The 72,089-nt window shown below is 42.3% G+C and overlaps 1 protein-coding gene and 4 pseudogenes across 1 annotated transcript; 1 reads left to right on the top strand and 4 right to left on the bottom strand.

Annotated features, from left to right (window-relative positions):
- Positions 1-17,566: 17,566 nt before the first annotated feature.
- Positions 17,567-18,523, top strand: LOC115637891 (olfactory receptor 14I1-like). Its single transcript, XM_030539485.1, has one exon. The coding sequence runs from the start codon at positions 17,567-17,569 to the stop codon at positions 18,521-18,523; it is 957 nt and encodes a 318-aa protein (XP_030395345.1).
- Positions 18,524-33,735: 15,212 nt separating this feature from the next.
- Positions 33,736-34,665, bottom strand: LOC115637965 (annotated as a pseudogene).
- Positions 34,666-47,114: 12,449 nt separating this feature from the next.
- Positions 47,115-48,105, bottom strand: LOC115637890 (annotated as a pseudogene).
- Positions 48,106-56,444: 8,339 nt separating this feature from the next.
- Positions 56,445-57,330, bottom strand: LOC115637968 (annotated as a pseudogene).
- A 10,756-nt stretch (positions 57,331-68,086) lies between these two features.
- Positions 68,087-70,828, bottom strand: LOC115637889 (annotated as a pseudogene).
- Positions 70,829-72,089: the final 1,261 nt, after the last annotated feature.

Raw genomic sequence — 72,089 nt, 5'->3', positions numbered from 1 at the left:
GATTCCATTAAGAGATTTGATGCTAAATGTTATTGTTAATATTAAACATTGAAATAAATGTAATGTTAGTAAGTACCCCTGTAACAACTTATAGTGTGTATGATTTTTGGAAAAATCCTTGAAGGTAATATGGTAATGATGCTTCTCAGCTATTACCTATGAATAAACTTAAAGCTTAACACAGCAGGAAAAACATTACAAACTTGGTCTGCTATATAAGAAGAAAAACTTGAGGTACACCACCTCATGAATTTAATAACTAAACAGTGGAATAATTTCCCCATAATCCTTAAAAAGTAGAACCCCATTAAAACCGGGCCTGCCTGTAGAACAAAAAACACAGGAAAATATGGGGGTAATTCTTCTGTTTTGCCTGCAGTTTGCAAGGGTATTTGTAAAAGAAAGTAATCTTTTAAGCGATAATCAATGCCACTCTGAAAGGGGTAGAAAAATGTTATTTTTGTCTTTCAGAAAATCAGAAAAAGCTAATACCAACTACAGAACAACCTATTACAAAAACAAATGAAAGTAAAAAAACATACTGCAATATCTATGGAATGTACTGAAATGCAGATATTTAGAACATAAGTTGTTTTGGATAATATCAGAAAATATTAAGGTTTTGATGCATTTGTTAAAGCAAAGGAAATATCATTGTTTGATACCTATCAATATAATAACTGCAGTATATCTCCAGTACTGAGACAAAATTTGTTAAGTGAAGAAATTGTTGTTAAAATCGCACACCAACAGGCTCTGGAAGCAAACATATGGAAAGTTAGTCCACTCCCCAGATTGCACCTGAGATCTTTCTGGCTGACCTGGACCTCAAGCCAGTGGGCTGTGGAGAAAGAGAAACTATTGGACACCAGAGGTTGTACCAAGTGAACTCCTCAAAAGTGGGTATGCTTATCAATGCCCGTTGCTCCAAAGCCCTGTAGTAAAGACACCTCACTAGAATCCTGTATGTGAAATAAAATTAATAATGAGACCAAAGTACTGTATAATGGGCTATGTGTATGTGTTAATTCTTGGGAAAAGTGTTCAAAAAGTGTTAGTAACCCACCAGAAGACAAATGTAAATGTAATATAAGTACTGTGTTTACCAATAATCACATTTACTATTTGACACAACAACAACAACAAAAGAAAGTCTCAGCTTACCGTAAGCACTGATTTAGCTGAGTTCTCTATCAATCTTGGCATTGAATGGCAAACAGTTACCAATCATCTGTTAATAGGTAAAAAGGTAACATAGTTCCCAGAAAAAAAAATGTGGAAAACTGGACCATTCATATTATACACGCAAATGGGGACATGTTAAGAATTGCCACTGCAGAAAAACATAACAGCTTACCATTGGTATAACATCTTTTCTGGATGGTCTCCCACAACTACTGGCATAATAATGTTACTACCTCTAATTGTTTTTGATTTTAAATTGTATGTGTTTAACTGAAATGTTTAAAATGTGCTGGTGGATAAAACAAATGTATGCAAAGCTAAAGCCACAGGCCCAAATCACCTCCCTGTATTTTCTATTACGCGGACTAAATAAGAAGTGACACTGGAGATTAATAATCTTAGTGTCAAAAGGGGGATATGGAGGAGCTGGATTTTATAATGTCCCATAAGAATTAAAGTATAATTTGATTTCATCCTGCTAGCCACCCTTTTTGTATAGCAGAAATAAATGACCCTCTGGGACTATAAGATTCTGTTTTCCCATATGCATTACAAATTGGGCCCTCTCTTAACTCTTTGTTTTAAGATTTGGATAGTAAGAGACAGGATTCTCTATTGTGTCTATGTAAAGTAAATTAGAGAAACATTGAAGTCCTGGGTCAAAGTTTAATTTGCAATGCCTTTTTGCTAGATATAAAATACTACTGTTTGTATTCTCAGTCTGTTTGTATGAATGAGGAATGTATGCATCAGGAAAAGATAAGGTGTGACGGCCATTGTTATAGCCAGAGTCAAGCAAGAAGTAGTAAAGAGATTTAAAGAACATCAAAGAATCATCAGGCACTGCTTACTACCCAGAAGGCTGTTAAATTGTCTGGCATTGCAGAGTGGATACATGCTTCGCAGTGTAAGAATGCACCACCTCCAGCGAACCAATCATCACCTCAGGACCACGCAGAGTCCATTGTGACTCTAGAAGAAACGTAGAGGAACAGCCTGCAATAACCTTACAATCTACATTCTCGTAAGGGTTGCCAGAAGCAGACGACAACCTAAAGCAAGGCCCAAGAAGAAGCAGTATTGAGCCTAGCGCCTGCTGCCTGGTGGACATAAAACTGTGACTGCAGTTCCCTCAGTTGAGGTTGTCAGAACCAGAAGGGCCCTGCCTCCAACATGTTCCTCTGGTGGCACCTGTTTCTCGGCTGCTGGTGTCTTAAGGTCTTGGGAATCCACAATGACAATTCTTTTTTCCAGCAGCAAGTGTGGATAGCTCAAACTCTTATTATTTCTAAATGCTGGGTCTGCAGCCACATCCCAGCCCACTCTCAAACTGGTGTTCCAGCCCTGGCTATCGCACTCAATTCCCCAGACCTCATTGGAGGATCTTGTCCATTTAACACAATATGGAACAGTAAGAGCCTCTGGGAAGAGGCTATTGGCAGTTCCTTTATCCCACTTGGGAGAGTAATACACCAGGCAAAAAGGCTCTTGAGGTTACAAGCAATAGTTAATATAATGGAAAATGAAACTGGAGAAAGTTTAAGAGCCCTGGCCAAAGAAACAGGGGCGATCTGACAGGTGGCCCTCCAAAACCGTCAGGCATTGGACAGTGCTGGCAGCAAAAAGAGGAACCTGTGCTCTCATTGGAAAACAAGTTTGTGTGTTTATACCTGATGATACCAATGAGGTAATAGATCACTCTAGCCACTTAGAACAAATCTCATATCTTCCCCATGAAGAGTCGAGTTCTTTATGGAAATGGCTAAGTAACCTGTTCAATGTCTCTGGCATAGGAAACTGGTTGTTTCAGGGAGCCCTAACTATCCTGTTTGGAATCTTAATAATTTTTGTAAGTTTTCAGTTAGTCTCCTGTTGTATCCAAAATAGTGTAAGGTATGCTGCCCAGGTGACTGCCCCAAAACAGAGTGCTAATATGATGATTTTGAATATTGCTGATGAACAAAGAGATAAAGCACGGTTAACATGTGGAACCCAGTAAAATGTTGGTCATGGCGTGAGCTTGACCAAAAGGAGGGATTGTGAAAGTAGAATGAATTATATTGTAAAAATAAGAATAGATTAAAGAAATGTTGTATGTACCTTTAAGCAGAAATAAGAAATGTTGAAATTCAGAGCCAGGAAAAGAAACATTAGGCATAAATGAGGGTGCTAACGGCGAAACATTAACAGAAGATCGGTAATAGTTAGTAAGGAAATAAGATATGCATGCCTAACCCAGGTAAACTTATCAGATTCTGCTTCCTTTGTTATCTTGTTAAGTGCTCACCCTTTTATCTCTATAAATAAGATAGTTTGTGTCTTGCATGGTGCTCACATTATCTGGGTGTTATTAGCAGAGCACTGTGCTAATAAAACAGAATGATCTGACAAACTGTGAGTCCTGAGTCTAACTTTGACACTAGCAAGGTACAACCCCTCTACCCAGTAAGGTGCCGCCTCTCACCTTGTGCAAGTTGGTTTGAACAAAACAACTCTATCCATCATATTACCCTTTTGGCCCTGTCATTGGGATGGGTCAGCTTGTTCCTTGTTATTTGTGTGGAGTGTACAAGTTTGCAAATGTTCTGATATCTGGTGTCCAGTATCTTTTAGGTATGTCTCTTTTTGCAGCATCAGCCCTTTCCTTGCCAGTTTCTGTGAGCAGGACCTGCCTCTGGCTCACAGCTTAACTTTGCTTTATGTTAGCAAAGTCTTGACCATTACCTTAGTTCAGGCATTAGGCCTCAAATCAGGCCTCTGATACCAAAGTTTATATCTCAGGGCCTCCTCTTACTACATGACCAGAAGAATGAAGATGACAATTAGGAGCATCGCATTGTTGGAGAACATTGACAGGTAGACCAGGTAGATGTTGGTGCAGACCAGTTTGATGACTTTTGGGATATGGTAGTAGAAATTATCCAGGATGCAAATGCAATAAAGTAATACTCACTATCATTCAGACCAAATAATATGTACTGAAATTCATAGGGGAAACTCACTGTCATTCATGATGACATCAGATTGTCAGTTGGCAAGAAAAAGAGAGTGAAGTGTCCTTATAACACTTTGCTCAGATCAAACACAGGACATTCTCCAGCCAGACGCCAGCACTTCCTCAGACTGCAGACATTAGCTCAGAACTGGCAACCTCATAGCTGGAGACCTGTGTGCTAGTTTTGCTCAAAATATATATTAGTCTTATAAGACTATATCTAGTGTGTAGACTCTCTGAAATTCTTGTATATTGCTGCCTGCATTAATCTCACTGATAATGTCTATATCCCATGTTATAAGATAATATTTAAATGTTTGCTCTCTAACTATAAAGGTGATTGCTCTGAAACTGTAAACCCGCACATTCAGGAGAGAAATATGAGCAAGAGTGAAAAACTAGTTTGTCAGCGGGGGTGTTATCTCCTGCCCAACAGAAGAAGGTCCATAGACACTAGAAGAACCATTGTTGTATGTCAGAGGACAAAAGACTTTGTTGAGTTCTCCCACCACCCCCGTGAAGAGGAGATGTGCACATGAAGTCTTTCCATTATCTTGAACTCTGCGGGAAGGGAATAAAAATCACTGACAAGAAGAAACTATGTCTTTTGGTCTATTTGAACTTTGAAGGTCCAGAGAATTTGAACTGAAGCTACAGATCCCCAAGGGCTACCTCTTGGGTGTGTTCTGAAAGACACTTTGAAGTGACCTATCACTATAGCTCTTTAACACTTAGGATGTAGATGGTAACTCATTGGTGTGTATGTGGTCACTTATTTTAACCTGTAAATAACTCTCTGATTCCCTTTTTCTCAGTTAATAAACCTTTAGGTAGTTTATTGAAGGACTGGCTACAGGTGTTGTCTTTGGTGAAAGATCTAGGGTACCAGTTGTTCTGCGGTAAGTCTCTTGGGACTGGAAGCAACCTGAATATGGTGTAATTTTTGGTGTAAGTGACCTTTCATCATGAATTCCAGTTTGGGTGGAAAGATAGACTGGAGAGTCTAAGGGGATTCTCTGTGACTCCATGATAAGACTTGTATAGTGATCCAGGAGTTCACATTTGTTACTGGCTTGATCAAATCTAATTATAGAACCCACCACCAGTTTGGGGGTGTCTATGCTGTTTTTGGCAGTCTGCATTGAGGTAGGCAAACATAGTCATGAGCCACTCCAGACAAGGTGACACTCTGTACAACCAGGCCTCTTTCCAAAATTGCCCTTGGCGACTCCTGTGCAGCCCCCTCCCCTTCATACTTTGCCCTTTGTGAAACCAATGGAGCTCCTTTCCCTTCTCTTCCTGTCCTCTTACTTCTGTTGAATACGATTCTTTATATATATTATATTAGACAATCCAGGAAGTTTTTGGAGATTGTTGGGGATGCAGGGGCAGCTGCAGGCACCAGCACGCCAAGCGTGTGCCTGGGGTGGCAAGCCACGGTGGGGGTTCTTCTGGTTGCCACAAGGGCAGCAGGCAGATTGCCTTCGACGGCATGCTTGCAGAGGATCCACTGGTCTTGCGGCTTTGGTGGACTTCCCGCAGGCAGGCCGCCAAATCCGCGGGATCAGGGACCTCCCGCAGGCAAGCCGCTGAAGACAGCCTGACTGCCGTGCTTGGGGTGGCAAAATACCTAGAGCCGTCCCTGCGGGGACAACTTCCTGGTACAAGTGCTGGAGGAACCGACTGGGGGCCGTGCTCCTCTTGACCTGCTGCTTACAAACAGGGAAGAATTGGTAGGGGAAGTAGAAGGGGGTGGCAACCTGGGCAGCAGCGATCATGAGATTTTTGAATTCAGGATCCTGAAAAAAGGAAGAAAGGAGAGTAGCAAAGTACGAACCCTGGAATTCAGAAAAAAAGACTTAGATTCCCTTAGGGAACTGAAGGGCAGGATCCCCAAGGGAGGCTAATATAAGGGGGCAAGGAATCCAGGAGAGCTGGCTGTATTTTATGAAGCCTTATTGAGGCTGCAGGAACAAACTATCCCAACGTGCAGAAAGAACAAATATGGCAGGCCTCCTGCTTGGCTTAACAGTGAAATCTTCTCTCAGCTTGAACTCAAAAAGGAAGCTTACAAGAAGTGGAAATTTGACTAGGGGGGAGTATAAAAATATTTCCAGCACATTCACGGGTGTAATCAGGAAGGCCAAGGCACACTTGAAGTTGCAGCTAGCAAGGGATGTGAAGGGTAACAAGAAGGATTTCTACGGGTAGCTAGCAACAAGAAGAAGATCAGGGAAAATGTGGGGCTCCTGACTGAACGGGGGAGGCAACCTAGCGAGAGAGGATGTGGAAAAAGCTAATGTACTCAATGCTTTTTTTGCCTCTGTCTTCACAAACAAGATCAGCTCCCAGACCACTCCACTGGGCAGCACAGTATGGAGAGGAGGTGACCACTATATGAAGTGCATTAATAAAATCCTTACAAATACAGAAGGATTTTCCTAAGTGTGATTTTTTCAGCTGTGCACGTAGGGGTTCCCAAATGAACACTCATTTTAATAATACTGCACCTGATCTTGGGACAAGAACCTAGAAAACCTCGGAATCTTATTGAGAATTCTTAAGTAATCAATATAATGAATATACAGTCCATTGATCAGGCAATATTTCCCATCCTGTGGACTATAAGGCAGCTAGAAAACTGGCTAGATAGTCCATCTCAACCGGTAGTGATCAACGGCTCGATGTCTAGTTGGCAGCTGGTAACAAGGGAAGTTCCCCAGGGGTTGGTCCTGAAGCCAGTTTTGTTCAACATTTTTATTAATGACCTGAATGATGGGATTAATTGCACCTTAAGCAAGTTCTCAGATGATGCTAAGCTGGGGGAAAGGTAGAAATGATGGAGGGTAGGAATAGGGTCCAGAGTGTGCAGGAGTCTGTAACCTTTCAGAAGTGGTGTGCCAAGTCTTCATTTATTCACTCTAATTTAAGATTTCACGTGCCAGTGATACATTTTAATGTTTTTAGGTCTCTTTCTAGAAGTTTATAATATATAACTAAACTATTGTTGTATGCAAAATAGATAAGGTTTTTAAAATGTTTAAGAAGCTTCATTTAAAATTAAATGAAAATGCAGAGCCCCCCAGACCAGTGGCCAGGACCCAGGCAGTGTGAGTGCCACTGAAAATCAGCTCACGTGCTGCCTTCGGCACATGTGCTATCGGTTGCCTAACCCTATCCTAGACAAATTGGAAGATTGGGCCAAAAGAAATCCGATGAGGTTCAACAAGGACAAATGCAGAGTTCTGCACTTAGGAAAGGAAGAATCCCATGCACCGCTACAGGCTGGTGACCAGCTGGCTAAGCAGCAGTTCTGCAGAAAAGGACCTGGGGCTTACGGTGGACAAGAAGCTGGGTATGTATCAGCAGTGAGTCCTTGTTGCCAAGAAGGCCAATGGCATATTGGACTGTATTAGTAGTAGCATTTCCAGCAGATCGAGGGAAGTGGTTATTCTCCTCTATTTGACATTGAGGAGGCCTCATCTGGAGTATTGTGTCCAGTTTTGATCCCTCCATCATAGACAGGATGTGGACAAATTGGAGAGAGTCCAGCAGAGGGCAACAAAAATGATAAGGAGGATGGGACACATGACTTACGAAGAGAGGCTGAGGGAACTGGCGTTGTTTAGTCTGCAGAAGAGAAGAGTGAGGGGGGATTTGATAGCAGTCTTCAACTGCCTGAAGGAGGGTTCCAAAGAGGATCGAGCTAGGCTGTTCTCAGTGGTGACAGACGACAGAACATGAAACAATGGTCTCAAGTTGCAGTATGGAAAGTTTAGTTTGGATATTAGGAAATACTATTTCACTAGAAAGGTGGTGAAGCATTGGAATGGGTTACCTAGGGAGGTGGTGGAATCTTCATCCTCAAAGATTTTTAAGGCCTAGCTTGATAAAGCCCTGGCTGGGATGATTTAGTTGGCATTGGCCCTGCTTTGAACAGGGGATTGGACTAGATCACTTCCTGAGGTCTCTTCAAACCCTAATATTCTATTATTCTGTTATAAAATTCTTGACTTAATTCATTATATATAGGATTAATTGATTTGAAATTTGTTGACAGGTTTTATGGGTTTTTTTAATAATAAAAAGTAATAGCATGCAACTATTTCCTCAATTCAGTATTTATCTAAGAGATCTTACAGGAGTCAGTCTACTTATAATTCATTTTTGGATATGAAGATCCACTTCTTTTGCATATGGAATGTAGATCTATTCAGGAAGAAGTGCCCATTTTCATGTAAATATTTTCCAGTGTGGAACAGCCTCTTTTGTACTTAAATATAAAAAATATAGAACTTTTAGGGAGACAAAATATGAATTGCAATAATCTGAAAATTCACAAAAATATTTTAAAATATTTGAAAAGAACTATGTTTCCTTTTTTTCAATTTCCACCCTTTCTTTCTTTCTTTCTTTCTTTCTTTCTTATAAAAACAGGAATAAATATAGAAAAAATTAAAACAAAATAAATTTAGGGACATGATGTGCTCTTTTTCCATGAAAATAAAAATTTGGAAAATATATGAAAATATTTTTACTGTTTATATATTAACAGTGAAAAAGACACTAAAATTTCACACAAAATTTCTCCTCCTTTCTTTATAATGTTACATTTATATCAGGATTAACAGAAAAGGTCACCAAGGACAAGATCACTTTAAATTAGGGATAGAAATACACCATGTAAAAAATAAAACCAATTCTTTGTGAAAGGAAGAACTAAAAATAATTAACCATTCTGATGAGAAGTCATATAGTCTAAAAGAATAAACCATAAAGGAAACTAATATTCCTAGTTAAGTACACCAGAAAGAAAAATACCAGGGATGGAAAGGAATTATTTAAATTACGTGCCACCATTGACACAAGAACAAATGTATATAAACAGGCCACCAAGAAGTTTAGGCTTGAAATTAGTTGACGATATCTGACCATCAGAAAGTGAAGTTCTGAAACAGTCTTCCAAGGGCAGCAATGGTGGCTAAAAATTCAGGCTTCAAGACTGAACTTGATATATTTACTTATGGGATGATATGACAACACTTTATTTGACTAGGAAAGGAGAGAAACTAAGACAGTTTCTGGGTCTGACAGCAGTTTGGTGTTAGTCTTAAGCTCATATAGTCTGGGAAAGAAGAGCTCTGTGTGTCTTGAAAGCTAATCTGTTTCACCAACTGAAGTTGGTCCAATAAAAGTTATTACCTCACCCAATTTACCTCTCTAATATTCTGGGTCTGACACAGCTACAACAGCACTGCATACAGCTTTTACACAGTCATTCAGTTTAAAATAATAAAAAGACACCTACCAGAGGCTCTCTGTCATCCAACACATCATCAATAATACAACAATATCCCAACAGTTTAATCATTTCAGGAGGAACTTAGGCATGCCCTTTTATCATTCTATGAGGTAAACCTTCAGTTTGCTCAGAAAACCATATCAAAGAGATGACATATGGGCACTCTCAAGAAAGGACAAAGATAGAAAATCCTGTCTAATCAAGCACCCGCTGTATCACCAGGCCTCCCCACCTCCAAACCCAACTGGAACAGAGATACAAATAAAAATAACAAAGTACTATGGAAATATAAATCAAAAATATGACAAACAAATAAAAACACAATGAAAAAAGGTTTTGATACCTCAGCGAGAGTTTTTATAATAAGAAGAATAACAAGAAGAGTCAGGGACCCCACTAGGGACTTTGCTATGGCTACTTATTTTATTTTCAGGGTTCCCAGATAGTGTGGAGATGGGTAGCGGTACATCACAGATAGATAGATAGATAGATTCCAGTCTTAATTACATTGATATATGTATAGTATCTGTGTAATAATTCCTTTTTTTTCTTGAGGTATGTTTGGATTTTTACTAGTGTAATTATACAATGAATACTGTCATCAGATGATTATATTTATAAAGGAACAGAGAATGAAATTGCTAACAAAGGAGAAATGTGGACATTTTATTCTTGCTGAATAACCTGCAACTTATCAGCTTACTCAGTGCTGCTTTCACTTCCTTGTTCCTCATGCTGCAGATGATGGGATTTATCCCTGGAAACAATAAGGAATAAATAACACCCACCATGAGATCCAGACTTGAGGTTGAGCTGGAGGTGGGCAGAAGTGGAAGTGAAAAGTAATAAGGAGATCACAGTGAGGTGAGGCAGGCAGGTGGAGAAGGCTTTATGCCGGCCCTGCTCAGAAGGGATTCTCAGCACTCTGGTGAAGATCTGAACGTATGTCACAGTTATGAAAATGAAGTGGCATGAGACTGTGGCTACACCAAAGATGAGAGCCCCAACTTCACTGAGGTACAAGTAGGAGCAGGCGAGCTTGAGGAGCTGGGGGATGTCACAGAAGAACTGATCTATCACATTGCCTCCAAAGAAGGATATTGCAAACGTGTTCCCGGTGTGCAGGGCAGAGTAGAGAATCCCATTGATCCAGGCACTGACTGCCATTTGGACACAAGCTCTCCTGTTCATCACCCTCTCATAGTGCAGCAGTTGGCAGATGGAGACGTATCAATCATATGCCATGATTATGAGAAGGCAAAATTTGCTGAAGCAAAGAATATGAAAAAAAAAGAAAAAGAAAATAAAAAAGAAGACGACTTGGGCAATGCATCCAGAATAAGAAATCATCCTGGTATTTATGAGGTAATTGGCCATGGATTTGGGGATGGTGACAGAGATGGAGCCAGGGTCTAGGATGGACGGATTCACCAGGAAGAAGTACATGGGGGTGTGAAGACGGTGATCCAGGGCTAAGGCTGTGATGATGAGAAGATTCCCCAGCAGAGCTGCCAGGTAAATCACTAGGAACACCACAAAGTGCAAAATCTGCGGCTCCCGAACATCAGAGAATCCCAGGAGAAGGAACTGGTCACGGTGGTTTGGCTGGACATTTTCTTCCTCAGCACATTGTGTGATGGCTGTGGAGGGAATGAAAAGGGTTATGGTCAGGATTACAGCAACAGAGGAAATGGCCCTGTTTTCCCTCTCCCTAATATCTCATTGTATGACTGTCAGAGGTGCCCAGCACTTCTCACTTATAATGACTAAGAGACACTTGCTAATAAAGAAAAAATGTTTCCCCAAAAACCCTTTTATGCCATACCTATTCAAATAGAATAAAAATTAATAAATAATGGGAAAAGAACATCTGAATGGGAAAGAACAGTCATTTCCATTTCAAAAGCCCATACACCAACCTTGTCTCTCACAGGTCAGTGTGTGTGCAAGCTGTGATTTCCTGTATTCTCCCCCAGGGTGGAGGCTGAGCTGGAGGAACATAAGAATGGCCCTGCTGAGTCAGACCAAAGGTCCATGTAGCCCAGTATCCTGTCTATCAACAGTGGCCAGTGATAGGTGCCCCAGAGGGAATGAACAGAACAGGGAATCAAGTGATCCATCCCCTGTCACCCAGCTTCTTGCAAACAGAGGCTATGGACACCATTCCTACCCACCTTGGCTAATAGCCATTGGTAGACCAATCCTCCATGAATTTATCTAGTTCTTTTTTAACCATGTACAACAGCCCCTGATGCCATGTGGAATGTATGTGGGGTTGTGTAGGGAGGTCCTAGAATTCAGTTCTCTATAGGCTGCAGAGGGAGGCAAGCACAGGACTATTAAACCTCAAGGTCAGCAAGAGTCTGCATCATGACTGTTTGCTGCTTGAGAAGCACTAGCATCTCCTGCTGCACGTCCCTCTCCTTTTTTCAGCACCTTTCTCCTCTCTACTCTTTCCCTGGTCATGCTGTCTGTGATCCTCCGAGCCCTGTGCTCAACATTCAAGGCTGCAGAGGCTTACAGGGTCTCCTGTGACACATTACCTTGCATCCTCTTCCTTCTCCTCCTTATCTGGCTGAGCCACTCCACTAATGTGGATGGAGAGGCCCTCAAGGCCATATTGCCAGCTGCAAAAGGTACAGTGCACAGAGGTACTATTGTGTAGTGTAATCATGAGATAAATGAAAACTTCGTATACTGAATTCTCTCCCCTTGATCTACACAAGGTTCAAGCACTACATTCTCAATTCTCCTTGGGATTCATAGACCATGGCAGTGAGAGAAGGAATTGGGGAAATAAGGGGGGATATCTCACAGGCCTCAGTATATGCACTTAAGGCAATTGAACTGAATGCTGGCACCATTTTCAACAGGCACTGGAGATTTTAGCAGATGTCTCACTTCTGAGGGCAATGGAGGCTAAAAGGGAACAGCTCCTGCAGACATCTGGCTGCAGACCAGGGCCATATTGTGCTAGCCTGTGTACTTCAATGGTACCTGCAGAAGTAATCGCTCAGTGTTAGAACACCTAAGGGCCAGATTTTTAATGGCATTTAGGTGTCTAGGAGGATTTTCAAAAGCCTTTAGGCACTTAATTCCTACTGACATCAAAGAGTTTTTTGAAGATCCCATTAGGTGCCTAAATACCTTAAAAATCAGACAGTAATTCCTTCTGTGAATCTAGCCTTGGATCTCTGAAATCCCCTAAGAGGCTTTGGCAATATCATCCCAGAAAATTAGACTGAGATTCATAACCACTATTTCTGAGCCCTTCCAGACATTGAAGGCTTTGTAAACAGCATATCCAGAACTGGATTCTACAAACGGCTCTGTCTCTTTAAAATGAGCCAAAAGCAGATCACAGGACTGTGGGTCATAGTGGCCTTCAGAAATGGACTGGGATCTTTGTGCAGTTCCTAGAAGACATGTCCCCACCACACAAACATCAGCATCACTGGAACTGTATTTGCACCCTTGGGTTCCATCACTACGGAGGTGTCCAGGAGTACAGAGAAAAGAATCCTCCATCATATATAGCAAAGTTCCCTTCAGCTAGAGTAGAAGCACATTTCCAGGAAGTGGTGAGCAGGAGAAGATTGCCTAGCTACCACCTTCACTTTTATATATACTACTGAAAAATATCCGACTTCAGAACCTTGGGCGAATCCTCTGGCCACTTAGGACTAGGGTAGTACAAAGAAAACTAGGATACAAGGGGACAAAACAGAAATCTCTGTGCATTAGTGCTAGTATATTCAAAGGGGTGTGTCATGGTATAATTCCCCACTCTGAACCTTAGGGTCCAAGAGATGGGGTACCAGCATGAATTCCTCTAAGCTCAATTACCAGCTTAGAACCTGTAGCTCTGCCATCAACCAGGAATTCCAGTGCCTGGTACACTCTGATCCCCCCAAATCCTTGCCTGGAGAACCCCAAGACCCAGACCCTCTGGATCTTAACACAAGGAAAGAAAACCCTTTCCCCCACTTTTGCCTCTCCCAGGCTTCCCCTCCCTGCGTTACCCTGGAAGATTACTGTAATTCAAACTCCTTGAATCTTTAAACAGAGAGGAAAATTCACCTTCCCCACTCCTTCTTTCTCCCCCTGCCAGACTCTCCCTGAGAGAGAAAGTAATCCTAACACAGAGAGAAATCAATCTTTCTCTCCCCCTTCCCTCCTTTCTCCCCACCAAGTCCCTGGTGAATCCAGACCCCATCCTCTGGGGTCTCACTAGAATAAAAAAACAATCAGACTCTTAAACAAGAAAAGCTTTTAATTAAAGAAATAAAAAACAGTAAAAATTATCTTTGTAAATTTAAGATGGAATATGTTACAGGGTCTTTCAGCTATAGACACTGAACATACCCTCCCAGCCTAAGTATACAAGTATAAATTAGAATCCTTCCAGCCAAATACACATTTGCAAATAAAGAAAATAAACATAAGCCTAATTTGCCTTATCTACCTAGTACTCACTATTCTGAACTTATAAGAGCCTGTATCGGAGAGATTGGAGAGGAACCTGGTTTCACGTGTGGTGCCTCTGAGCCCCCAGAGTGAACAATAACTAAAATCTAACAGCTCACACAAAAACTTCCCTACTTCAAGATTTGAAAGTATCCTGTCCCCTGATTGGTCCTCTGGTCAGGTGACAGTCAGGTTCACTGAACTTAACCCTTTACAGGCACAAGAGACATGAAGTACTTCTGTTCTATTAACCTTTCACTATGTGTTTATGACAGAGTGTAAGGGAGATAGGTGTCTAACTGTCCTTGTGCAGTCAATGGGAGATGGCACCTAATTCCATGAAGACATTCTGAATATCCCAGTCACAGCTCACAGCCTGGAGCAAGAGTTCACTGTATCATTTATGCCACACTCTGCAGCACTCCAGCCCCTTGTTTCTGCTCTAATTGCACAGGATGCGGCAGAGTAGGTTACAGGTCTCACCTCAGGCCCACCCCCATCCTTGGTACCTCAACATGGAGCTTAGTGGATTTGTGCCCAGGATTAATTTGGCCCATTCTCAGAGGCTTGTTTTCTACTCATTCTTCTGTTAATGCCCACCGGGGATAATTACAGCTCTGTGTCCCTCATAGGGGTTTCCTGAGGAATTCCCCCCTAAGTCTGATTACTTTGGTTGCTATCAGTATCTGAATCCCTGGGCTGATGATATGTTCCTTGCACATGATGCAGAATCTTAACACTGTGGGAGGGCCTGGGAATAGACTGTGACTCAACAAGGTGTCTTTAGAGAGCAGGAAAGTACCTGGCCTTAGCCCCCACTGGACATTTGAAAGGACAGGAGGATACAGTTCACACCTATTTCCACGTGAATTCTAGAGACATTTTACCACAGGAGGGAATAGGTTGGCTGGGGAGACAAGAGATGAAGCAGCTGCTTTCACCTCTAAGTCCCCTGTTTACACCAATCCCCACTGAACAGTGGCCAAGGGGTCGATCCGCAAAAGGATTTAGGTGTCTAAGTCCAAAATTAACATCTTGAAAACCTCTTCTGAGCTGTTGCTTAACCGGGTAGGCACCTACATTTCCTTGCATGAAGTCCCTAATGATCTCAGACTGTGGTGGTTTGCAGATGGTGACTTATCAGTTGTATAAATCCAAAGTTTGCTTCATTAAGCAACTTTGGAAATCATAGATTTAATGTTTCTGAAGTTCAAGGAAGGCTAGGCCTTAGAACGTAACAAGGTAGACCCAAGGCCAGGATTACAAAGGGGTTTAAGCACCTTACTATTCTAATAGGTTCCCAGTGGTATTTACAAAAGCACCTAAGCAGGTTGTGCACCTAACTCCCATTGAAAGTCTATGAGATTTAGACTTTTGGCTCACTTAGGAGTTTTGATAAATCCCACTAGGCATTTGGCTTTATCTGTAGGTTCCTAAAACCCTTTGCGGCTCTAGCCAATAGATTACACAGAAGCTAGGCTGCGATCAGGAAACTCTGGGGGAGATTCTAGGGACTGTGTTGTGCTGGAATTAAATTACAGGATAATAATGGTACATTTTGGATTTAAAATTGATAAATCCATGAACTTTTGCCTGTGGGCCTCTGCTTCTGAGCTGTTCAGGGCTCCAGGGAATGAGTCTCTCTAGCTCTTACAAATTAGACGTGGATAAGTCACCTTCCTGCAGTGTTGCTTGTCTAATGCCGGTGACGATCAAAGCCGGCTACACACAGCTCATTTGCAGAGCGCAACAGTCAGTTCTGTCTCAAAAGCCATGTCTACTCTACGAGGGCTATAACAGCATAGCTACAGCATGGTAGATGTGCCAGAGGAACCCTGTAGAGTAGCCACAGCCTGCAGTGATGGAAAGTGGTTATGTAGGAATATCACCTCCCTGAGTTATGGGACTTGGATCTTCACATATATTTTTTCCATTGATTTTGCTCCATCTACACCAGGAGTGAAAGCAGCATAGCTACACCACTCTGGGGTGTGAATGTATAGCCTTGAGAGGTATAGCTATGTTGATATAAGTTTTAAGTGTTGAGCAGGTAAGAGTGAGGATTCTTAGGCAGTTGTGCCTTTGCCATCAAGACATCACTGTGGTGTGGGAAATGAGATAGATAGATAGATAGATGATATTGACCAAAGAATCCAGGCAGTGGATGACAGAATGCATCGCAATTTGGGAAAAAGTCTACAAATTCCAACACAGTAAGTTTGCTACTTCAGTTAAATATTGTTGGGAATTAATATAGAGGGGAAATTTAAGAACATAAACATGAATTGTAATCTGAACTCTTTTAAGATTTTTACTATCAATTGATCAAATACCTGGTCAGAATTTTTCTCCCTTCTGGAAAATGCTGACGTTTTCTTTAAAAAAACAAACAAAAAATGATTTTTTTTAGCCAGTTGTGGACAATCAAACTTTTTCAGCTGAAAGCTGAAACTTCTAAGATGAAAAACATATTTTTAGTAGTAAAACACACATTCTTTAAGTGAAAAAAGCCAAATTTCCATAAAAAATATCAACAGACAATTTGCAATGAGCCTTAAACTTTAAAGAAGTGCTGTGGACATTGATACTGCCTAATTTCAAATGACTTCATTCTGTTGCAACCTTGTTTGCATTTCTGTTTCAAAGTGTAACAGCAATAGACCCTGGGTGTTGGTGGGCAGGACTGAATTTAGGATATCTGGAGCTAACTCCACGAGCTAAAGGCCACAAACCCCTTAGCTAAGGCTAAAGAGAAGACTTGTTAAGCTCTAAGATGGTCTCGGTACCACTTTTGTAACCCACACCCAGGAGGACTGTGGGTTACAAAAGCAGTAATTACACACAGATAAAAATTGAAAGGGGAAAAAAAGGCACAGAAAGGTCAAAGTGACTGGCCCAAGGTCAGAGAGCAGGCCAGTGACAGAGCCAAACATAGAACCTAAGTGTACTGATGGCCAACGAGCCACATAGCACAGACCTAAATTCACAGAAGTGAACACCACCACCCAGGAGCTACTGATTCTCCAAGATCATCATGCCATGCCGATGGAAGCACAGCTGGTATTCGCTGCTGTAAATCAGTTTTTAATCGAGCAGCAGGCCATTGACATGCTGCTGTGGTGGAATCATAACAGATAAGCTGACATTTTGGATGCAAGGTGAGTCTATGGAGTGTAGCCTCAGAGAGTGGGAATGAGGCTATGCTGGCATATTCTAGTACTTCAGTTTCATGCCCAAGTTGTCAGCTGGCTATTTCTCAGAATAGAGGGACCATTGTTACTAGTGTTGGGTTTAGTTTGTAATTTGTTCCAGCCTTTATACTACATTTAATCAAGCCAGATCCTCCGATGGTGAAAAATGACCCAGCAACACTAGGAGAAATGCCAGTTTACACTGGTACAATAATGCACTTGACTGATTGTCAGGGGAAAGGAGCATTCACCATGCCTGGTCATGGAACTAATGAGTGCAGTGCTCCTGTGACAGTCACATCATTAGAAATCATTAAAGAATATCTTCAGCAGTTGAATATAGCTATAATGAAATGCAGACTAAAATGATGACCATAGTCTTTATTCTTCCCTGCACAGGCAAGACACAATGAACTGAGGAAGAAAATGTCCAACCAAACCACTGTGACCAAGTTCCTTCTCCTGCTATTCTCTGATGTCCCAGAGCTGCAGATTTTACATGTTGTTATGTTTCTGGTAATTTACCTGGCAACCTTAATTGGGAATCTTCTCATCATCACAGCTGTAGCTCTTGACCCCCATCTTCACACCCCCATGTATTTTTTCCTGATTAATATGTCCATCCTAGACCTTGGATCCATCTCTGTCCTTGTCACCAAATCCACGGCCAACTCCTTATTGAACACTAAGTCAATTTCCTATGCTGGATGCATTGCCCAAGTCTTTCTCTTTGTCTTCTTTGCAGCAGCCAATATCACTTTACTCACTGTCATGGCGTATGACCGATACATTACCATCTGCCAACCACTGGACTATGACAGAGTGATGAACAGGGATGCTTGTGTCCAAATGGCAGCCAGTGCCTGGATTACTGGTATTGTCTACTCTGCCTTGCACACTGGGAACATCTTCAGGTTACCATTCTACCAGTTGAATGTCATCAACCAGTTCTTCTGTGAAATCCCCCAGCTACTCAAGCTCGCTTGCTCTGATTCACACCTCAGTGAAGTTGGCATTCTTGGCTTTAGTGCATGCTTGATATTAAGCTGCTTTGCTTTAATAATTGCATCATATGTTCACATCTTCATGACAGTGATGAGAATCCCCTTTGAGCAGGGCCAACGTAAAGTCTTCTTCACCTGTCTCCCTCACCTCACTGTGGTCTCCTTGTTGTTTTCCACTGGCATCTTTGCCCACCTGAAACCTACCTCTAGCTCAGCATCAAGGATGGATCTCGTGATGGCTGTTCTGTATTCTGTAGTGCCTCCAACAATGAATCCAGTCATCTACAGCCTGACAAAGAAGGAGATCAAAGCTGCCCTGAGGAGGCTGAATGTGTGGACATTATTTACCAAGAACAATATATTTGTCTTTCTCTCATAACTGTCATTTTATTGTGTTTCATTATAGCTACATTCAATACATAGAAATATTCTTTCCATGGGAAAATCACCTGCAATGTACAAACGAATTCCACTGAAGTCAGTGGAGTTACTGTAGAATTAACCAGTATAAATGACGTCGGAACCTATCTATTAATCCATCTTAAGGATTTATATGGCTACCATCACTCCATCATCAGAGCACCATACACAGTAAATCAGTAGCTACGGCAAAGTCATTTGTCAATTTCATTTACTCTCTGGCTCATCTCTTATTTTTTGTGGGGAGGGGTAATATTTATGTTTGGGATAAGAGATGTTTTGTTTTCTTGATTGCCTCTGTTTCTTGTTTTGTTTTGCTGGTTGTTCTGTTTTCTGTGAATTGCAGAGAGTGGGGTATGTTTGCTTAGATGCATGTGTCTTTTCCCCTCTTTCTTTATTGTTCTCTCCACGTACTGGGGGTGTCAGTGTGTCATGCCTTTCATGGGAGGGGGCTCAACTTTTGATTCTCATGTTGAACAAGAGATGGGAAATAATTTCTGTCGGTGTAGGGATGGCTGAGTTTCTGCTCAAATGATTATTTGAATGCTGATGGGATTTTAGTCTGTTAGTAATGATGGGTCTGAGCACAGTTTTCTTTGTTCCTGCTATGCTAAATAAATTATACTTTGGAAAAGACCAGCTGGTCACTCAACATACAACTGGTCACAGCTCTGTGGGAAGAGCAGGACCCAAACCCAATCAGACTAGCTGAGAAATCATGGTTGGTGCACTCAGTGCTGTAGCCTGGGTCCCAGTATAAAAGTGAGAGAAAAGACAGTTACTCACCTTTGTAACTGTTGTTCTTCTAGATATGTTGCTCATATCCATTCCAATTAGGTGTTCGCGCGCTGCGCGCACGTTCGTCGGAGACTTTTTACCCTAGCAACACTCGGTGGGCCAGCAGGTCACCCCCTGGAATGGCGCCGGTATGGCGCCTGATATATACCCCTGCTGGCCCGCCCGCTCCTCAGTTCCTTCTTGTCGGCTACTCCGACAGTGGGGAAGGAGGGCGAGTATGGAATGGATATGAGCAACACATCTCGAAGAACAACTGTTACAAAGGTGAATAACCGTCTTTTCTTCTTCGAGTGTTTGCTCATATCCATTCCAATGAGGTGATTCCCAAGCCTTACCTAGGCGGTGGGGTTGGAGCGAGACATGGCGGACTGCAAAAACGCTGCGCCGAAGGCATCGTCGTCTCTAGCCTGCTGCACCAGAGCATAGTGTGATGCAAAGGTATGCACAGAAGACCAGGTGGCCGCACAGCAGATTTCCTGTATGGGGACATGTGCCAAAAACGCGGCAGACGAAGCCTGAGCCCTGGTAGAATGGGCGGTAAGGGGCCCCGTTGGAACTTGGGCCAAATCATAACATGTCCGAATGCAGGACGTGACCCAGGATGCGATACTCTCGGAGGAGATTGCCATGCCCCTCATGCGTTCTGCTACTGCCACAAATAGTTGTGATGAATGTCAGAAGGGTTTAGTCCTCTCAATGTAGAACGCGAGAGCCCTTCGGACATCCAAGGAATGGAGCTGTTGCTCTCGACGGGATGAATGCGGCTTTGGGTAAAAGATTGGCAGGAAGACATTTTGGTTAATATGGAAGGCGGAGAAGACCTTAGGGAGAAACGCCGGGTGCGGTCGCAGCTGTACCTTGTCTTTGTGGAATACAGTGTACGGAGGGTCTACGGTCAGAGCTCGAAGCTCCGAGACTCGTCGAGACAACGTGATAGCGACTAGGAAGGCCCCTTTCCAAGACAGGTACAGCAGCGAGCATGTGGCTAAAGGTTCGAAAGAGGGCGCCATGAGCCTGGTCAAGACAAGGTTCAGGTCCCAGGAAGGGGTAGGCTATTTGACCTGAGGGAATAGTCGCTCCAAGCCCTTGATGAATCTTGACACCATGGGGTGGGAAAACACGGACTTGCCAGCCTCGCCTGGATGGAAGGTGGATATAACCGTGAGGTGGACCCACAGAGAGGAGATTGCCAATATCTGCTGCTTGAGAGACCACATGTAGTCCAGAATGCTGGGGACTAGCACGGAGAGTAGGTCATGGCCATGCTGGTTGCACCAGCAGCAGAAGCGCTTCCATTCTGCGAGGTAGGTAGAGCATGTAGAAGGCTTCCTGCTGCCCATCAGCACTTGTTGTACTGCCTCAGAACAGCACAATTCTGACTGGCTTAACCAGCCAGAAGCCATGCAGTCAGATGAAGGGACTGTAGATCTGGATGGCGCATCCTGCAGAAGTCCTGCATGATCAGATCTGGCCAAGGAGGTAGGGCGATTGGGTCCGCCAGGGACAGATCGAGCAGCATAGTGTACCCGGGCTGCCTCGGCCAAGCCGGAGCGATCAGGATGAGGCGGGCCTTGTCTCTCCAGACCTTGATCAGGATTCAGTGGACGAACAGGAAGGGTGGAAAGGCGTAGCAAAGCCGACCCGTCCACGGAATGAGGAATGCGTCCGACAGGGAGCCCAGGGAGCGACCCTGAAGGGAGCAGAACACCTGGCATTTCCTGTTCGATCTTGAGGCAAACAGGTCTATCTGGGGAAACCCCCACCTCCGGAAAACCGAATAGAGGACTGATGGACTGATGGACCATTTGTGGGATAGAAAGGATCTGCTCAGGTGATCCACAAGGGTGTTCCACACTCCCGGGAGAAAGGAGGCCACTAGATGAATAGATTGGGCTATGCAAAAGTCCCACAGATGTATTGCTTCCTGACACAGCTGGGAGGACCACGTCCCGCTCTGCTTGTTGATGTAATACATGGCCGTTGTGTTGTCCGTGAACACTGCAACACAACGGCCATGTAAATGGCGTTGAAACATTTGGCAGGCTAGGCGAACTGCCAGCAGCTCTTGCACATTGATGTGAAGAGTCAGCTCTCTCTGCGACCATAGACCCTGTGTACGCAGGGTCCCCAGGTGTGCACCCCAGCCCAGCGATGACACATCTGTTATCAAGGACTCTGAGGGCTGAGGGGCGTGAAATGGTAGGCCCGTATACACTTGGGAGGGCTTTGTCCACCAGATGAGGGAGCCTAGAACATACGGTGGAATCATTATGATTGTGTCTAGGGCGTCCCTGCCTGGGCAATAGACCGACGTGAGCCAGGTCTGCAGCGGGTGCATGCGGAGTCTGGCATGCTTGGTGACAAAGGTGCATGCGGCCATGTGCCCCAGGAGAGTGAGGCAAGTTCGAGCTGACGTGGTTGGGAAGGCTTGTAGGCTTGTGACCATGGACACTATGGCTTGGAATCGGTGCCGGGGGAGGCTGGCTGTCGCAAGGTTGGAGTCCAGCATTGCCCCAATGAACTCTATGTTCTGCGTGGGCACCATAGTGCACTTGTCCGGGTTGATGGTCAAGCCTAGATTTGCAAACAGCTCTCTGATGATGGTGATGTGACCAATCACCTGCACCTCCGAGGTGCCTCGGATGAGCCAGTCGTCGAGGTAAGGGAAGACACGGATATGACGACGGCGCAGGGAAGCAGAGACGACCGCCATACATTTGGTGAAAACCCGAGGGGCCGAGGAGAGCCCAAAGAGGAGGACCGTGAACTGGTAATGGTCCTGATTTACCACAAAGCGAAGATACCGCCTGTGTGGGGGAAAATGTGGAAGTATGTGTCCTTCATGTCGAGAGCGGCGTACCAATCTCCGGGATCCAGGGAAGGAATGATGGTGCCTAAGGATACCATGCGGAACTTGACCTTTTTGAGGAATTTGTTCAGCCCTCGCAGGTCCAGGATGAGTCGAAGGCCCCCTTTTGACTTGGGGATTAAGAAGTGCAGGGAATAAAACTCCTTGCCCCTCAACTCCTTTGGCACCCCCTCTATAACTCCGATGAGCAGGAGCTTGTGAACCTCCTGGATGATAAGTTGCTCGTGAGAGGGGTCCCTGAAGAGGGACTAGGAGGGAGGAAGGGAAGGGGGTGGAGAAATAAACTGAAGATGGTATCCAATCTCCACCGTGCGCAGGACCCAACGATCCGAAGTTAATTGGGAGCAGGCCGGCAGGAAGGGGCGGAGGCGGTTGAGGAAATGAAGAGGATCCAGGGAAGGGATTGGTGAGCTGCTCTCGGGCGCACCCTCAAAAGTTTGTCTTGGGTCCCTGCGGTAGCTTGTTGGACCCAGAGTTATTACCCCTTTGAGGCCCCGACTGACGTCTACGGGTCGGCCGGCTTCGCCTCCCGTTAAAGTCTTGTCTGGGGCGAGGCAGAGGGTAAGGGTGCTGAGTGTATAGGTGGAATGGTCTTCTCTGAGTCTGGGGCGTGTGCATTCCCAGGGAATGCATGATGACCCGGTTATCCTTCAGGCTCTGCAGCGTGGGATCCGTTTTCTCAGAAAAGAGACCTTGCCCATCGAATGGCAGGTCCTGGATTGTGTACTGTAGCTCTGGCGGTAGTCCAGAAGCCTGCAGCCATGATATTCGATGCATGGCTACGCCCGATGCCAGCGTTCTTGCTGCCGAATCTGCGGCATCTAAGGACGCTTGTAGCAAGGTCCTAGTGACCCTCCTGCCCTCTTCTAGGAGAGATGAAAACTCCTGGCACGAGTCCTGGGGAAGCAGCTCTGTAAATTTGCCGACAGCCTGCCAGGTGTTGCGGCTGTAACTGCTCTAGTGGGCTTGTTGGTTTGCCACACGGAGCTGAAGGCCTCCCGCAGAGTAAATCTTGCAGCCTAGCAAGTCCATGCACCTGGCTTCCCTGGATTTTGGCGCAGGAGCTTGCTGGCCGTGGCGTTCCCGCTCGTTGACTGACTGCACCACCAACGAGCAAGAAACGGGATATACATAGAGGTACTCATATCCCTTGGATGGTAACATACATTTTCTTTCCACTCCACGGGCCGTGGGTGGAATGGAGGCCGAAGACTGCCATATGGTGTCCGCCTTCGCAGAGAGAATGCTGACCACTTGGTCCTCCACTTCAGGGACGTCCTTTACAGGGAGGTTCATGTTTTGGGCAACTCGCCGTAGAAGGTCCTGATGCGCCCGGAGGTCAATGGGCGGGAGCCCTGTTGAAGATTTGCCCGCTACAGCCTCATCTGGGGACGAGGAATACAACAACCCAGAGAGAAGTGGTTCCTGTATGGAAGCCTCATCCTGAGGGACCTCCGTCTCCAGGGCATCCTGTTGCTCCGTAGGATTTGCAGGGTCTTCCTCCAAATCTGAGGGGGAGGGCGGCTGACTTTGGTCTCTGGTGCACGACGCTCCGAATGACTGGAGCGGGCTGGGGCGAAAGGTTCACCCTGGGCTTGGTGGTATGCCCAGGGCATCCAAAAGGGCCATTGTGGTGGTCCCTGGTCCGGGTGGGCTTGTACGTCCGAACCCCCTTAAGAGGCGCTGTCCATACAAGAGGAGGCGGACGAGTGCCTTGAAGGCCATGGAGGAGCCGTAGATGACTGCAGCAGGGCCCTGTGCATGCCGATGTCCTCTCTGCGCGGTGCCGGTGATCGGTACCAGGAGTCATGGCGGTACCTAGATCTTGACAGGGACCTGCAACCAGCTCGGTGCCGGGAGGTCGACCGGTGCTGCACGCTGCCGTGCCGGGGCCTGCAGCAGTAAGAATGCCGGTGCTTGGATCTGGACCGGTGCCAAGAGTGGTATGACGGCGACTGGGATCTTGATCGGTGCCGCGAGTACGACCGGTACTGCGGGGAGCAGTCCCGGGACTGCTAGTGGCGTCCGGATCTCGAGCAGCGACGCTGAGCATAGTCTCTTGATCTAGAGCGGGACTGATGCTCTGTAGTGCCTGGTGAACGCGGCCGCACTATGGCGGGCTTGCTCATCAATTGGATAACCCGCACCGGAGGTGCCAGGGGTTGGGGCAGCTCGGGTTCCGTCAGGGTGATGAGGTCGTGTGCGACGGACAAGGTCTCTGGTGTAGAGGGCGCGACAAACTCAACCGCTGTTCTTGCTGGGGAGCTGAGAGGCACTGGACTCAACGGCTGCTGAGAAGCCGGAGTCGACAGTGCGGCAACAGTCGGTGCCACAGCGGATGACAGTGCCGGGTGGTCAGACTTAGAAGCACGCTCCAACTGCAGTGCAGCTGTAGGTACCGCAGGAGTTCTATGCTTCTTGCTCCTCAGGGAGAGGGAGCAGTGCCGGCTAGGGTGCCGGGCCGGTGCCGAGCGGGATGGAGTATTTGCTGGCATCGGGTGATCCGGAGCAGATGCGACGCTTGGTCCCGGTGCTGAAGTCGGTGCCGACGGTGGGGGAGTGAGCGCTGCCTCCTTCAAGATCTGCTTCAGGCGACAGTCCCGCTCCTTTTTCGTATGGGGCTTGAACGCCTTGCAGATCCGGCACTTGTCCACAAGGTGGGACTCGCCTAGGCACCTCAGACAGGAGTCGTGCGGATCTCCTGTAGGCATCGGCCGATGACAGGCCGCACAAGGCTTAAATCCGGGTGAGCCAGGCATGGGCCCCGGCAGTGCAGGGAGGAAAAGGGGCGAACCCCAGATCCTCTATAACTATTTACAAACTACTTTTAACTAACTTTATACTAACTATAACTAATACTATTAAAGAACTCTATACACAATACTATAGAAGAGTGAAATGCTAGGGAGGTGGAGAACAGCTAGCCGTGCTCCACAGTTCCAACGACCGACACCAGCGGTAAGAAGGAACTGAGGAGCGGGCGGGCCAGCAGGGGTATATACCAGGCGCCATACCAGCACCACTCCAGGGGGCGACCTGCTGGCCCACCGAGTGTTGCTCGGGTAAAAAGTCTCCTACGAACGTGCACGCAGAGTGCGCACACCTAATTGGAATGGATATGAGCAAGCACTCGAAGAAGAATAATGAGTTTCTACCCTATGGAAATGTGCAGGCATGAAGCACAAATCTGAAGATGTGCATTCAGAAAGACCAGAGAATCACAGAATCATAGGATTGTAGGACTGGAAGGAACAACAAAAAGTCTTCTAGTCCAGTCCCCTGCACTCAAAGCAGGACTCAGTATTATTTAGACCATCCCTGACAGGTGATAGATGCAACTAGGCATGTAACCGTAACAACTAGGATTTAGCCATTTACTTTAAAGGGATCTGGATTTGGCCAAGGGTGTTTTATCCCACAAGGATCCAAAGGTGACAAACGTGCCCCGTATCACAGAAGTTAGCTGCTTATTGTTACTGTTATTATTACTACAATATTTGTGCATATAATATAAGTGACATTAAAGGAGAGTGTGATAGATAGATTAGATAGATAGATAGATAGATAGATCGATGATCCATTTAAATTACTGTGCTTCAGCTTCTTTCCTGACTACCAAATGTTGAGATCATGATTTTCTTAAAAGGATTAATGTCACCATTATTCACCACAGAATTTCTGTGACCATTTCATGCCCAGTGCTCATTTACAATCAGGTCTTGATTATTATTAAGTGTTTGAACTCTTAGCTGTTTCATCTGGTCACATTTTAACATGCTTTGATTCTCTTTCCTGACCAGATATATTGACAAATTACAATCCAGATTCTGGAAAATGGAAAGGCAGATTGTCAGTTGGTATAAACCATAGAATCATAGAATATCAGGGTTGGAAGGGACCTCAGGAGGTCGTCTAGTCAAACTACCTGCTCAAAGCAGGACCAATCCCCAACTAAATTATCTCAGCCAGGGCTTGGTCAAGCCTGACCTTAAAAACCTCTAAGGAAGGTGATTTTGCCACCTCCCTAGGTAATCCATCCCAGTGCTTCACCATTCCTAGTGAAAAAGTTTTTCCTAATATCCAACCTAAACCTCCCCCACTGCAACTTGAAACCATTATTCCTTGTTCTGTTATCTGCTACCACTGAGAACAATATAGATTCATCCCCTATAAAACCTCCATTCAGGTAGCTGAAAGCAGCTATCAAATCCCCCCTCATTCTTCTCTTCTGCAGACTAAACAATGCCAGTTCAGTCAGCCTCTCCTCATAAATCACTTGCTCCAGCCCCATAATCATTTTTTATTGCTCTCTGCTAGAATCTTTCCATTTTCTCTACATACTTCTTGTAGCGTGGGGCCCTAAACTGGACACAGTACTCCAGGTGAGGCCTCACAGATGCTGAAGAGAGGGGAACGATCACATCCCATGATCTCATGGCAATGCCTCTGCTTATACAGCCCAAAATGTTGTTAGCCTTCTTGTCCGAACACAAAGTGATTATGAAGTTAAAACTCATCTCCTTTAAATATTCTGAACTAAAGGCACTGAACTAGAAAAAGCAAGTTGTTGACTTTAAATGTATGGTAAGTCCCATTGCAGGCTTAAAGATAAATTTATGAATGAGTGCTTTTCTGGATTTGGGCATATGAATAAGACTGTCAACTGGGCCTGTGGTAATTAGACATGAAACTCCTGTAGACTTCCTCTGGGTGTTCAACACCCAGCTTCCCTGGGCCTGTTGATGAATCCCATCCCAGTTCCTTCACATTCTGTGCTTCTGTCAAAGGTTTTTTCCCCACTTTGAACTTTAGCATCCAAAAAGTGGGGACTTGCATGATCACTTTTAAGCTTAATTACCAGCTTAAATTTGGTACGCTGCCACCAGCCAAATGTATAGTGTTTGGCACATTTCCTGTTCCCCCAAAACCTTCTCTGGGGAACCCAAGACCCAAACCCCTTGGGTCTTAAAATAAGGAGAAATAAACCATCCCCCCTCCTTTCCCACCCAGACTTTCCGCTCCCTGGGTTGCCCTGGGAAGCTACACAGATGCAAACTCCTTGGATCTTAAAACAAAGAGGAATTAACCATTCCCTTCCTTTTCCCCCATCAATCCCTGGTGAGTTTAGACTCAATCCCTTGGATTCCAAAACAAGGAAAAATCAATCAGGTTCTTAAAAAGAAAGCTTCTAATTAAAGAAAGAAAAGGTAAAAATTATCTTTGTAAAATCAGGATGTAAAAATGCTTACAGGGTATTCAGATTCATATAGACTAGAGGGACCTCCCTTCCCAGCCTTAGATTCAAAGTTACAGCAAACAGAGGTAAAAAACCTTCCAGCAAAAGACACATTTACAAGTTAAGAAAATAAACATAAGAATAATCTGCCTTGCCTGGCTATACTTACAATTTTGAAACATGAAAGACTGATTCAGAAAGATTGGGAACACCTGGGTGTACCTCTGGTCCCTCTTAGCCCCAAGAGCAAACAACAAACAAAACAAACAGCACAAACAAAGACTTTCCTCCACTGAGATTTGAAAGTATCTTGTCCCCCCATTGGTTCTCTGGTCAGGTGTCAGCCAGGTTTACTGAGCTTCTTAACCCTTTACAGGTAAAAGAGACATTAACCCTTAAATATCTGTTTATGACAGCTTCCTTGAACATTCACATCTGCATTGGAGTAATATTCATGGAATGTAACCAAAAAGAGGCCATGACCTTACCTCAGTCAAAAGTATTTTAAAAGTAACATTACTATGCACACATATATGGGTTGCTGTATTCATTCAGTTCTTCATATGAAAGTGGGTAGAAGCTTACTCAAGCATCTAGGAGACATAAATCAAGATGCATCTTTTCTATACTGCTATGCTATAATATATATTTCAGTAAATACCAATGTCCATTCATTGCCTACCAGGGCTAACTCCTGACTACACAAGAGTAACACCTTCCAAAGCTAGGCTTTATTTTAACATCATGTTATAGAGTTTCTGCTCTCATCTAATAATTTACACCAGTGTAACCAGAATCTGCTGAGGCAGGTGATCTAACAGCCATTGGTTCATTGACAGTGGAATTCTCTTCTTGTGCTACATCCCAATTCTTTTGATTTTAATGATGTGCTGTATGGCCCATGTATTTTTCCTAGCTTAGGAGAGGCCTAAAGACATGGACCTAGGCTTCCAAACTTACTTACCGCTTTATAAATAGAGAGAAGTTAGTATTTTTTGATGGCTTCATGGTGGCCCTCAGAAATGGATTAGAGATCCTTGTTCAATCCCTAGAAAATGTGTCCCTGCCACACAAACATCAACATCACTGGAATTATATTTGCACCTCTGTGTTCTGTTACTATAGAGATGTCAAAGTATGGAGAAGGGAATCCTCTGACATATCTGGAAAGGATCCCTCAAAGGCAGGGTAGAAGCACATTTCTAGGGAATGCAGAATGGCAGAAAACTGCTCAGCTGCTCCTGGGCTTCTAAATATACTACAGAAAAATGTGAGACTTCAGACCCTTGGGTGAATCATCTGGCCACTCAGAGTTCGGGCAATGCAAAGAAAAGTAGAATACAAGGGGACAGGACAGAAATCTCTGTTCATTAAGGCTGGTGTATTCCAAGGGATGTAAGATGTTTAATTCCCATTGACCAGTAGATATGAGTTGGGCACCTAATTTCATAAAGTCACTCTGGATATCCCAGTCACAGCTCACAGCTTGGAGCAAGACTCCACTGAATCATTTGTGCCACATTCTGCAGCCCCTTGTTTGTGCTCTAATTGCTCAGGATGCTGCTCAGAATGCTCAGGTCCAGCCATAGGACCAAGATCATTCCTGGTGCCTCTCCAGTGAAATCAGCAGATTTGTACCCAAGATACATTGGACCCATGCTGTTGAGCTGTTTTCTTCTCAGTCCCCTGCTAATGCCCACTGAGGACAACCACAGCTCTGTGTCCCTGATGATGGGAGGCAGCCTCTTTCATAATCGTTAGCTCTGGAGTTAAAGCATTTACCCAGGAGGTGGGAGACTCAAATTCAATACCTTACGCTGCCTGGTGAAAGGGATTTGAACAACTGCTGTCCCCTTCAAGGAACTGTGATGTTATCTGATTGAAATATGATCATGTAAATCATTGTTGCTACCACTGTTATATAATTGCAACAAATCTTATACAAAGTGTGTCAAATAAGGTGTCAATAGAAACACTATGATTTGCTGAGTATGATTATGCAATTGGTATGCATGTCTCATTTTTGCATCTGAAGTTATGAGCTTTAGCTCTATTCCCGTATTTCAAATGTTTGCTTCTGGGTAGCGCCCACAAGGTGTTTAGCGAGCACATTGTGAATGAACTTTTCAAGTGAATGGCCCATTAAAGAACACTTAACTCACAATGGAAGATGGCTACCTACACTTAATGGACTTTCCTGCTATGACTAAGTGAAATCATGCTTGGACATGATAGCCCATGTAACTCCAAACACCATCTTATTACCTGTAATTTTCCACAGTGAGAACAATGGGTTTCCCTTCACTTGAGTGAAGCTGTAAAAGGTGATAGAAACATCTCTTTTTTGCCTTTTTCCTGCTCTAACCTCTGGACTATGAACGTATACTGAGAGCATTCTAACCAAGGGACTGAGGACCGAAGAGTCCAGAGACTTAACAAACCAGCAGTTTATTCAATCACTGCTACAAGCCTGAACCAAGAACTTTGCCATTACTGTATGTGAATGATTCCTTTAACCAGTTTTAACTCTCATATTTCTTTTTTTCTTTCTTGCTCAGCCATTACATTATTTTTTCTCTTACTGGAGACAGAACTAATTTAAAAGGCTCACTGAGCTGCAGATGCAATGCAACATGGCATTTAAAAATATTTAATTTACATTGGTTATGGAGTAAGTGTAAATTGGCTGTAGCTCCTTTGGACATTATTGGCCCTGCTGATAGCTCAACAGAGTTGTGTTAATTGCTCATTTCATTTTAAGTGGTCTCCTACATGTATGATCCCACTCTGCGTAACAATTAGGGCTGTTGATTAATCACAGTTAACTCATGTGATTAACTCAGAAAATTAATCACAATTAAAATTAATCATGGTTAATCACAGTTTTAATCGCACTGTTAAACAACAGAATACCAACTGAAATATATTAAATATTTTTGAATATTATTCTACATTTTCAAATATATTGATTTCACTTACAACACACAATACAAAGTGTACAGGACGCACTTTATATTATTATTTTTATTACAAATATTTGTACTGTAAAAATGACAAACAAAAGAAGTGTTTTTTCAGTCCACTTCATACAAGTACTGTAGTGCAATCTCTTTTTCATGAAAGTACAACTTACAAATGTCGATTTTTTTGTTACCTAACTTGATTCAAAAACAAAACAGTACAAAAATTTGGAGCCTACAAGTCCACTCAATCCTACATCTCGTTCAGCCTATCGCTAAGACAAACAAGTTTGTTCACATTTGCAGGAGATAATGCTGCCCTCTTCTTGTTTACAATGTCATCTGAAAGTGAGAACAGGTCTTCACATGGCAGTTTTGTAGCCAGCATTGCAAGGCATCTACATTCCAGATATTCTAAATATTCATATGCCTCATCATGCTTCAGTCACCATTCCAGAGGACATGCTTCCGTGCTGATGATGGGTACTGCCCAATAATGATCCAAAACAGTGCAGAGTGACATTTTCATCATCTGAGTTACATGACACCAGCAGAAGGTTGATTTTCTCTTTTGGTAGTTTGGGTTCTATAGTTTCTGCGTCAAAATGTTACTCTTTAAGACTTCTGAAGCATTCTCTCTCCTAGTTCTCAGGTTATGAAGGGCATCTGCCATAGGTTAGATGCAAGCAGTTGGGCAGCCTCATCTGCCCCGAAGGCCTCAGCAAAAGTCACACATCCAATTCCAAACACGTAAGCATTGGTGCAGTATACAGGGAAGCTGAGGTACACACAATATTAGTACAGAACAGTAAGACTCATATGTAACATAACAAGGGGAAAACTCCACTTAGTCACACAGCCTTTTCAACCTTTTAAAAGGGTATGATATATTTTGTACAAAGTATGCCTTGTGAGATATCATTTGAAAGCTCATTGAATCATAGAACTGGAAGGGAGCCCGAGAGCTCTTCTAGTCCAGTCCCTTGCACTCGTGGTAGGACTAAAGATTATCTAGACCATCCATGACAGGTGTTTGTCTAACCTATTAAAAATCTCCAATGATGGGGATGCCCCAACTTTCCTAGGCAATTTATTCCACCCTGAGAGTTAGGAAGTTTCTCCTAATGTCCAACCTAAACATCCCTTACTGCAATTTAAGCTCATTGCTTCTTGTCCTATCCTCAGAGGTTACGAAAAACAATTTTTCTTCCTGTTCTTTGTAACAATATTTTACATACTTGAAAACTGTTATCATGTCCCCTCTCAGTCTTCTCTTTTCCAGACTAAATAAACCCATTTTTGAGTGAAACATTTAGTCATAATTATCTTATTTTTGACATTTCAAAAGGTCATTTGGCATTTTTGATGTATTGAAAATAAGATGACAGTGAAATAATAGAAAGAAGCCCATTTGTGTGTTCTTGTTATGAGCAAAGGGGTGTGTGTGTGTGTGTGTGTGTATCTGTGTGTGTGTGTCCATGTGTAAAAGATTAGTTTTGGGCCTGGTGACAAACAGGGAGAGACAAGAGCAAAAGGAAAAAAGCAAAGCAGCAGTCTGTAAGTACAGTGTGAACCTGGGAAGAGCCTACAAGGAGGTTCTGGGCTTGCGGATGAACTAAGCTTGGATCTGTAAATTAAGAAACTGCTCCTTTTGTCTTTGGTTCCTCCTCCTACAGAGAGGAGGAATTTGTACATTCCATGTAAATAAACAAGATTGCATCAAAGAAAGTATTGCATCAAAGATTTTATTGTCATTTTCTACCTCCAGTTGGAACGAGCTATCAGGTCCCAAACTCTGGCTATCCACTTGTGTCAAAAAGGGGAAACATATCCAAAATCATGTTATTGAGATCAATGCAGGGGTAAACAGGTGAAATCTAATGGTTTGTGATATACAGAAAGTCAGACCATATTATCTCTTGGTCCATTTTGCGCTTAAACTCTAGGAATCTATGGCTTTATAGAGCTCCTTTCCACTATGTTGGCATCTAGTTCTAACAGATATTAGCACATTGATTATTTCCCCCTAAAAGGTTGGACTGACACAAAAAGGAAACAACCATGGTGTCATAATGACCCTTGAAAAGCGTAATTTAACATTGATAAGAGGAAGCCATTTCCCCTTCTGGATTAACACCCACCAAAAATAACCCAGATATTCATCCAGGGTCATAAAATGCAATATATAAAGTACAGGAGGAAAAAGGCATACAACCAGCAGCCAGCTGCTCTGTATTAATGAATTTATGGAAATTAATACCCTCAAAGAACACACAAGAAACATGAATATGCAATTGTTTGCTTTATTGAGACTAAAAACTTTCTAATACAATGTAGAAAGCCCAAGTTTTAGAAGAATGTTAACATTGATGGACCCACTAATTAATGAAAATGACACCTCAAAGGGCCTGATTCTCATTAGTAGGCCAAGCCTATGAAAGTCTTACAATCAACTTGACAGCATTTCTCTATCTGTCTGTCTGTATACTCTGAAAACTTTTGAAAATTACATCTGATGAGTTCCAAAAATTCAGGGACTATTTTAGGAATCAAAGGCAGACATAGAACCACTGCTATGGCGGAAGGATGGAGGCTCTGGTATTGGAGGAGGGCAGGATGAGGGGCACAAAAAACTTCTGGTGGAAGGGAGATTGGTGGAGCTCCAGGGAGGAAGGCTAAAAACACATCTATTTGTATAACTATTCACGCAAATTATTATCAAATACTTCCTCTATGGTAATTCACTCTACTTAAGCTCAGGAAAATATGTAAGAAATGTAGTCATAAGAGCTAGAGAAAATATGGAGGTATAGCGATGCCCTAAGGTTATCAGACAGAGATATTACAACATGTTAGGAGAAAATAAATAGATCTTTCAAGATTACTAAAGTTAGGCCACCTTTGGACTCATAGCTATAGTACAAAGTTAGTTATTGACTAGGAGAAGGACCAATTCACCATTATTGCTAGTAGCCAGATCTGCGAGAGCTCATGTTTGAAGAAGGACAGATCCACCAACATTAGTAGCATGGAGAAATAAAGTATGGGAAATCCTTCTAATGGAGAAAATGGCAGAGATCCCTAGCTCAGCGTCAAGTAGAATGCATAAGGAATTAATACCTTGTTTGGCAGCTGAACATCACAAATAAAAACTTCATGCGAAGAGGCTCACCAATGCAATTTTTCCTCATGCCACATACAGGAATTATGAATGAAAACATTCAATATGGTGGGAAGTTCATGCAAGATAATTATTACAAAATGGAAAAAAAGCTCATCCAAGATAAATTCCATTCTTATAATTTTCTCTATGAGAAAAGGATTCTTCTCAACAGTTTCTTGATGGCTTTTTTCATCTCGGCATTTTTCAGGGTGTAGATCATTGCATTCATCATTGGGGTGATTAGAGTGAAAAAGACTGAGGCCAACTTGTCCATGGGGAATTTCCGGAAGGGTCGAGCATAGATGAAGATGGAAGGTATGAATTGTAAACAGACAACCGTGATCTGGGTTCCACAGGTGGACAGAGCTTTGTGCTTCCCATCTGTGAAGTGTTTCTTTATCTTGACTAAGATGATGGTGTATGAAATGAGCAGGATGATGAACATTACTATGACGAGCATCCTGCTGTTGGAGACCATCAGCAACTCAACCAAGTAAGTGTCAGTGCAGGCCAGTTTGATGACTTGTGGGACATCACAGTAGAAATTATCCAGTATGTTTGGACCACAAAATGGCAACCAGAGGACCAGTGCGATCTGAACAATTGAGTGAGCAAATCCACCCATCCATGCCCCTGCCACCAGGCCTACACACACACCCTGGTTCATGATATTCAAGTAACGCAATGGTTTATAGATAGCTACATACTGATCAACTGCCATCAACACAAAAACTAAAATTGCAGCACCAGCGAAGAAGTGGAAGAAGAACATCTGGAGGATGCACTCATTGAATGAGATGACTCTGTGCTGGGAGAGGAGACCCAACAGCAATTTGGGAGCAGTGACTGATGAGTCGCTGACATCTAGGAAAGCCAAGTTGGCCAGTAGGAAGTACATGGGGGTGTGGAGATGGTACTCAGTTACCACTGTGATGATGATAGTAACATTTCCCACCCAGCTTGTAAGGTACACTATGAAGAAGATGATGAAGAGGCATCGCTGAATCTCAGGACTCTGGGTGAGTCCCAAAAGGACAAATTCTGTCACTGTGGAAGTGAGGTTCTGCTATTCCATTTACCAGCATAAAAACATGCCTACAGAGACAATAGTAAAGATTAATAAGAAGTTCTTATTACTCCCTCCTTAAATTACTAATGTTAAGTAAGTGTTAACTCCTCTTAACTGAATTTGGTTTAGGAATTTTTTAAGTCACTAAATTCAATCAGCCTCAGTGGAGGGCAACCCTGCTTCAGCAGACCCTAGGAGCTACACCAGTGGTCATTCTCAATTCTGAGGTAATAGGGAGTGAAGGAGAGCATCCTACAATTCAAGCTCATGTCTAACTGCTGTCTCCGTTCACCTTCCTGCAGTTCTGATGCTGCACATCTCCTGAGGCCCAGAGGGTCAGGATTGAGTTGAATGTGGGTTTCAGAGAGTGCTTTTAAGTTGGACTTCTCAGAGTCCAATGGTTCTCAAAATGCAGGTCACAAAGAAGAGTCAGGAGACCACGATGACCAAAATGCCCTTCCTATATTGACAAGCGTCAGGGAAGTCCCAGGTAGCTCCTGGTCTAGACTGAAGAGGAATTGGATTGAAAATGTTGAGAACCATAGATTTACGGGATTCCCATACCCAACCTGTGACCTTGATATGAGAGGTATTGAGCATCTGTAGCCCACATTAGCAAAACAATGGTAGTTGTCTCCTTCTAGTGGCTACAAGAAGAGTAAGAATTAAATCTTATTCTCTTTAGCATAAATTGCATACGTTCCCCACATCTGAAATAAATGTAGTTACTATAATGAGATGTCCATGGATTTTGGTGATTAATTTTAAATATCTCTATTTAAAAGCTGTGAACACCAAAATATTTCCATGAATGAATCGAGATATAAATATTGAAAACTACTGTGGGGTTATGGATGCTCAACTCCCATTAACATTTTCAAAAATGTATAGAAGTAGTTGGCAAAAAAAATGTTCCCAATAATGTTCCCAAGAAATAGTCAGTATTTCTAATTTTTTATGGTTAAATTTCTAAAGCAAGAAAATGAAAATGTTCACATCATTGGTAATCAAATCCCATTTTTCATTTAATTTGTAAATAGGATTTGTTTTTTTTTAATTTCAAATTGAAATTTAACTTTTAACTTTAATTCTTTTTTATTGGTGGGGAGTCAAACATATTTGAAATTTGTTGTTATGAAGAATACTATCAGTACCTGGCTCTTTATATCTAAAGACCTCAAAGTGCTTTACAAAGCAGGTTGGTGTCATTATGCCCGTTCAACAAATGCAGAACCAAGGCACAGGCAGGTGAAGTGAGTTGTACAAGGTCCCCCAGAGAGACATTGAAAAAGTCAGGAAAAGAACAGAGACCTCTGCAGTCCTGGTTCCATGCTCACTCCACTAGGCCATGATTCTTTCAGTCTGGCAACATTCCCCCATTTTTATCCCTTTTTTTCATTACTTCAAGATTTTCCTCTCCAAACATTGGGTTTTGAGGAAAGCGTATATTTCTACAGGAAATAGATTTTGCCAAAGAATGTCAGCCAGCCTGAAATGTCTTCTCCTTTATGGATAGGGCCATGTTACTATGTGACATGTGTAAGGAAAGGCCATACTGGATCAGACAAAAAGTCCATTTAGCCCAGTATCCTGTCTTCTGACAGTGGCCAATGCCAGGTGCCCCAGAGGGAATGAACAGAAGAAGTAATCACAAGTGATTCACTTGTGCTGTAGGGGTGATGATTCTGTGAATAAAATACTGGCCTCAGACTTTGGAGATTTGGGTTAAGTTTTTGCCCTGCCATGGATATCTTCTGGGACCCTAGGTAACTCACATCTGCACTCGGTCTATGATTTTCAAGGAGTAAGAGAGTTAGGCACAGGGAATCTCATTCAGGTTTTATCTGCAGATCAGGGCACTTCCCTGGGTTTTTTCCAGTTTTCACGCCCCTGCTCCAGAGATAAAACCTTTCAGATCAGAGCAGCACAGACCCACTGACATAGGAAATGCCCGGTCAGACAGAGCTAGTCACATAATTTCGGGTGGTAAAGGATCCATGGATTTTTCTCCTCCTAACTCACTTAGGTTCCTGTAAGATCCAAGCCAGTATATGAGCTCACCAGTGCCCACTTCCTCTCTGCAGTAACAATGCCTAACGCTAGTACCACATTGTAGATCTTATACAACACGAATCATTACCTCACTCAACCTCTGTGCTGTTGATCTCAGAACCGGCCTCCTCTAAACAATTGAGATGATCTGGGGAAGTCACATCTCACAGCTGAAACTTGCTCTTCTTACTGGCTGGAGCAGGGGACCTGGTTCCAAACAGGAGAGAGTGGTGGAAATCTACCTCTTATATCCCATCTGACCCATGCACCAAGACTGGTGCTAGGATCAAAGACTCACTGAAATCCCCTTGAGCTTTTTACTGAGCCAGATCAAGAGAGTTGCTGCTTGGGAGATTTGAGAATTCAATCTCAAGGGAAATGATTAATACGTTACTGGAGTTTTTCATTTTGTTTATGTTTCTTTTTAGCCACTCAAACTGAACAAGTTTTGGAAATTGACTAGATGGATTGAGCCTGAGACAAAGAGGCTGTATGGGGCACAGAGATTTCTTATGTTGACCTAGCTGTTAATATCTCTTCACTTCAATTTGGCTCCCACCAAGGTAAGTGCCCCGCCACACTGATTTAATAACACCACCTCCCTGAGTGTCACAGAGTCATGGGCAATGTAATTGATGCATTGTAGACACTTAAACATCAACTGTTATTGGTGTCCCAGAGTTGTCCCACAACACCCACCACTAACCATTCTAGTCACAATTGTGAATTCAGCTGTCCAGGGTTCAGGTGGACAGGAAGCCCCTCCTCCCCTTTAAAGCACTGGACATTTTTTGAAATTATTTTTTGCCTGATAAGGAGAGCCCACCTAGCAGCTCTCCTTTGTTCTGTATAACTGCCTTGTTGACTATACCGGCTACATGTTCCAAACGCATTCCCGCCTGTAGTATGCAGAAGTTATTGGATTTCTTGGGCCTGTGGGGAGAAGAGGCTGTGTAAACACAACTCAGATCCAGACATAAAAATGTGAACATCTACAAAGCCTCCCTCAGTCAGGAGCGGCAACAGGGTTTCTGGTGCCCTAGGCAGAATTGAGGGGGCAGCATTTTGTGCGCTCCCCACAGGATGCGTGGGAGCTTCCAGTTCCACTCCCATGGCGCCGCCGAAGAAGGACCCTCTGCCAAAATGCCACAGGCGACAGAGCCAGTCATTGAGCTGCTCAATTGCCTGCCGCTGTTTTCTGCGGCACGTTGGCAGAAGGTCCTTCTTCGGCAGCACAACGTTAGCGGAACCGGAAGCTCCCGTGCACCCCGTGGGGAGCTCACAAAATGCTGCCCCCTGAATCCTGGCACCCTAGGGACCGCCTAGGGTCACCTAATGGAAGTGTCAGCCCTGTCTCAGTCATCTAACTCTGGGTTGAGCTCTTTTATAGCCCTTGTATCTGGCTGTTCAAATTCAGCAGACAGCCACTCCACCTCCACCCCAATGGAAACTTCTCCCCCTTCACTTCACAGATGTTATGAAGGACACAGGAGGCAGCTATAACCAGTGGGATACTTTTCTCCCTGAGTTCCAATCTTGTAAAGTATCAGAGGAGTAGCCGTATTAGTCTGGATCTGTAAAAAGCGACAGAGTCCTGTGACACCTTATAGACTAACAGATGTATTGGAGCATACGTTTTCATGGGTGAAGTGGGTATTTACCCATGAAAGCTCATGCTCCAATACCTCTGTTAGTCTATAAGGTGCCACAGGACTATTTGTCACTTTTTACCAATCTTGTGAGTAAACAACATCAGTGGCCCTTCAGATGGCCAAGGGCCCATTCATTTGTCATTCTATGCCTGTAGTTGAAGCAGTTCTTGGTGCTGTTAAGGTGGCTGGTGTATGGCTTCATGAACTATGGAAGCAAGGGGTTGTCCAGGATGACTATTGGCATTTCAACATTCTCAATGGCAATCAGTTGCTCAGGTTAGAAAGTCTCTGCTTGCACCTTTTTGAACTGGCCTGTGTTCTTAAATATGTGAGCATCATGCACCTTCTCTGACTAGCCAACACTGATGTTGGTGAAGCATCCCTGATGACCCATCAGCACTTGCATAGCCATAAAAAAGTATCCCTTTCTGTTGATGTACTCTGTGGCAGGGTGGTCTGATGCTAAAATAGGGACACATGTGCCATCTATGGACCCACAGCAGTTTGGGAATTTCTGCAAATCCATCCACTATGTCCTGCACATTGCCTAGAGTCACAGTCCGGCATAGCACGAGGCAATTAATGGCCCTGTACAGTTGCATGACAGCGGCCCCTGAAATGGATTTCCTGACTCCAAAATGATTCCTGAGTGACCTATGTTGCATGTTTCCACAGTGCAATGACCATTCACTTCTCAGGTCAGCACGGCTTCATTTTGGTATCCTTGTGCTGAAGGGCTAAGGCGAGTTTGGTACACAGATCCAGGAATGTGGTCTTGCACATCCAAAAGCTCTGCAGCTACTGCTCATCTTCACAAACCTGCCTGACATTGATCCCACCAGTCAGTGCTTGTTTCTCAAGCCCAGAAGCACTGCTCTGCAATATCCAGCTGCTCCGTGAACTCCAACAGCAACCTTGAATTGTTTCTTTCTAAGTCCCACAGCAAGTTAGCCCCTAAGGAATCATTGTTTTCTCCATGTCTCCTCTGGCAGCTCCACAAAATACTGAAAGATCAGGTGCCCCGAACTTGTGATGCTCATAACAATAGTGCAGATCTGTGCAGTCTCCATGCTTCTGTCAAAGATGGTGGATAGCGAGGAAGGATATGCATATTTATGGGACTTCGAAAAGAAGGTGTTAAATATTATGGGCTGCAGATGAAATTATGGGATGGAGAACATTGCATTATGGGATGTTGACTCTATGCTCCCAGTCATCATGCAAAACTTGTTTCAGCTTCACCAGGCACTGCAAGAACTTCGCAAAAGATCCTATGCTGGAAGGCAATGAGTTGCATGCTGGGATACCTACCCAAGATGTCCTGCTCTCTGAATTATTACAAGTGCTCCTGGTGAGGATGCTCACCATTGACACAAGGAGTGTAGTGTGCACATGCACCAAGTAATTTAATAGCTGTATAGAGTAGACATGGCCTTAGAAACATCATTCTTTAGACAGCAAGGCTAGAAGAAGGATGAAAGGAAAGGGCTCCTCTGCACACTCATCTGCAGCACTGGGGGCTCTGAGAGGTGTGAAAGGGCCAGTTCATCTGAATAGGATGGTCTTTACTGAATGAGAACACTCTATGGAGATGATACAGCCTGGGACAATAGCTTTAAGATGTGGAAACAGCTCCATTAATCTCAGTGGCTGTTCTCCGCCCCCTCCTGAGTGTTTCAGAGTCTCTGATAGGTAAGAAGTTTCCCTGTTCTCAGCTCCCCACCCAAAAGGACAGGACCTCTCCAGATCCTGGCCACAAGAGGAGTAGGGAGAGGGCCTCCCCTCCCACGTATGGACACAGATCCAGGAAGGAAGAATGCTGGACTGATGGTTGCCCCGGCTGCTATTCTCATTCAGTCCTCCTGACACTCACCTCCTCCTCTCCCTGCCCAGTGTCACACTCCTCCACTCCCCAAATCCCTATGCCTCCCTCACCAGACCTCCCAACCTCTCTCCTATCTTGCATCTCCATTTGTCACCCTTCCCATAAACCCCACCCCTCACAGTAGTCCAAACCTCTTTCTGCCAGTTTCCCCACTCCTCTGCCCTCCAATTACTTCTCCCCTTCCAGGAAAGAATTGCACGTCTATTTTTTTAAATCCAAAGAATGTGATTACAGCCCCCAAAATGAAACGGCCATCCAGAACTCACAAATTCACAGCCAGCAATCTCAGTGAGGTCTGTGATTCCTCCAGTCATTAGTAACACTCAGTTTAACAGTATCAGGCAGCAGAACAAAACCATTTTGGGTGGGGTGTAACTTGTCAACCCCAAGGTCACATGACTCAAATCTGGAACATTAACAGGACCTTGTGCCCCAATGAGACACACTGAATTTCAGATCAAACCGATTAACCATTTGAATTTTTAGAGCACTTAAAAGAGTTGAGGTTGAAAACATATCAAATGGGGCTCATGGAAACCATCTATCTGTGTTTCTGTATCGGTGTGTACACACTGTAAAAAAGAACAACTTCTTAAACACTATTCTCAGTTTGGGTTCCCCAAAGATTTAGTAGGTGCTATGCGCTATCCTGGGTTAAAAGTTGGCAGATAGAAACCATTTTGACTTTCATCACATCAACAATTTGATCCCCAGGTCTGTGAAAAAATAAATAAATAAAATAAAATAAGGCCATTTTCTTAGGACTTATATATCCGGTACCTCTGCTCAACTGACCCCAAATTTGGGTTGCTAACTTACCCTGGGCTGTCCATAGGAACATCATATTTCACAAGAATGTAACTAAACTGCTGCCCTGCTACAGCATTTTGTTAATGGCTGGGTACACATCTCTCAGATTTCTGTCTATTAACCATGATCTTGGAATCTTCCATGAGGTTTAATATGGACTAGTGGTCTTAAGAAAAAGAATCATAGATGAAAAGATAGACAACATTAGGCATTACAGGAAGGATACTTAGCTCATGTAAATTACCATAACTCCATAGCACTAAACTAATTCATCCCATCTTTGGAAATGGCACAATTGACTATATGGGGTTATGTCTGGTTTACAGCAGCTGGGAATCTGGCCCCATTCATTTCAGTGGAACTGCAACAATTTACAAAAGGGGGAGAACTGTCCCATTTAATCCAGTGGAGCTATGGATGTTTTATACCAGCTGGAGGTATAGACCCATTGACTCCAACGGAGCTACACTGGTTAACACCAGCTTCTGGTCCTTTATAGATGTTCAGTCTCTCTGAGATAACTACAACCCATATGAATTAAATGTTTTTAAAATGTCATGAACCATTGCACCTGCAGCCTAATGGTGTTTTGTTTTAGTGTTATCTGAGTAAAGAGGAAAATAGTAATTGCTGAGAAAGAAAGAAAGAAAGAAAGAAAGAAAGAAAGAAAGAAAGAAAGAAAGAAAGAAAGAAAGAAAGAAAGGTTGGGCCATTCATCCCAGTAGAAGCTGAAAATCAGATACAAAAAATCTCTGCAACACTGAATTTCTCCAACGTTCTGACCCAGTGGGACTGAATCACTGCATATCCATTAACAGTTCCACTCTTGTAGTTAATCCCATGGCACAAAGAGCCATGGAAGGACAGATGGGTTAAGAACTTTTGACTCATCTTTGGTTCAGAATGACAGGCAAAGTTTATGGATCTGAAACTGTGTAACGGACTGGATCCCAAGCAGGTGTAAATCAGCCACAGCTCCGTGGAAGTCAATGGGACAAATCCCCAGGTCATTTAAATCATTGTAGTTCCACTGAAATCCAAGAACTGGATCTTGAGTTGGCATAAACAGCCCTAGCTACTCTGGAATCAGTTGAACTGTGTCAGTTTACACAAGCTCAAGATCTGGCCCTTAGTTTTCAGTCTTTGACTCTGGTTACCTATTATAGTGTGTCTGCACTGCAATTAAAAATCTGTCACTGGCCCACGCCAGCTGATTTGAGCTCACTGGGTTCAGGCTAACAAGTTTTTAATTGCAGTGTAGGCGTCTGGGCTCAGGCAGGACCCTGGGCTCCAGGACCCTGCGAGGTGGAGCAGACAGATAGGCCTATTACTTGTCCTAACAATCTCATTTTGTCATAATGATATATTACTGGATAGATAGATAGATAGATAGATAGATAGATAGATAGATAGATAGATAGATAGATAGATAGATAGATAGATAGATAGATAGATAGATTCTCTGTTTGAAACTCTTCCAGGAGTCTGCTGCATTACCTGGGAGTTTCAATTTTTTGATGCTCCATCTCCATGATGACTCCTTTATTTCTTCATCACAGTCCTCTTTTCTCTGTCCTCTCTTCTACCTCACTCTGGTACCATGTGTTGTGAATTCATAAGGAGGAGAAACATTCTGGAGTCTACAGTGTAAAGCATTATTAGAACTAAAACATGTTCCAAAAGCTAAAGGAGAGCCCAGAGCTCCGAGTTGTGTGTCTGGCAAAGATGACAATAGAATGCTAGTCCCAGTTCAGTGCTCTGCTCTTAAAGACACAGAACATACTCCTAACACATACTAACTCTGGGCATCCACTTCCCCATCATACTCTACCATCTACCCTGAAAGGACTGTATGCAGCCCTGTACCTTTAACACCATGTTCTTAGTAACCCCTACGAAGCCCTGTCCCGTCACACTCTGAGAAGTATCATTACTTCATAATGTGCTCTCAGTTACTCCTGTGCATGCCTGTTGACTTCAGGTCTTTGACACAGATGTCCCTGGTGAGAACTTTGTTTGTGATGTTGCTGATGATATTCCAGCCAGGAATAACATCTGTGCTCGCCAGAGAGAAGACCTTCACTGAACCGTAGTTTTTCAGCCCCGCCGAGGACCTGGCCAACTGACTAAACTGGAATGATGCTGATTTACATCAGCTGGGGATCAGTCTCATTGATCACAGTTTAGCTATGCTAATTTACATTAGCTCATTGATCTATGGCATCTGAGAATCTGATTCTTTATCATCAGCAGAGTGATTCCAATCTACAGCAGTGGTGGAGCTGTCCCATTAGTGTCAACAGTGCTGTACAAATTTACTCCAGCAGAGTATCTGGCCCTATGGAGTATAATGGAGCTACATTGATTTATACTTACTGGAGAACTGGCTCATTGACTCTAATGGAGCTGAGCTAATTAACACCAACTTTCCCATGAGTGTCAAGGAAGCTACACTGATTTATGTTGTCAAGCATCACCAGTGTGGTGCTCTGCTCCACCCAATGTTGATATCAGTCGGCTGCACGTGTTCCCCCTGTGTGCTTCCCCGGCTCTGCAGATCGCTGGCACACCACACCCTGAGAGAAACCCCAATGACCACAGACTCTGCTAACGTACGAAGGCACTCGGCCAGGTTTATTGTAAAACAGTCTCTAGCTCCCCGGATCAGATGTCTTCAATTCTGCTAGTACATATGTGCTCCCTGACAATGGGCTGGCTTAGTCAATGGTGGGATTTACCAGTGCCCCCCTAGGCCAGACAAAGACAACCCCTCAGGGATGCATTCTTATACACAGGTACAAAAAAGTGTCCTGATGTATTGAGGTACAACCCCTCTATGTAGCAAGGTGCCGCCTCTCACCTTTTACATGTTGGTTCGATTAAAACAATCTCATTCATCATAAAAAAGAATGAGTACTTGTATCACCTTAGAGATTCACAAATTTATTTGAGCATAAGCTTTCTTCAATGGATGCATGTAGTGGAAAATACAGTAGGAAGATATATATATACACACAGAGAACATGAAAAAAGTGGTGGATCTGTGGCACCATCCACCCCCCTCTTTTTCCCCCGCCCCCGCACACACACATAATGTAGTTTCTGTGGGTGGAGGATGAAGGAACCCCACATGGCAAACCCTGGAATTGACCCAAAAGAGTGGAAAAGACTCCCCTATAGTCCCATCCTCCCCTAGCAGAGGAAGTAGAGGATGCAGAGCGGCAAACCTGGCAGTTGGAGAAGGGTAGGAACTTTCTTCCATCAACCTAGCTACCATTACTCAGGGAGATGGAGTTGCAACAGTGACAGACGAACCCCTTCCATTGCTGTGATATCTCCTAGGTAGTGTCTACACAGTACATTATGGCAGTAAAGCTGAGCTCTTACCATTGTGCTCCCTTGAGACAAAACTCCCCCAAATGCAGATGGCCACCACAATGCATCACTTAAGAGCCAAATCCAGTGCTCAACAGGTGTCTTTCTATTGACTTTAATGAGTACTGGGTCAGACCCTAAAGGCCAGTTTTTCAAAAGTATTTAGGTGTCTACAGATGCAGGATATGCACCTAATGGGATTTAGAAAGGTTCCTAAGGAGGTTAAACACCACATTATTTCAAATAAACGAGAGCTAGGTACTAGGCATGGTTGAAAATCCCTCTAGGCACCTATGTGACCATTAGACACCTACATACCTTTAAAAATTAGGGCTCGTAGGCACTTAAAATGCAGATAGGCAATTAATGGGATTTTTCATAATCATTCAGGTGACTAAATCCCACCTCACTAAAAACCTTTCTGTATATTTGAATGCATTTCAAAATCTAGTCCAAGACCTGGTTAGGTGCTTTGAAAATCCTACAAGGTGCAACCCTAGGCACTGAGTTTCCATTTGATTGTTCAAATTCCTTAGCTGGCTTTGAAAATATTCAGTTTGACCCTTTAAACCATATATTACTTGAACAAGTTTCTTAGAACCTCAGGCTATCTCCCTTCAGGTTCAAAGGAAAGGAAAAATTATTTGGTTTAATTTAAGTTGTTGGATGGATGTGAGGGTGCTGGGTGGTGGTAGTGGCTAGTAATATACTGGAGGTTGAACTAGATGATTTGATGGTCTCTTCTGGCCTTAAATGCTATGCTGCTTGCTTATGTTGCTAATTTGTTTTCTAGACCACCAAATAGTTTGTTTTTGTCCTGAAGAGACAAACAATAAGTAATTGTACTTGATCAAGTTACTTTTTATTTACAGAACATTTCAACTGCCTTTGAGTGATAATTTTTTTTCCTTACAGAGAGAAATACTTGAATTATTTTCTTGCCAATTACAAACAAACAAACAAACAAACAAACAAACAAACAAACAAACAAACAAACAAACAAAAACATTTCTTTCTTTCTTTCTTCTACATTATTGTGCCATAACCATACATGGAAATTTATAGCAATTTAACAGAATGAAATAGTTCTCTGGGCAGTTATGATCTATAGCTCAATTAAACACAGAACAAAAAAAATAATTATGGAAGAAAAGGGGAAGATGATATTACTTTAAGATATTTGGGCATGTCTACCAAATAGCTGGAAGTTGAAGCTAGAAATAAATTGTATATTTTTAATTAACCATTGGAAAAAATTACTGAGGTAGGTGGTGGATCCAATCAAGACTGGATGTTTTTTTCTAAAAGTTATGCTCTAGCAATTATTTTGGGGAAGTTCTATGGCCTATGTCATACCGGAGGTCAGACTAGATTATCACTGTGGTTCTTCCTGACCTTAGATTCTATGAATCTAGATAGACTCCAGACAAGATATATTAAAAGTGCCTATGGGAGAAAACCCTATAAATGAGGTTACCCAATACTTTGCATTACAAGACCTTGTTTTTAATTCCTTATAATTTCCTGAAACTTTAACCATTTGGGCTGAATTTTTTCATGTTGGGTGTCTGCCTCAGTAGGAAATTTTCTTAAGAGTTCCGCAAAAAAAAAATAGGTTCAGTCATTTCCAAGAAAGAGATTATGGGAAAATATATTGGTTCCCCTGTGTTAACAAAGGGGAAGAATTCTCTTTTCGGACATGCTAACTCTGGTAGGCACTGAAGCAGGAAATGAAATATGAGGTGGGGGCACTTTGGTGTCAGGGATGCACCTTTTGCTGGTTCCATGAAACAGCACCCAGATTTGGCTAAGTTATGACTATTTGGAAGAACCTCGGTTTCCACATGCTCAATAGATGTTTCTTAAGAGTTCTGGGCTTAGAGCTCCTGTCCATCCCACAGAGTGTGCTCCAGCTCCAGGCTAAACTGGCAATGTTGGACTTCCCTGGAAATTGCTGATATCACACTAGATGATCAAAATGGTCCCTTATTACCTTTAAATCAATGAATCTATGATATACACCATAATCTTACAATCTGATCTGCTAGTAAAAAATGCCATGGAAGTCAAGAGCCATCTCCCAGAGTTGTTGTGTGACCTGATCAGGTTAGGCATTGAAAAATCTATCTGTGTCTTATATAGGAAGCCTGCATAAGTGGGGAGCAATGTTATTTAAAATTAGGCCAGAGGGAACCCTAACCCAACCCAAAACCTAAAATGCTGCACTGAGCAGCCAGAGCAAGAAAAGGGGAAGCCTAAATGGACTTTTCTGTAGAGCTGGTTGGAATTATTCAAGTATTAAAATCTTGGTGAAAATTGTTAAATTTCAACACACCAAGGTGAACATTTTATGAAATGTTTCTTAAGTTAATTTTTTTTTTTTTTTGCTTTGACATTTCAAATTTTGAAGATGTAAAATCAGGATACTAGTTTGACTAAAGATTCTCATTTCATTTTTCAATTATCTTTACACCTGGTCAAAAGGTTCTGACTATCAAAAGTTTGACAAAAGTTTATTTATTTATTTATTTATTTCATTTTTTGAAAAGTTTCTCTTATCATTTTCCAAACAGATTTAGAACAGGTCAAAGTTTTTCAAATGTTAAAATTCCAATTAAAAAAAGTGAATGTCATCAGAAGAAATTCAACAAAATATTTATGAATTTCCCTCATTCCCCGTTTTAACTAACTCTATCTTTCATTCTCTGATTTCTCCACTTGTGTGAAAAGGTACTCTTTTCTATTGTTTTTCTAAAGGCTCCCTTCACCTCTTTGTTCCTCAGAATGTATATTATGGGGTTCAACACTGAGGTCACAACTGTGTACTTGGGGAAATCATTTGATCACTCACTGGGGTGGAGATAGACTTGAGCCTCAGGTAGGTGAAAAGGGCTGTTCCATAGAACAAAGTCACCACCATGAGGTGGGGGGAGCAGGGGGAGAAGGCTTTACGTATTCCCTTTGCTGATGACACCTTGAGGATGGTGGAGATAATGCAGATGTAGGACACGGTTATCAACAAAAAAGGGCCCATGATGAATAAAACTGACACAGTCAAGACCACAATTTCATTTTTGGATGTGTCAGTGCATGCCATCTTTACCATCAGTGGGATGTCACAGAAGTAGAGATGGATGTGGTTGGAGCCACAGAAGGGCAGGCTAAAGATCCACGTGGTCTGAACTACTTCCACTGAGATACCGATTGTCCATGAAGCAGCCACGAGCTGTTCACACACCCGACCACTTGTGATGATTCTGTAGTGCAAGGAGTTGCATACGGCTATGTAGCGGTCATACGCCATGGCTGCTAGAAGGCAGCATTCTGTGAAGCCCAGAATGGTGATGACATACATGTGTGCTGCGCAGCCCACAATGATGATGATCTTTTGCTCCATGAGAAGGTGAGCCAGCAGCTGAGGGACCACACTGCTGGTGTAGCAGACTTCCAAAAGGACAAGTTCAGCAGGAAGAAATACATGGGGGTATGAAGTGATGAGTTTAGCTTTTAAAGGAGGATAATGAGCAGGTTCCCCACCAGAGTGACCAGGTAGGTGAGCAGAAACACCAGAAACAGAAGGATTTGGAGTCTGGTAAGGTATGAAAACCCCACCAGGATGAACACATCAGAAATGGTCTGGTTCTCATCAGGCTCTCTCTCAGAATATGTCATCTGCAGGGGTGACAAAGAGAGAGACATTGGAGCTGAATCTGAAGAATACCATATATGTGCATATGAATCATACAATTCATACTGGTTTCCTATGTGTTGGGATGCTTCAGACAAAAGCCTGCTGCAGTTCTACATGTAACTGGGCCCAGTCATCATTGGGTGTAAACTGGTGTAGCTGCACTGATATCAATCAAGCCATGACAATGAAGATCAGCTGGAGATATCACTGTGATGCTGCTCCCTATATTTTTCATAGTAATAGTATGATATGATTGTGTCATAATCCTAATGTATTTTATTTGAAATAGTTTATATGGGGTATCATTAGAAAGGTTATGATTTACTGAACATGATTAGCTTATTAGTATGCATGTATAATTGTTGTATCTAAAGTTAGCAACATTGACTATACATCTGTACTACAAAAGTGTTTGCACCCGGGGAATGCCCACCAGACAGAATGCAATCAGTCTGGCTGGCTAGCTGGGAACAAGTTAATGGACCATTAAGAAGAACAATAGGTCTTTGAAGATGCTAATCTCCCACCTTCCTGAGAAGCTTTCCAGGGATGCTACAAACTGCCTCTAATTTATGGCTGCTTTGACACTACAGGGTCATGTGTTCAAGTCACATGATACTTGTTTCCATGATAAAACATGAGTATTTTTCCACTGAGGGGTATGGGAATCACACTGAAAGACAAAGGATTCTGCCATATGTAAATCTTATTTAAGGGAGGAGGAGTGAAATAATCGGGGTTCACTGAATCCCCACTCAGGATGACTGCTGGAAACATCTAAGGAACAAAGATAAAGGGGGAGATAGGGACTGAGCCGAGGCTGAAAGGTGTCTGACCCGTGAAAGAAATATTTGGAGTTTTAAGCTGCAAGCAAGATCAGCTTGCTTTCAAGAACCTCTGCTATCTGCCTAAATCAACATTTAGCGTGAGAAATTACTACTTGTAACCAGTTTCTTTAGAATATTAAGCTTATATTGTGTTTTTGTTTTATTTGCTGGCTAATCATAGAATCATAGAATATTAGGATTGGAGGAGACTTCAGGAGGCCATCTAGTCCAACCCACTGCTCAAAGCAGGACCAACACCAACTAGATCATCCCAATCAGGGCTTTGTCAAGTCGAGCTTTAAAAACTTCTAAGGATGGAAATTCCACCACCTCCCTAGGTAAACCATTCCAGTGCTTCACCACCATCCTAGTGAAATAGTGTTTCCTAATATCCAACCTAGACCTCTCCCACTGCAACTTGAGACCATTGCTCCTCGTTCTGCCATCTGCCACCACTGAGAACAGCCTAGCTCCATCTTCTTTGGAAACCGCCTTCAGGAAGTTGACTGTTCCTGATCACCTTTCTCTCCTCCAAGTGCTTCCAAATGGATTAATTTAGGAGCTGCTCTATGATTTCTCCAGGGACTGATGTGAGGCTGACCAGTCTGTAATTTTCCGGATTGTTTTACAAGATGGACACTATATTTTCCAATTGTACGGGACTTCCCCCCAATCTCCACAAGTTTTCAAAGATAATGGCCAATTGCTCTGCAGTCACATCAGCCAATTCCCTCAGCACCCTCAGATGAATTAGATCTGGACTCATGGACTTGTACATGTCTAGCTCTTTCTAAAATAGTGCTTTGATCTGTTTGCTATCCCTCACAATCATTTAAAATCTTTTGTAGTTAATAAACTTGATTATGATGTCTCTAAAACCAGTTTGTGGAATTCATAACTGGGGAGGGGGTGAATTTCAATGAGCTTATGCTGTACAGTTCTCTGTGTTTTCTTTCAATTTTGGGTTTACACTTCAGTGGGGGGGGTGCACTTGAGTGCTGGGCAATTCCCTAGCTGAAGCTTCCCATGCAGGTCTGATTTCAGTGTCTGTTTTGTTCCACAGCTGGGTGGGGCCCAACCTGCGTGTGTGCTGGAGGAGGCTTGAGGGCTGCAGCTCAGCAGCACAGTGTAAGGGAGCCCAGGCTGGTGGAACAGATGGGCTGAGTGTTATCCCAGTAGATCAGGTGGCACCCCTGGGGGGAGGGCAACCCATCACAATGTCCACTTTGACAACCAGTGGAAATACAACTGATTTACAACAGACAGGAGTCTGATAAATTAACTCTAAAGGAGCTACATCAGTTTATACCAGCAATGGAGGCCTACCAGTTTCCAGCATCAGGGGTTCTGTTCTTCCTCTTCAAAAACATTTATTTTCTGTCTACATGAAAATTCAAAAGGGGATCAATGCTTTTCTTTCTTTCTTTCTTTCTTTCTTTCTTTCTTTCTTTCTTTCTTTCTTTCTTTCTTTCTTTCTTTCTTTCTTTCTTTCTTTCTTTCTTTCTACAGCCACATTTATCAAATACGATTTCTCAAATGAGAGCAAATTTTGAGCTCATTTGGATCTTAAACACAGAAATTCTTATTCGAATGCAAATTTTCCAACTGCAGTTACAATTCACATACGTAAAGACTACTCACATGAGTAAACTGGTGCTGCTGAGCCCAATATCATTGAAGCCCTTTGAAGAATGGAAGCATGATAAATGCTGAAAACAATGGGGGATTTTGGTCTTTTATGTACTATTAAATGTTATTCTTCCCTAAATATTAGAGAACAATTTCAATAATTCCTGCCTTTATCATCACAGCATCCGAAATGCATTGGTTTCTCTCAATATACAGAATAAGAACTAGGGACAGTTCCTTAGCTGGTGTAAATCTTAACAGATTCATGGGTATAAAAAAGTTCTATACTGCTTTACACCAGTGGAGGATCTTTGTCTAATCACCTTGCTACAAAGAATTTTACAAGAAAAAAGATCCTACAATGTACAAAGAGACAATTTCCACAGATTTATTACTTCTAGGTTGTTTGTTGACAAGGAACTTCCTAATAAAGGCATGACACTGAAATGACAGAGTTGAAATAAAAATGAACAATAACAAATATTGTATTTTGCATACCCTTAGCACCTTCAATATGTGCTATCAAAGAAACATGTCAAAGAATAGTGAGCTACTAAGGGGAAAACTGGAAATGATTGGGTGAAGAGACTGGGTTTACACAGCGAGCCATCATTCCTGATACCTGAAACTCTGCCATAACCACAGAACCATTCTCCTGGAAATTGAACGCACTCAAACACTCACACACATTCAATGAAATAGAGAAAATTAAATCCAACAACCAAAGCACACTTTAGTGCGCGCTATGCAGAGTGCACATTTTAAAACAAAAGAGAATGTTTTTCTCTAAATAGGGAGCCTTGGAGAAGAGGTGGGAATTCTTCAGCATCTCTTAAGACCTACTTTGGGGAACCTCTATTGATGTTTGTGAATATTTTCCTCAGCACAACCATTGTAGTACATGTTAAACTGGCTGGAAAATGGAATTTTTATCTCATGGGAAATTCCAATATTCCAATATATATTTTCATCCTGAATTTATACGAAAAGTTAAAATAGTGAAAACCTTAATTTTGATTCAAAGAGTCCACATGAAATTGAATGGAAAATTGAAAACTGCCATTAACATCAATGTTTTCTCATGGAAAGCATCAATATTGATTAAACTATTTTTTCAGAAGGAATTTGGATATATTTCTTTATTTAATGGCTGGCATTTGGAGCGGCTCTAAATAAATGTAGACATTTACTCACCATTAGGAATAAGGTCTATAAAGATGCTTGCCATTGGCAGTTGAGTGACATTTTCTCAGCTCTTCAAGGCATCTGGACACTCCATTAGTATACAGGAGGACATGAAAGCAATTAAAGAAGCATACATGATGTGGAGGAAGGTTTGAGAAAAATTCAGCTAAAAGAGACCGCCATTTAACTCTTAGGCAGTAGGTGCAGAGCATGTGCCATGGTTGGATTCTGGGAGTGGACTTTCTTATTAGAAGAGATCAGACTGAATCTTCCAAAACAATTGTATTCAGACCCAAATACAAGAACCACTTCAAGAAACAAAATTTCCCCTCAGACTCAGTGAGTGATAATAACATTTGAGGAATAGAGCAGAGTAAGGATGAGAGGAGGGAGAAGCAAGAAACATCAGTGATAATAGAACAACAACAACAAAAATAAATACCGTCATGGCATGATGATGAGCATGTTTGGTGCTTATTTATCACTTTGGTGGACACTATGGAATTATGGGACCAGAACGTCACCTGGTGTAAATTAGCAAACACCACTGAAGTCAAGCTCACAACCTGACCCATGATTATTAAACTAGATGTATTCGGAATGATAGATTCAGACATGAATAGATCAATTTATATATTAATTAAAAGACAGATAGATAGATAGATAGATAGATAGATAGATAGATAGATAGATAGATAGATATGAACACAGACACAACCCATGTGCTCAGACACACATTAAGATTCTCTGCCCACGTATGGAAAATTCAAATGAAGAAATCAATGATATGATCTTGCTCACATTGCAGACTGGGGCACACACCCATGGACTTCAGTGAGAGGATGGTTGGGGCCTTAATTAATTCATTTATAACCTATTTTGTTTAAGAAGAGTAGTTCTATCTCCTAGCTACAAGTGCAATATGTGTTGAAGGAAACAGAAGTGTTTTTATTTCATTCACTGGCTTCTGGGACCTAGTCCCTGAAGGAAATTTCTTGTAATGTTCCTCAGAGGAATAACAATTCTGCATCACACTGCAACAAAACAAAATACACTAGGGCAATAATTTCAGAGGAAGTGGTATCATCATCATCATGATCATGTATTTTCTAGATGAAAATTGTAGTGGGATTTACTAAATGGGGTAAATTGTATGATACTATTTTGTCTCAAAAGAGGAATGATTTATCCAACGCACTTACTAAGGAGGTCTCAAGTGATTTGCCCAGTACCACACACTGACTCAGTGATTCAGATGCTTTGAAAACCATGCTCTTCCTGCTTCAGAGCTCTGTGCTCTAAACATTTGACCACACCACTACTAACTCAATGGTACATGAGTATCCAGCTTGAATCATTAGGTTGAATTTTGTGGCAACAAAAATGATTAGGAGACTGGAGCACATGACTTATGAGGAAAGGCTGAGGGAACTGTAATTGTTTAGTCTGCAGAGAAGAATGAGGGGGATTTGATAGGTGCTTTCAATTACTCTGAAAGGGAGTTCCAAAGAGGATGGATCTAGATCATTCTCAGTGGTACTAGATGACAGAACAAGGAGTAATGGTCTCAAGTTGCAGTGGGAGGTTTAGGGTGGATATTAGGAAAAACTTTTTCACTGGGAAGGTGGTGAAGCGCTGGAATGGGTTACCTAGGGAGGTGGTGGAATCTCCTTCCTTAGAGGTTTTCTAAGGTCCGGCTTGACAAAGTCCTGGCTGGGATGATTTAGTTGGGGATTGGTCCTGCTTTGATCAGGGGGTTGGACTAGATGACCTCCTGAATTCCCTTCCAATCCTGGTATTCTATGATTCTAACACAACACAAAGAGTCGGAGGCAGAGTCAGTAACAACACCCAAGGGTCATGACTCCAGTTCCCTCACTTTCAGACTATGTGCCACATTATCATCTCAGACCCATGATTAGAACGTAGGAGATCTGATTCCCAATTCCCACGATTCTAAATATTACACCCCACTCCCCTCCCAGAGCTGGGAGCAGAACCCAGGAATCCTCATTCTCAGACTCTACTGGTCTTACCAAAAGGTCCATTTCCCTTCTTGAGGACCAGATACAAAGTCTTTAGAAGTCACTGAGATTATTCCCTTTGATAAAGTTTGCAGTGGAACTAGAATCAGGACTAGTTCACAGGAGCAGTATAATAAACTCTATGTAGATGCTGAGAGGTGCTAGAGGGTAGTGTGCTTCAGGAAATGGGGTCATGACCTCAGCTGGGAGCACTCTCATTTCTTAGACAGTTCTGACCCCATTTCTTCAGCATGGCCATAGGGAGCTGAGGCTGTGCTACTGCGAGTGAGGTGGGGTGCTCAGTTTAGGGCAATCTTCCCCCTTAGTCATTGTTGCTAGCAATATCCCAGTCTAGCACTAAGGGGTGCTAAAATACAGGCACGGACCTGGAGGATGTTCTTAGGTTGATGGATCTCAATGTCCCTGTTCAGCAGTAGGGGGTGCTGTACTGCAGGGAAAAGGGTGGATGACTCTTTAAGGGACATTCTCCCCTGGGGATCAGTACTAAACCCAGTGCTCCAGCACAGCTCCAAGTTATGACATGCTGCAAGGAGCTGAGTGGGGTCTCACTTTGGGGGCACTCTTGTCTCTTGGTCCATGCTGACCCTTGTGCTTCAGCAGGGCACCATGTAGCCCTGTGCCACAAGGAGCAGAGGGAGGAGCTCAGCTGTAGACCTGCTCCCATCAGAATCACTGTTTACCACAGTGCTCCAGCATAGCACTCAGGAGCCCTGTGCTGCAGGGGTGGGAAAGGTGGCTCACTAAGGGGTGCTCTCCCCTTGAAGTTGGTGCTGACCAGTAGCGATCCATCACAGTGGAAGGGAACAGTGTTTCTGGTGGATGAGCTCGAAATGAAAGAACTTTCCTGCACACCTGTGGTCATTGAGAAGTCAGTGAGTCTATTTACAAAAAGAAGGGGCAGCAGTGGCACGTACACACACACACTGAACATGGCTCATTCCCTCCAACAGGGGGTGACAGTCACACAGACAGACAGGCACATACATATACACGTACACATACACACACACTGAGCAGGACTCATTGCCTTGTGGTTACATATCTGATGTTTGCAACAATTGTGATTATGACAAAACAATAAACAGAGCCTTGTGATGTTTTGTGACTTAAGGTCACTGATACTTTACTTCCTTATGGCAACTCATTGAGCAACTGCTCCTGTTTAGACTGGAAAGCCTTTTACTTACCCTAACTGCTTAAGATATTCTTGTATGCAGTGCTGTTCTAGCCATCTGAGTCCCAGGATACTAGAGACACAAACTGGGTGAGATAATATCTTTTGCTGGACCAACTTCTGTCTCTCTCACTAACAATAAAAGATATTACCTCACCCATCTATCTTTTTAAGTAATTTTTATAAGTCTAAACCTATAGGTCTCTTGTGTTTCTGCTATCATTTCCTCAACCCTTTATCATTTACTTACTATACAACTATCATTATTTAGTGGCTATATAGTCATTACATGGGCTACAAATCTCTGTCTCTCTCTCTCTATCATACACACACACACACACACACATGGACATAGTTTCTATTTTGCATAAGGTGTTCTTTCCTTCCTGCCTTAATCATCTGTTGAACAGTGTTGCACGATGCATCCCAGACATGCCTCCATTTCAGTGGTCCAGCACAGGGACCACCATTTGATGCCTGGCTAAAGTTCTCTGTGGGCCTGTGTGATGAAACTCAACACAATGTGAGACAGAGGAGGTCAGATGAGATAATCTGGAGGTCCCTTTTGTTATTAAACTCTGTGACTCTGACAATATGAAATACACCAGTGATACGTGACTGTAAGTGTTTGGGGTGAAGCAGGCACAGATATGGTAGAAGTGAATCTTAAAAACAAACAAAAGGAATCTCTCACTATCAAACAATGGCAGAAGAGTAGGAACGATTATCTTGTGTTTTTTTAGAGACGCAGTCTACAGCATAAACTCTGTAGGGAAATGTTGTTAGTAGAAAGTTATAGGCTGTTGCATCATTCTTGTTGCTCTACATGAAATGTCCGTTCAAGGGCCATGGGGAAAAGGTTCTGCTCTCACAGGGGATTTATTTGTGTCCTTATTCTCCAGACTCTGATCAAACCCTTGGTTCTAATGTACAGCAATATTCAAGACATGCATCTCCCATTGAAGTCAATGAGACCTCAGCCCCTGTGCAAATCAAGCCCACTCTGAGCTGTGATGAGTGGAAAATGATCAAGGACAATGGCAAGTCTAGGCACATCCTCTGCCCTGGTGACATTCGCAGGTATAGGGCAAAAAGTCCAGCAAAATACATAGGGAATTTTTACATTAGCTGTAGCAAAAAGTTACACTGTAGGAGTAATGAATTCCTCTGGCAATTCCCTTGGTAATAATTAATTTTCCTAGCTGACCTGAGGCTTTTTCAATGATCTTTAGATCTGGTCAAAAGATTCTGGCTATCAAAAATTTGACTAAAGTTTATTTATTTATTAATTTCATTATAAAAATTTTCTCTTCCCATTTTGTCACCATGTTTAGAAGATGTCAAAGTTTCACACATGGTAAAATTTTAATTAAAAATGTGAGAGTCATTCCAAGAAATTCAACAAAATGTTTACGAATTTTTCTTATTCCTCCATTTTGATTGACTCTGCTTTTCATTCTCTAATTTCTCTGTTTGTGAGAAGAGATGCTCTTCTCTACTGTTTTTCTAAAGGCTCCCTTCACCTCTTTGTTCCTCAGTGTCTATATTCTGGGGTTCAACACTGGGGCCACAATTGTGTACATGAGGGAAATGATTAGATCACTTTCTGGAGTGGAGCTAGACTTTGGTCTGAGATAGGTGATAAGGGCTGTTCCATAGAACAAAGTCACCACCATGAGGTGGAAGGAGCAGATGGAGAAGGCTTTACGCCTTCCCTTCGCTGACTGGAGCTTAAGGATGGTGGAAATAATGCAGATGTAGGACAGGCCATCTTCACCACTGATGGGATGTCGCAGAAGAAGTGGTGGATGCGATTGGAGCCACAAAAGGGTAAGTGGAAGATCCCCGTGGTCTGAGCTACTTCCACCGAGATGCCGATGGTTCATGAAGCACCTGCAAGCGGTGCACACACCCGACCATCATGATGGTTCTGTAGTTCAAGGGGTGACATATGGCTATGTAGAGATCTTATGCCATGACTGCTAGGAGGCAGCATTCTGTCAGGCCCATGATGTTGAAGATATACATCTGGACCGCACAGCCCACAATAGAGATATTCTTTTCCTCAACCACTAGGTGAACCAGTAGCTGAGGGATCACACTGCTGGTGTAGCAGATTTCCAAGAATGAAAAGTTCACCAGAAAGAAATACATGGGGATGTGGAGAGAGAGGTTTAGCTTTATAAGGAAGATAACAAGCAGGTTCCCTATCAGGATGACCAGGTAGATGACTAGAAGCAACAGAAATAGAAGAATTTGCAGCTTGTTAAGGTATGAAAACCCCACCAGGATGAATACATCAGAGATGGTCTGGTTCTCTCCAGAGTCACTCGCAGAATAGGTCATCTGTAGGGGCAACATAGAAAGAGACTGGATCTGAGGAATACCAAATATGTGGGTGTGAATCAAACAATTCATACTGGTTTCCTTTCTGTTGGGATGCTTGTGAATAAAACCTGCTGCGATTATATATACAAATATGTAACTGGGCCCAATCATCATCAGGTGTAACCTGGTGTAGTTGCATTGATGTCATTCAAGCTATGCCAATTTAGATCAGCTGGAGATCCGACCACTTTGACACCAGTGGAAATAGAGCTGATTTACAACAGACAAGGATTTGATAAATTGACTCTAAAAGAGCTACATCAGTTTATACCAGCAATGGTGGTATACCAGTTTCCAGCATCAGGAGTTCTATTCTTCCTCTTCAAACTCATCCTTCCTCTTCCTTAATCTTTCCTCTTCAAACCATTTTTTTCTGTCTACATGAACAATTGAAATCAATGCTTCTTTCTTTCTTTCTTTCTTTCTTTCTTTCTTTCCCCTCTTAGAGTGTTATGCTACAGCCACATTTATCAAATACAATTTCTCAAATGAGGGCAAATTCTGCTCTCATTCAGCTCTTAATCATGAGAATTGTTATATGAATGCAAGTATTCCCTCTGCAGTTACAACTCACATAAGTGAGGACTACTCACATGAATAAACTGATGCTGCTAAGCCTAATATGTTTGAAGCACTTTGAAGAATGAGAAGCACAATAAATGTTGAAAACAATGGGGGATGTTGGTGTTTTGTATACTATTAAATGTTATTATTCCTTAAATATTAGAGAACAATTGAAATCATCCCTGGCTTTATCATCGCAGCATCCCAAATGCATTGGTTTCTCTCAATATACAAAAGAAGACCTAGGGCTGGTGTAAATCTTCCTAGCTCAATGGGTATAAAAAGAGCTATATTGATTTACACCAGTGGAGGATCATTGTCCAATCACTTTGCTATAAAGAACTTTACAAGAAGGAACATCCTACAATGTAAGAAGAGATGTTTTCCACAAATGTTTTACTTCAAGGTTGCTTGTTGACAAGCAACTTCCTAATAACAGGCATGACAATAAAATAACAGAGATGGAATTAAAATGAGTAAACAAATATTGTGTTTTGCATATCCTTAGTAACTTCAATATGTAGCTCTCAAAGCAACACATCAAATAACAGTGAGCTATTAGGGGGAAACTGGAATGATAGGATGAATAGATTCGATTAATACAGCTAATCAGCATTCTGAGAAAAGGAACTGAGGTGTCCTGCTACCTGTAATTGTGCCACAACCACAGGACCGTTCTCCGGGTAATTTAAGAGAAAGAAAGAGAGAGAGAGAGAAAGAGAGAGAGAGAGAGAGAGAGAGATTCAAAGGGAATCAGACAGATAAAATTTAATTAAACAACCGAAGCAAACTTTGATGGCACACTATGCAAAGTACACTACCTAGAACAATTTAGAACAAAAGGGAATGATGTTCTCCAAATACTGAGATCTGGTGGAGAGGTTGAATTTCTTCTGCCTCTCTTAAGATCTACTTTGGGGAACCTCTGTTGATGTTTGTGGGTACTTTCCACAGCACGATCACTGCAGTACATGCAAAGTTGGCTGGAAAATGGAATTTCCATCTCATGGGAAATTCCAATATTTGTGTTTTCACCCTGAATTGATAGGAGAAGTTGAAATAGTGAAAACCTTAATTTCAATTCAAAGAGTCCACATGAAATTGAATGGAAAATTGAAACTGCCATCAATAGCGATGTTTTCTCTTGGAAAACATCAATATTGATGACACTATTTTTTCAGAAGGAATTTGGATTTATTTCTTTATTTAATGGCTGACATTTGGAACAGCTCTAAATAAATGTAGAAAATTACTCACCATTAGGAATAAAGTCAATAAAGATGCTTGTCACTGGCAGTTGAGTGACATTTTCTGAGCTCTTCAAGGCATCTGGACACTCTATTAGTATACAGGAGGACATGAAAGCAATTAAAGAAGCATACATGATGTGGAGGAAAGTTTGAGAAAAATTCAGCTAAAAGAGACCGACATTTAACTCTTGAGCAGTAGGTGCAGAGCATGTGCCATGGTCAGATTCTGGGAGTGGACATTCTTATTAGAAGAGATCAGACTAAGTCCTCTCAGCTGACGGTATTCAGATCCAAATACAAGAACCACTTCAAGAAACAACATTTCCACTCAGACTCAGTGGACGATGATGACAGTTGAAAAACAGCGTAGAGTAAGGATGAGAGGAGGGAGGAGCAAGAAACACCAACAATAACACAACAACAACAAAAATAATAAATATAATCATGGCATGATGATGAGCGTGTTTGGTGCTTTCTTATTACTTTGGTGGACACTATGTAATTATGGGACCAGAACTTCACTTGGTATAAATTAGCACTGAAGTCAAATTCACGACCTGAGCCACGATTATTAAACTAGTTGAATTCAGAATGATAGATTCAGAGACAAATAGATCAATTGCTATACTAACAGGTAGCCTGCCAGATGGATTTGACTAGATTGCATAGATAGATAGATATGAACACAGACACAACTCGTGCTCAGACACACATTAAGATTCTCTGCCCATGTATGGAAAATTCAGATGAAGAAACCAATGATATGATCTTGCTGCCATTGCAGACTGGGGCACAACACCCATGGACTTCAGTGGGAGAATGGTTGGGATCTTAAGTCATTCATTTATATCCTACCTTGTTTAAGAAGAGTAGTTCTATCTCCTAACTACAAGTGCAAAATGTGTTGAAGGAAACAGAGATGTTTTCATTTCATTCACTGGCTTCTGGGACCTACTACTTGTAGGAAATTTCTTGTAATATTCCTCAGAGGAAAAACAATTCTGCATCAACCTTCAACAAAATAAAATTCACTGGGGTAATTATTTCAGAGGAGGTGGTATCATCATCATCATCATCATCGTCATTTGTTTTCTAGATGAAAATCATAATGAGATTTACTAAGTAGTGTAAACTGTGTGATACTATTTTGTCTGGAAAGAGGAATGATTTGTCCAGGGCAACACAACACAAGCGTCAGGGGCAGAGTCAGTAACAATACCCAAGGCTCATGACTCCAATTCCCTGGTGTTCAGACTGTGTGTCCCGCTCCTGTCTCAGACCCATGATTAGAATGCAGGAGATCTGATTCCCAGTTCCCACTATTCTAAACATTACACTCCATGCCCCTTCCAGAGCTGGGAACAGAACCCAGGAGTCCTCACTCTACTGCCCTAATGAAAGGGCACATTTCCCTCCTATAGAGCCAGATCCAAAGCACATAGAATTCAATGGGACTATTCCCATTGACACCAGTAAATTTGCAGCAGGACCAGAATCAGGAGAGTTCCCAGGAACATTAGAATAAACTCTGTGCGGAAGCTGAGAGGTGCTAGGGGATAGTGTGCTTCAGGAAATGGGGTCATGGGCTCAGCTGGGAGCACTTTCATTTCTTAGATAGTTCTGAGTCCCTTACTCCAGCATGGGCATTGGGGGCTGAGGCTGTGCTACTGCGAGTGAAGTGGAGTGCTCAGTTTGAGGCAATCTTGCCCTAGTGTTGCTAGCAATACCCCAGTGTAGCACTAGTGGGGGCTAAAATACAGGGATGGATCTGGAGGGCTCTATGGGATGTTCTTGATTGATCCCAATGTAGCGGCTCAGCAGTAGGGGGCACTGTACTGACAGAAACAGGATGGAGGACTTATTACAGTATGTTCTCCTCTGTGGGTCAGTAGTATTTACCCCAGTGCTCCAGCACAGCTCCAAGGGATAGCATGCTGCAAGGAGCTGGGTGGGGTCTCACTTGGGGGCACTATTGTCTCTTGGTCCATGCTGACCCCCTGTGCCTCAGCCGGGCACCACGTGACCCTGTACTACAAGGAGTTTGGTGAGAGGCTCAGCAGTGGACCTGCTCCTATGAGAATGGCTGATTACCACAGTGCCCCAGAATTGCACTCGGGGGCCCTGTGCTGCAGTAGTTAGTTAGGGTACCTTAATAGATGACACTCTCCTTTTGGTGTTTGTGCTGGTCCGCAGTGACCCCTCACTGTGAAAGGGGGCATTGGTTCTTGTGAAAGTTATATCTTTCAGATGAGTTATAAATGAAAGATCTTTCTGTACCACCAGTGATCATGAACGACTCCGTGGGCTCACAAGAGGGGGACAACTGTGGTGCATGCACTCACACTTTGAGCATGGCTCATTCCCTCCAGCAGGGGGTGAGAGTCACACGCGCGCACGCACACACACACACACACACAGCAGGTCTCATTCCCTTGTTGTTTCCTATCTGCTCTTGTTATTATTACACTTGTTATTATGACAAAACAGTAAACTTACGTTCATTATTAGTTTACTTACTTATGCTAATTCATTGAGCAACTCCTTCTGTTCAGGTTATAAGGCCTTCTAACGCTAATTGCTTACGCTATTTTTGTACACAGTGCTGTTATAGCCATCTGGGTCCCAGGATACTAGAGACAAAGCACATGAGGTAATATCTTTTGCTGGACCAACTGCTGTCTCTCTCACCAACAATAAAAGATATTACCTCATCTACCTTGTCTTTCTAAGTAATTTTTTATGTCTACATCTATAGGTATCTTGTGTTTCTGCTTTCAGTTCTCACCCTTTTATCCTTTACTGACTATATAACTATCGTTATTGGCTGGCTATATAGTCATTGCAGACTGGGGCACAGTCTCTCTCACTCTCTCTCTCTCTCTCTCTTTGCAGACATACCCACACACAATTTCTATATTACATGAGATGTTCTTTCCTTCCTGCCTTAATCATCTGTTTATCAGTGTTGCATGACATTACACATTCTGCATCACAGAGGTACCCCCATTTCAGTGCACAGTTATAGGGACCACCAGGTACATTTCTTTTTTATGTTCACTTTGATGCCTGGCTAAAATGCTCTGTTGGCCTGTATGATGATATCCAAGACAACGTGAGACAGAAGCAGTCAGACAAGATAATCTAGAGGTCCCTTTTGTCCTCAAATGCTGTGATTCTCTGACAATATGAAATACATCAGTGATGTGTGACTGGAAGTGTTTGGGATGAAGCAAGCACAGATATGATAGATTTTTATCTTAAAAATAAACAAATGGAATTTCTAGCTGCCAAAAAGCCCCAGAGGAGTAGAAGAGATTATCTGCTGTTTTTTCAGAGACACAAACTACAGCGCCAACTCCATATAGAAATGTTATTAGGCAACAGCTACAGGCCATTTGCATCATCCTTGTTGCTCTACATGAAATGTCCATTCAGAGGCCTAGGTGCAAAAGGTTCTGCTCCCAAAGGTGAATTATTTGTGTCCTTTCTCTCCAGACACTTATTAAACATGTGGGGCTAATCTACAGCAACATCTGACTCCTACATCTCCCACTGCTGTCAACGAGACCTCAGCCCCTTTGCAAATCAAGCCAACTCTGAACTGTGATGAATGGAAAATGATCAAGACCATGCCAGGTTCAGGAATGTCTCCTGCCCTGGCCACACCCACAAGTAGAAGGGGAACAGCTCAGCAAAACACACAGGGAAATGTTGCAGAAGCAAATAGATACACTGTTGGAGTAATGAATTCCCTTGCTATTAATTAATCTTCCTCACTGCTCTGAGGCTGAGGATTGGCTCTGACAACAAGGAAATACACTGTTCTGTGAGAACAAGAGAGTATGAAGCTGCAGAAGCTGAAAAAGCAAAGTCTTTGACATTATTATGGACCATCGCTTGACCATTCCCAAACCCTCACCCTCTGCTGCCCCTACTATACAGTACACAGTATAGCCATCCCTTTTCAGCCATGTCTATCTGCTTCCTCTACTGCCCCTTTTACAGTATAGCCACCCTATCTCCACCCCTCACCCTCTGCTGTCCTTATTGGCCATGATACAGTATAGCTGCCCCTCCTCACCCCACTCTGTCCTGTCTCTAGTGACCATTATACAGCATAACCACCCCTTCCCCACTACTGTTGGGAGATAGATAGATAGATAGATAGATAGATAGATAGATAGATAGATAGATAGATAGATAGATAGATAGATAGATAGATAGATAGATAGATAGATAGATATCCATGTAGTATGTTATATGCCTAGTGCGGATGAAGTGTGCTGGTTGTGTGTTGCATATTGACAACCAAAGCAAGAATTTGAGGTTTTCTGCGGTCAAGAGGTGTTTGCATTAAAACAAACAAACAAACAAAAAAAAAACAAAAAAAAAACGTTGTTATGAGAAAGATGGAGAAATGCCAGATAAAGAAATAGCATTGGGGGCATTGCCATGACAATGTACCTGTTGCAATGTATCTGCTGCAGTTGTAAATAAGAACTGGGGAAAGAGGAACATCTCCGGCCTGAGACTATTTCTAAACATCTTGAATTTTGCTTTGACCAGAACTGTCTTTTGAAATTGCCCAGACAACTGATGACATGATGGGGTGGATTATTAAAGATATTCGATAGACTCACAATTTGAAGTTATTTGTGGATCCAGAGCCCTTTTTAGATTAAGAAGTGGTAATGCTGGCTCCCTGCACCTTGTGATCAGACTGAACATCAGCTGGCCATCGGGACTTCAGTTCTACCTTCAGACTCTGGTGTAGTATGCTTGGGTTATGAATATGAACTGAATAGTTTATTTTGTAAGCAATAAAGAGTATTTGTGGATTATATACCAACACTGTGTCTGGTATCTGCCTGCTCCCCTATCTCATAGGGTGACTCCTGCTGCGAGTCTAACACCCTCACCTTCTGCTACCCATAGTACCTATTATACCGTATAGCCACCTCTTCCCCACCCCACGCTCTGTTGCCCCCAGTGCCCATTATACAGTACAGCCGCCCCTTCCCCACCCCCACCCTCTTCTTCCCCCTAGTGCTCATTATACAGTATAGCCCCCACTTCAAATTTTTTACCTGTGCAAGTGGCCCTTGTTAAATAAGTCACTCCTTTCTCACTGCTGTGATACAATATAACGGTTAGTTTACTGTTATCCATCATTGGCTGCACTCTGCTGCCTATTGTTGATAAATTGTACAGTCAATTGGTTGACAGTAGAGTTTATTGCTAAAATCCAATCATAATATAGTACTGGGAAAACGTTCAATATGATACAAGTCTCCAGGAAGCTGTCTCGTTCAACATTGTTAAATTCAACTTGCACAGAAGCTGGGCTCCCAAATTTATACCTTTCAACTAGGAATAACTGTAGTTACAAAACTCTTTCATGGATTGAGAACTGGTTAAAAGACAGAGAACAAAGATAGAAATAAATGGTAAATTTTCAGAATAGAAAACTAGTGGTGTTCAGCAAGGGTCAGTCCTAGGACCAATCCTATTCAATTTATTCATAAATGATCTAGAGAAAGAAGTAAACAGTGAGGTGGCAAAGTTTGCTGATGATACTAAACTGCCCAAGATAGTTAAGACCAAAGCAGACTGTGAAGAACTTCAAAAAGATCTCACAAAACTAAGTGATTGGGCAACAAAATGGTAAATGAAATTTAATGCGGATAAATGTAAAGTAATGCACATTGGAAAAAAATAACCCTAACTATACCTACAATGGGATGGAGGCTAATTTAGTTACAACAAATCAGGAGAAAGATCTTGGAGTCATCATGGACAGTTCTCTGAAGACATCCATGCAGTGTGCAGCGGCAGTCAAAAAAGCGAAGAGGATGTTAGGAATCATTAAAAAGGGATAGAGAATAAGACAGAGAATATATTATTGCCCTTATATAAATCAATGGTACATCCACATCTTGAATACTGTATACAGATGTGGTCCCCTCATCTCAAAAAAGATATATTGGCATTAGAAAAGGTTCAGAGAAGGGCAACTACAATGATTAGGGGTTTGGAACAGGTCCCATATGAGGATAGATTAAAGAGGCTACTATTTTTCAGCTTGGAAAAGAGGAGACTAAGGGGGGATATGATAGAGGTATATGAAATCATGAGTGGTGTGGAGAAAGTCAATAAGGAAAAGTTATTTACTTGATCCCATAATATAAGAACTAGGGGTCACCAAATGAAATTAATTGGCAGCAAGTTTAAAACAAATAAAAGGAAGTTCTTCTTCACACAGATCACAGTCAATCTGTGGAACTCCTTGCCTGAGTAGGTTATAAGGCTAGGACTATAACAGGATTTTAAAAAGAACAGGATACATTCATGGAGGCTAAGTCCTTTAATGACTATTAGCCCAGATGGGAAAGGAATGGTGTCCCTAGCCTCTGTTTGTCAGAGGATGGCGATAGATGGCAGGAGAGAGATCAATGATCATTACATAAGAACATAAGAATGGCCATACTAGGTCAGACCAAAGGTCCATCTAGCCCAGTATCCTGTCTACTGACAGTGGCCGATGCCAGGTGTCCCAGAAAGAGTGAACTTAACAGGCAATGATCAAGTGATGTCTCTCCTGCCATCCATCTCCATCCTCTGACAAACAGAGGCTAGGGACCTTTGGTTAGACCCAGTATGGCCATTCTTATGTCTTATGTCACAGAAATCCAGCCTGTCTGTTCATCCCTTAATTTCGTTCCTTAACTTCTTGTTCTGAACCATGACTTTCCATATCTTGCTTTTGGACACAGTATTCTACGGCCTGGTCCATGAAGGTTCCTTACAATTTGTACTAAGCTATTGAATTAATGTATCTTGACTTTTACAAGTTTCTTATCTGCTTATGTTAAATACAAAGTTATACTTTTGCTTGGTAGTGCGGGATGTTGGTTAGCATGAGTGCACAGAATACTGGGAAGAACATATACTAATTCAGCTTGTAGAACTGACAGGTATTCACATACTGGGTGTATACTAACTTAACACATATGTGTTCGCTGACAAACCACGGATTGTTGCTCCAATAATTATTGTATGAGGGTCACACCTTTGCTAAATTAATTTACAAAGCAGAGATGAGAGCATTTATGTGGGATTTACCTTTTTTATCAAATTGTGTACATTGTTGGGAGTGTAGAGTGGGAAACGGCGTAATATGTCCATCCAATTTAGGCTTAATCAGTTTTGCCTTTATTTAATACAATTTAAGACAGAATTAATCTTACTTATAGTGTTTGGACATACATTTCTGTCTCACAGGTAATAACAGAGAAGACAGAATAGGTGAATGGGCACAAGTTAACACATTCCGGGGCATTGAAAAGTCGTTCCTTCCTCCATGACGTCAGTCCTTCTCACCTGCCTGGATCTCCTGTTCTCCAGTCCATTTTATATGCATTTTCTTATTTTATATGTATTTTACATATGTATTTTATACATATTTTACATATGTATTTTGTATATGTGCATACATATTTTACATATTTTACATGTATTTTCATATATTTGCACATTTTCTATGGCTTAATTTTCCTCCATTCTTAAGTCAACACATTATCCATTTAATTTTACATAACCTGAACATTATTTATGCACAAATATTAATAATCTAATGTCTACAATTTTCTTGCTGAATTTGTAGTTCCTGGGTCACGTTGCCCTGGGTCACTCTGCTTCTAAGTTTCCAAGAGAAAGAGATTTTTCTTTTGTTTCTCGTTACATGTTCTTACTTCTTACTTACATCTTCCAACACGACAGGTTACTTATCTTGCCAACAACATCATTTTAAACAAAGCAGCAAATTATATCGAAAAGATACAACAAAACATCACATACTGCCAGCCAGTGCATCTCAGAGTCTCAATGTATTTTAAACTTTGAATGAATGCATTATAGGGATGTTTAGTGAAAGATGCATATAGTCATGTAAATGCTGAACTAGGTATAGAGGTTTTTAATTTGGTGTTTATTATAGGTATAGAAGCAAACAGAATAGTATCTCTCATCATAAAAATATAGAAAGAAATTTTTATCATATAATTTTACAAAGATGTACCATATACACTGGCATTTGGTGCAATATTGTTATACATTGATATAACCACGTGTAGTTTATGAGTTTATCACATAACTATTATTTTACATATGTAATATAAACTAGGTACAGTGCTTCTTTGACTCAGGAATCACCAGGTGAAACTCTCTGTCCTGTGTTAAGCAGAATGTCAGACTAGATGATCAAAATGATCCCTTATGACCTTTTAATCAATGAATCTATGATATACACAATTATCTGTTAGCATAGACTTCTGAACCTGTGCAAAATGCCATGGAAGTCAAAAGCCAGCTTCCAGAGCTGTTGTGTGACCTGGTCAGATTAGGCATTGAAAGATCTATCAGAGTCTTACATAGGAAACTGTTCATAAGTGCTGAGAAATATTATTTAAAATTAGGCAACAGGGAGCACTGGGGAAATCCATTAGACAGCCAAAAAAACCCAGCCCAACCCAATCTAAAATCTAAAATGCTGCAATGGACTGACAGCAGGAAAAGGAGAAGCCTAAATGGAGTTCTTGGGAGAGCTGGTTGAAATTATTCCATCATTAAAATTTTGGTGAAAATTGTTAAATTTTCAAAAAACAAGGTGAACATTTTATGAAAGGGTTTTCATTTTAAGATTTTTTTAAAATTTGACATTCAAAATTTTGAAGATATTTAAAATTTGGGAGGGGAGTTGGTAATAAAAGTTTATCTTCCCATTCTCCTGATAGGTTTAAAAGTCAAAGTTTTTCAAATGGCAACAATTCAATTAAAAAAGTGAAGGTCATTGGGAGTAATTCAACAGAACATTTATGAATTTCCCTCACTCCCTATTTTAACTAACTATTTTTCATTCTTTGTTTTCTCCAACTGTGTGAAAAAATGCTTTTCTCTACTGTTTTTCTAAAGGCTCTCTTCACCTCTCTGTTCCTCAGAGTGTATATTATGGGGTTCAGCACAGGTGCCACAATTGTGATCACAAGGGAAATCATTTGATCACTGTCTGGGGTGGAGATAGACTTGGGCCTCAGGTAGGTGAAAAGGGCCGTTCCATAGAGCAAAGTTACCACTATGAGGTGAGAGGAGCAGGTGGAGAAGGCTTTACGCCTTCCCTCTCCTGATGACAGCCTGAGGATGGTGGAGATAACACAGATGTAGGACACAGTTATCAACAAAAAAGGGCCCATGATGAATAAAACTGGCACAGTCAAAACCATAATCTTATTTTTGGATGCCATCTTCAACACTGGTGGAATGTCGCAGAAGAAGTGATGGATGTGGTTGGAGCCACAGAAGGGCAGGCTGAAGATCCACCTGGTCTGAGCTACTTCCACCGAGATGCTGATGATCCATGAAGCAAATGCGAGCTGTGCGCATGCCCAGCCACTCATGATAGTTCTGTAGTGCAAGGGGTGACATATGGCCACGTAATGGTCATATGCCATGACCGCGAGGAGGCAGCTTTCTATCAGGCCCATGAAGGTGATGACATACATCTGGGCAGTGCAGCCTGCAATGGTGATGGTCTTTTGGTCCACCAGGAGGTGAATCAGCAGCTAAGGGACCACACTGCTGGTGTAGCAGATTTCCAAGATTGACAGGTTCACCAGAAAGAAATGCATGGGGGTGTGGAGTGAGGCATTTAACTTTATAAGGAGGATAACAAGAAGATTCCCTATCAGGGCGACCAGGTAGGTGATCAGAAGCACCAGAGAGAGAATGATTTGCAGCTTTTTAAGGTTTGGAAACCCCACCAGGATGAATACATCAGAGATGGGCCGGTTCTCTCCTGGGTTATTCTCAGAATGTCTATAGGGGTGACAAAGAAAGATACTGAATCTGAGGTTCTATGTTTCCTCTTCGAACACATTTTTTTCAGTCTATATAAAAATACAAAAAGGGATCAATCTTTTTCTTTCTTTCTTTCTTTCTTTCTTTCTTTCTTTCTTTCTTTCTTTCTTTCTTTCTTTCTTTCTTTCTTTCTTTCTTTCTTTCTTTCTTTCCCCTCTGTGAATGTTATTGTTTATCACATTTATCAAATAAGATTTCTCAAATGAGGGCAAATTCTGATCTCATTCGGATCTTAATTACAGGAATTCTTATACGAATGCAAATATTCCCACTGCAGTTACAACTCACAAAAGTGAGGACTACTCACATGAATAAACTGATGCTGCTGAACCCAATTTGTTTGAAGCCCTTTGAAGAATAAGAAGCACAACAATGGTGAAAACAATGAGGGATTTTGGCCTTTTGTATACTAAAAATGTTATTCTTCCCTAAATATTAGAGAACAATTAAAATCACTCCTGCCTTTATAATCACCACATTTGAACTGCACTGGTTTCTCTCAACATACAGAAGAGCTAGGCCCAGTTCCTTTGCTGGTGTAAATAGTAACAGCTGCATGGGTATTAAAAGTTCTATATTGATTTACGCCAGTTGAAGATCTTTGTCTTATCACCTTGCTATAAAGAATTTTACAAGAAGGAAGATCCTACAATGTTAGAAGAGATGTTTTCCACAGATGTTTTATTTCAAGGTTACTTGTTGACAAGGAACTTCCTAATAAGTGAAATGACAGAGTTGAAATAAAAATGAACAATAACAAATATCACATTTTTCATACCCTTAGCACCTTCAGTGCTAAGGGTATGAAATTTGCAGATGAACTGAAACTGCTGAGCTTCAGTCCATCTGCAAATTTAACACCATCAGCTCAGGATTAAACAAAGATTGTGAATGGTTTGCCAATTACAGAACCAGTTTCTCCTTCCTTGGTTTTCACACCTTAACTGCTAGAACAGGGCCTCATCCTCCCTGATTGAACTACCTCATTATCTCTAGCTTGCCTGCATATATATACCTGCCCCTGGGAATTTCCACTACATGCATCTGATGAAGTGGGTATTCACCCATGAAAGCTCATGCTCCAAAACGTCTGTTAGTCTATAAGGTGCCACAGGACTCTTTGCTGCTTTTACAGATCCAGACTTACACAGCTACCCCTCTGATACCTGATGCAATAAGAGACAGATCTTCCTTGGATGTCAACCAGCTTCAGAAAAGAGCTACCAGAATGAACTGAGGTCTGGAAATCTTGTCTTATAACAAGAGACTAAAGGAACCTAATCTATTTATTTTACTAAAGAGAAGGTTAAGAGGTCACTTTTATCATGCAGACGTTATTAAGCTTGGGATAGGAATGACTGGGTCCCTGTTATGCTGCAGATAAGAGAAGATGATCATAATGGTTCTTTCTGGCTTTAAATCTATGAATATACAAAGTTAATTGAGGAAGATCCTAAATAAAGTTCTGACCTTTGTTTCATGTTATTTACATTAATTATTTAGGCGGTAGTTTTCAAAAGTAACTAATGAAGCCAAAGAATCTATTCTGATTGATATTCAATGGCTGTAGGATGCCTAACTCCCTTAGGCTCCTCTGAAAACCCTAGCCTAAACTCTTTACCATATACAATATAAAATGGGATCTGGGACTCCTAACATAAAGATGAATGTTCAGTGTCAATAGGTTAGATTGCTGCGTACATTGAGATCAGCAGGGCAACGACATTCATATTGGCTATACAGCACTGGACCATAGGATCATTCCCACCATCTCTCTGGCTCAATGCATATTTAATAATATCTCAAGTGTGGAAGAGTTTTAACAAGAGAAATTCAAAGATATCCACATCCAGGTATTCCAGAGCCCAGTGGGTAGAACACTCAGCCGAGAGGCAGGGAACCCTTATTCAAATGTCTTCTTCTCAGGCCAAATGGGGAATTCAACTGGAATAGCCAACATCTTGGGTGAGTTGCCTATTCACCAGACTAAAGGGTATGAAGGAGGTTATGATTATGTCTTTCCTGTCCCCCCAGCTATTTTATGTGGAGTTAAGTGTGTTACCAGGCTGAGACCCACAGGCCAGATAGGCTTGTGCAGCATGCTGGGGCTTAAGCATGAGATTGAAGTCCAGGTGTCTGCTTGATGCAGCAGTGTACATACTCAGAAGCAGAAACTAAAGTACCTAGGGGACTTTCACAGCAAAAATGTAGGTGCTGAGTTAGTTTAGATACCTACAAACTGGAGCAGCAGCCATGTGGGGTTTCATGGCTTGCAGCAGTGCCTAAAAGTAGGATATTGGCATCTGAGTCTCTTTGTGAATCTGGGTGCATGTTCCTCCAAGATAATTGCTAGAGAACACTGCTACCATTGGTGCTCTGAAGGGACATACAGGCTGAGATTCTTGAAGGTGGCTAACTCACTTAGTCCCCACTGAACAGTCCAGGCTAACAATTATCTTCTGAACTGCAGAGTCCTTCCCTTAGCAATTCTTCCTTTATTAATATCTAGGGGCAAAATTTTAAACAACAACATTTTTGTCTGCACTCACGCTTACTTTCATTGATACAAATCAGAGTCTAAGCTGGACTCCAATCCAAGTAACTGAGAAAAGAGACCAATATTTGGGCCCAATCCTGAAAGCCTTGAAGTCTGTATATGGAGAAACTGGTTCTCCTCTCTCTTACGTCAACTCTTATTCTTTGCACTATGAGACTGCCAAAAAATCTTAATCAGAATCAGGCTCCCATTGTGCTGGACACTATACAAATATATAATAGAACATGGTCCATAATTACATGCATTACAGTTGTGTCTAGAAGCCCCAGTTGAAAATAGGACCCTATTGTGTTGGACAAACACACAGGAAAAGACAATCTCTGTCCCATACTTTTGTCAGTCTAGATAGACAAGATAGACAAAGATTGAGAGGTGAAACAGATGCAGAGAGAGGAAATGACTGGTCAGCAGGTCTGTGGCAGAACCAGAACCCT

This window comes from Gopherus evgoodei, chromosome 21 (assembly GCF_007399415.2).
Source record: "Gopherus evgoodei ecotype Sinaloan lineage chromosome 21, rGopEvg1_v1.p, whole genome shotgun sequence".
Lineage (NCBI taxonomy): Eukaryota > Metazoa > Chordata > Testudines > Testudinidae > Gopherus > Gopherus evgoodei.
This window is presented reverse-complemented; position numbering and strand designations above follow the sequence as displayed.

Excerpts from the sequence above, each read along its gene's own strand:
- LOC115637891 (XM_030539485.1), top strand. The coding sequence starts at position 17,567 with ATGTCCAACCAAACCACTGTGACCAAGTTCCTTCTCCTGCTATTCTCT.